This window comes from Dipteris shenzhenensis, chromosome 14, assembly GCF_047967505.1.
Source record: "Dipteris shenzhenensis isolate YYH24624 ecotype China chromosome 14, Dip_SZ_1.0, whole genome shotgun sequence".
Lineage (NCBI taxonomy): Eukaryota > Viridiplantae > Streptophyta > Polypodiopsida > Gleicheniales > Dipteridaceae > Dipteris > Dipteris shenzhenensis.
Window position 1 is genome coordinate 56,034,329 of NC_141609.1, and position 72,089 is coordinate 56,106,417.

The window sequence follows — 72,089 nt, forward strand, 5'->3', positions numbered from 1 at the left end:
GTGGTCTTTCCTCTTAGCAGTTTTTTTCATCCTTGCCATTGGTATGGATGCTTATTAAATAATGTTGCACATTGAAGAAGATAAGAAGAATAGCTAAAACTCTCTCTCTCTCTCTCTCTCTCTCTCTCTCTCTCTCTCTCTCATATAATCTGAGAGAGAGAGAGAGAGAGAGAGAGTAACTTGCCAACTCAAAGGTAGAAACGGATTGTCAACTACATTCCATAGTAATATGGGGGTTAAACAGGGTTGCCCTCTGTCACCAACATTATTTGGACTATGTATTGACAGATTGGAGGAGTTGGTCAAAGAAATGATGCAAGAGCAGCAACTAGAGAGCCCCCAAATCTGTGCATGCACTGTACTACTGTTGTTATATGCAGATGATGTTGTCTTTTTCTCATACACAGCAGAAAATATGCAGCGGATGATGCACATTCTACACAAGTTTTGTGCAGAGAGCGGCCTCATGGTAAATGTCACCAAAACTAAAATGATGATAGTAAAAACAAAGCAGCCTGCAAACACCCCAAGTATTATGTACACTGAGCAAGAAATCGAGAGAGTAAACACATTCAAATACCTAGGAATAGATGTGCTAGGAAATCATAGATGGAATGATTGTGTCCACAGAAGGATTGATGCCGGGTGGGGAAAATATTATGATTTTGAAAATGATTGCAGAAATAGTGACACTAAGAGATGGAGCATCAGACAGATTTTATTTGATGCTTATGTGGTGCAAACAGTCCTATATGCAGTAGAAGTATGGGGAGGTACCATCTCAGCATCAAAATGGAATGATATTGAAAAAATATAGAAATCATTTCTAAGACGGCATCTGGGAGTTAAAATTACTACACCATACTCAATCATGCTTATTGAGACTGGTACAAGGCCCATTGAATTGAGAGCACTACGAAGGGTTTTCAAATACATAAAGAAGGTCAAGTCCATGGGGTCGCAGAGATTACCAATGAAAGCATGGGAAGCAAGTAAAAGGCCTCAAAAGACAAACAAAAGCAAGACGCTATCATCTGGTTGGTGGCAAGACATTTAGAGATGGTTCCAAAGATGGAAAGTAACATCCTACCTGGAGATGTCATCCGGGGAAATGGATGAGAAGGCATTTCATAAAGCTTTGTTGGGAATATTGCAGCAAAAATGGCAATCAAATGAAAAAAGGGCTAAGTATGAGTACTATTGTACGCATGTCAATCCCATTTATTGGGACACCTACTCCAAGGAGGAAGGAAATGCACAAAAATACATAACTATGCCCATACCTGCAAATGCAAGGAGAAGCATTGCACTCATCCGCACCCAATCACACACTCTGGAGATAGAGAAAGGTGCTTGGGGAGATGTCTCAAGGGAACAAAGATTTTGCAAGCTGTGTGAACAAGAACAAGTAGAGACAGAAGCACATGTCCTCGTTACATGCACACGGTATGCCTGCATAAGGAGGGACTTTAACAATATTACAGAGGAACACGACACCCTAGCAAGCTTGCTCTCACATAGCCATATAGCCACTCTGGGTAACTATATTGCCAAGGTTCTTAAATATCGTGAATGTTGTATTACTCAATGTATTTCAAAATAATTGTTCTCCCCCCCTTCCATAAAAGGAAGGAGACACTTGTATTATGACTTTTATGGGTCCCATGGGTCGGTATTTCGGCCCCTAGAGGACGGTAATACATTCTTCTTCTTCTTCTTCTTCTCTCTCCCACCTACTTTTGTGCAAACCTATCTACCCTCTATTGTGTCCTCTCTCTCTCTCTCTCTCTCTCTCTCTCTCTCTCCCACGCTTTGATCCCTTCTCTAGTCAACCCTCATCTCCAAAATCTCTAAGTTAAGAACTATGAAATAGAAGGTGATTTGGAAGGTTGAGAAATTCCCAACCCTCCAAATCACATTCTAATGCACACATTTTAGATTTTGGAGGCCAGGGTTAGAAGCGAAGCTAGAATGAGGGTTGGGAAGAGAGAGAGAGAGAGAGAGAGAGAGAGAGAAAGAGAGAGAGAGAGAGAGAGAGACCATCCAGCAAAAAGATATCTACTGCGACCATCCAGCAAAAAGATATCTACTGCGACTTTGATCCAAACACATTTAATCCAATCAATGCTCTCTTTCTCTCTCTATACATATACATATATATGTATGTATGTATGTATGTGTATACATATATATATCATGCTTTGAACTCTTTTTTGGCTAACCCTGACCTCTAGAATTTGCAAATCAAGAAGTGTGCAATTTATGCGATTTGGAGGGTTGGGATATTCCTAACCCTCCAAATCACAACCTCATACACATATTCTTGACTTTCATATTTTGAGGGCCAAGGGTAGAAGCCAAGCTAGGATGAGGGTTGGGAAGAGAGAGAGAGAGAGAGAGAGAGAGAGAGAGAGAGAGAGAGAGATGTGGTTATTGCATGGCAACAACCACATCTCTCTCTCTCTCTCTCTCTCTCTCTCTTCCCAACCCTCATCCTAGCTTGGCTTCTACCCTTGGCCTTCAAAATATGAAAGTCAAGAATATGTGTATGAGGTTGTGATTTGGAGGGTTAGGAATATCCCAACCCTCCAAATCGCATAAGGCAACAACCACATCTCTCTCTCTCTCTCTCTCTCTCTCTCTCATGGTTTGATCCCTTCTCGACCCCGACCCAACCTCTAGTATCTACAATTCAAGAAGTTGGCAAGAGAATGCAATTTGGAGGTTGGGAATTTCCTAGCCCTCCAAATTGTGTTTTGTTGCACATTGTGATATGGAGACAAAAGCATAGCCTTGCTACATTTGTGGATACCCAATCCACTATGCCCAAGGGTTTTGCATGTGAATCATCTACAAGGTGGATGTTAAAATGAGCTTTTATTCATTGTTGGGAGACCCAATGCCTCATAGAGATCCTGTGATAAAACATCCACACCTGTGCCACCATCCACAATGGCTTGGACCTCATCATGTGCTTATGGATCAAAGGCATGGCGATATTGCTTATGTCATATCACTCACCTTATCGGACTAGAATGTCTTTTGTTTCTTCCATAGGGAGGGAGATTTGTTGGATTCAACCCATCCCTTAATACTTGCCCAAAGGTTGAAACAATACTTGTTGATTCAACCCATCCCTCAATACTTGCCCAAATGTTGAAACAATTCCATAAGAGGATTCCAATGGGGATGGAGATAGGGCAACTCAGGACGCTCGAGAGGATTACACTTTCATTGTGTTGTGGCCCTGGTTGATGGAACAAAGGCTTGATTATGGTGTCGAGACTTGGGGGAGCCAACTCAGGGACTATATTTTGTGCTTGCTTATTAGCTACAAGTTGGGCTTGCTCCTTCTCCACCCATTGTCATAGTGCTTGAAATCGAGCCATCTCCAATTCAGCATCAGGAAACAATGCATTTTTAAAAATTGGATTTGAATTGGAGGTTGAAGTATTCGGTGCTTCTTTCAAAGAAGTTGGCCCTTCTGCTTTCTTTTGGAGCAGTTTTTTTGCTTGGATAGGAGCTGATTGCTTGGCTGCCTCTTTTTGTTGCCACATGATGACAATTACTGGTGGCGGCAGAGTGCTTTCAGGTCCTACGCTTTGTTGATGAACCCCAATGATGCCTATTGGGACATCAAACTTAGCCTCATTTTGTTTTGGGGGTTTGGACTTGAGGGGACAATCTATGCAAGATGCCCGATGCCACAGTCATTGCAAAGTGGTTGGAAAGTCGAAGGGTTACCACAATGAGGGCACTCGACAATTCAATGATTCTCTCCCCAATCGTAGCACTTGATTGGTGCTCGATATGTATTTGGTCGAACTTGATTCACATAGACTGGTATAATTTTTTTTTCCTTCCACATAGTACATTGGGTATTCAGCCTCATATTCAAATTGTGGATCCAATTCCTCCGCTTGAAGATGGAGACAAATACTTTGGTGCACGGTCTGTACACAAGCCAACAAGTTATTGACATTCAAGATAAGCCAATCGTTGTGGCTCCATCAAAAGGCTTCCAACCATCAAACATATTCAAAGATAAGCATTGCAAGGAACTAGCATTCCCAACATTGTTCCATGGCCACCTGCATGCATACGACATTCTCGAGCAAACAACCTACCAAGAGATTGCAAAGTGGGATTTGACGAATAAGGATAGACAATTTGCTACTTGCATAGAGCTTGTTTTTTAAGACAATGAAGCTTTTTTTTCGACAAGCTCTTTTATTGACATGGGTACAAATGCACAAAGGCCAGAGCTCAGAGGCACGACATTGCAAGCCAAAGACACTTTGGTTGACATGAACATTGAGAGGCTCTTGTAATCTAAGATCGGGCATCATGACTTCACATGCCTACGTACATCTGCAATCTAAAAGCAGCATCTCAAAAAATAGTTGTTCACAATGGTACGCCAAGTAGGGCCGCCAACCTTCTTTGTGACTTTCTCAACCGCCGTAGAGAGGCTGTGGCAACCTTTGGTTGACTGCCTATCAAAACTGCGAGACACACAAAGCTGTGGCTCATATAGAGGGGTAGAAAATGATGTTCGTGACATGATTCGCTGGGACCCTATAGCAACAAATCGATATTATGTCCATAAATTTCGAGCCATGGAATGTTCGAGGCAAGATGCATCCATATTGAGCTCAATAATCAACTTCTTATTTGTTACAAAGTTTCAAAACAGAGGCAGTCAAGACGATCATGGCTTGTTGTGGAGCGCTAGAGCACCCGTATAAAGGAACCTCTGGTGGATCTTGAGTTTGTCTTTGCATGTGTGTCTTTTGCATGCGGTTTTGCTTCCTTGTGAAGTAGATGCCTCTGATCCGGTTTGGTGAAGGTGGGCCTTCGATTGCTTCCGACATTCGCTGGGAGTGGCTCCATGAACTATATAGAAGCCGGAATGACTTAGCCTTCTGTTTGAGGGCTATCATTGAGGAGGCAAGGTTTGGGGGGTGATGAGCCCCAAAAGTAGCGTTTTGCAAAGCCCATACTTTCCCTGTCTCTGTCAATTTGTTTCCCCAACTGTGCTCCAGTCGCTTCCAGAACTACTTCCAATCATGTACTCGCTCTAGCCCTCTTCAAGTAAGTGGATCAAGTCTTACGGAGTGGAACGAGAAAAGTAACAACAAAATGCGACGCCGAAAAAATAGTGTGCTAGTTGCGCCGTTTACCCGTACGGACAACTCATGGCTCATGGACTCATTGATGTAAATGCAAGTCAAATTATAATTGGAACACACTCTACTTTGTGAAGGACTAACTAATCGCCACCTATTTATTGCTCCAAAAGCATTAAAAAAGAGGCAAGATGGCAAGTATCACGCCCCATGTTTTTTGGTTACGTTAAGCATTAGCTACTTAACGGGTGAAAACAGAGTCTCATAATCATCAACTTCCACAATGCAACAGAGCACTCTGTCTGCTATAAAAGCCTGGAACGAATCAAAGAACGTAAAAAATTATTGGCATGGCAAACCCGTACAAACTCTCGCTCAAGATAACAAATTACAGCAGCTTGGTTAGAAGAAGCACAATGTTTCTTCGAGCCATTAGTTCCCATTGCTTTCTTCTGCTCTTCAGACTTCGTATCAAACAACCCCTTGAGGGAGAGCAGTTGTTGTATTGCCTGTGATTTGTTGGATATTGGTTCTTGAGGTATAAGCTCAGAACTGGATTAGTAACTGTTTTTGAGAGGCGATTAGTACCTTATACATGAAACAATGCACCATATATTTGAAGAATCAAGACACAGGTGCAAGTTGTAATGTCGCCTCAAGCACGTGTATGCGCTATAATCTCGCCTCAAATCTCTTATTGCTTCATTTAAACAGTTCTAACACAGTGGATAGTAATTCTTGTATCTTGAGGTATAAGCTCAGAACGAATTAAGAATCACGCATTGCTTCATCTAAAATCGTCAGGCATAAGCTCAAATCTCAAGTCAAATCCACCTCTCAAGGCCCTAAATCTATCAATAACTCGTTCTCTACACGCTTTGCTTGAAGCTTTTCATGGAGACCGAATGTGTACGCTCTTCCACCAATACATGATACTCGGAGAAAAAAGGATACATACCCTTGTTTAGAAGCTTACCTTTCTCTTTTCAATTAGGCCAGCCGTCTTCTCTCGTCAACTGCAGAATGTCCTCCTCTGTTAGCACCTCTAGCGGCTTATCTAAGGGCGTCCTCTCTACAGAAGCCGAAGGATTAGAAGAGCCTCGCTCCACTCTCGTCTCTTCACCGCCACTACCCAATGAGACCGTAGCATCCTTTTGGCTTCGGATGGACATTTAGCCTACTCGCTGTGTTGACGCATTCTGCTCGCACACTGTGAGATTGTGATCACTTGTTAAAGGCAATTCCCCTGGTGTTCCAATCTGCTTGCCTGCGCAAGCCAGACACCTGTGGCAGCTTAGAACGTAGGCATCATCGATGCAGTTGGCTCCAAAACTCTTGTGCGATGATCGTCTAAAGCCGTTTCAACTTGGCGCCCTTGAGGCCCCAGGACGTCCACGACAACAATGGGTGCTCTTGCCATTTACGAACCCTCCACGAAGATCGCTCTTCATAAGTACATTCAGCAAGGTCTCAAATAGATCATAGAACTGGTGACCCTCACTAAAAGTGGTGGTAGGATACACAAGGAAATAAAACTACCAAAAAACTCTGACGAAAAGGTCACCCAAAGAAGATCTTTCAACAATGCATTGTCTCTACAAAGCGTTACGGTTTCTCTGCGAACTCATTCGCGAGAGGGCTCCCAAGGCACCCGAGTGAGCTTTGCGTTTTCTCAGGGTGGAGGCATGAGTCGAGGTTGATGTCCTGAATCCTACAAAGTAAGAGGAGGAAGGAGAAGTCAAGGCAGGAGAAGACCACAGTAATATCTGCACGAGTTCCATGCAAACTTACGTGAGACAACCAATGGTAGCATGAACACACGTTAATGCCCATGTGGTTGTAGCCTACCAATGAAAGCAAGCCCCGTAGAAATTCAAGACAAAAAAAATGTTAAAATCACTTTCGCTTCTGCAATCTGGGCCGACATCAATTAGACTTCCACACGACACATGGCAGGCCAAAACAAATACTGCCCGACTAATGTATAGCTTTTGTTTTGCCTTTTGGTACACTATTAGACTAGACTAGTGCAAATATTGCGAACAAGGACCCATTTGTGCCAATAAACTTCTTCAAATTTTATGGTGCAATCAACTTCAAATTTTGAAGTTTGATGAAAATTATTCCATTAGAAATGTGCAATAGGAAAGAACATTACGAAAAAAATTGTTGACCAATCTATTGATGGTCTTTGCCTTGCCTTTTCTATACGATGTTCATTAGTGCAATTACAATAACAAGAACACATCAAGATCATATGTTTCTTACTAAAATTTTATGGTCAATCAAACGTGCTCTACAACCAAGATTAAATATTTCAATTCAATTAAAGCACTTTAATCAACCATTCCAGTGCAATCTTCTTTCTTGAGTTGCATTACATTAACAAGCTTGAAGCACCCTACACAGCTAGAGAATGCCATGCAATACAACAAAAAGATCTACCATCATGATTAGAACCAGTATTGAACAACTACTACCTTGTCGTCTTCATTTGACCAAGCACATTTTGGCCTATCTTAGAACTAAAATGGAAGAGTTTTCAAGCGAGCACATAATTGCATAACATAAAAAGGAAGATCTCACTCAAACGTCCCAAAAGGAGGATTGAAGTTGGATAGCTATTTTAAAAAATGGCCCCTTTCACAACGCATACATAGCATTCTACCTTTGGACCCTATAAACACAACAAATTGACCTTGATTGATGTGTGACGCCCAAGCTTGGTTAATGGCTTGGGAAGAAAAAAATATTTATACCCTCAAACTGCATCACATTATTATGCTATTCCTACCTTTACCTAAGTCCCTAAAACAAAAATACCACAATTCTACACTCGTCAAGTACTTACCTCCCCAAAACAAAAATTCCACAATCACCACACTTGTCAATACAAACGGGTTCTAGCTTGGTCGTTGAGGTGGGTGTGTGTGAGTTCGACCCCTGGCTAGGCCCCAATGACACAGCCAAAAAGGGAGAAAAAAGTACTTACCTCCCAATATTGTTCCATCAGAGCCATTTAATGAAAGAAAATCTATTCTTATGCTTTGGCTATCAAAATAATATGGATATATGAGAATTTCATCCACCTGCGGCCAATGATAACGAGTGAAAGAAGCTTTAACACTCCATGCAAATGACACTGCTTTTGGCTGTCTTTCAGCTTACCAAATCTTAGAAACCTAAGCCTTACACAGAAAACCAGAAGAAACTTGGACATGAGTATAGGTCGTCCTAAATTATAGCAGGCCAGCCGTAACTACCTTAAGTAAATATTACAGTCCATTGCAAGGGCATGCACTGGCAAACAGAGACACAAGAGAGAGAGAGAGAGAGAGAGAGAGACAGAACCTCCCACATCCATAAGAAAAAATTGGTGAAGCTGCAAATATCTTTTTAAAAAGAGGATAGGCTTCCTTCACAACTAGAAAGCATATATTATTACATTATTTTTCAAGAACCTCCTCTCAAAAAATAATTCAAAATCCAACCAAACCCAGCAAATATTGACAAATTTATGGCACAGAGCTAGCTCAAGGGTTTCCATGTGGATTACCCAAAAGCTCGACTCAAGTATAAATATGGACATGAGAACAAAGCTTTCAAGCCTGATAAGTGAAAGAATACATGTATCATCTGGGATCAAGCGTTTGCTGTTGAAACAGGGAAATGCGAGAGGGTGATGAAATACTGCCTGGTGGAGATGGCTCTGGACTTTCTGACACCTCAAATTGAGTTGGTAGCAAGTTTAAAAAGCTCCCTTGAACTGGCTGATTCCCACCTGGACTTGTATCTATGTATCCCAACAGGATTTCTTAGGATAATAAAACAGAACATAACTTCATATGAAGCTTCCAATCTATAGAGTCTAAGCAAGGAAACATAATTCTTAAAAGAGTACATTCATATGGATAAGATCCTTACCGAACAAAGTCTTGATAGAAGGCCTTTTAGGTTTTCCTTTTTTCCGTAGCTCAGCTACAAACAAAGAATCCCAGCTAAGGAACATGCCTGTATAGTCTAAGAACTTTCAATTAGAAACAACTACAAATCCTTACCGACACCAGGAACCTGTGCATCCTGAACTATCTCAAAGTTTTTGTAGGTGTATCCAACAAAATTTACATCTTTTGATGAAAGCATCTGCGCATGCAAATAAAAATCGTATCATGCACCAATTTTATATAAAAGAGCAAAAGAAACACATCAGTGCAAGCAACCACAAAAAGGTGCGCTATATGTTTAGGCTTTAGCCTCTCTTGTGGAAGTCAGTAGATGATATTGGGAATATTGCTGGGCAATGAATGCAATGTACTGATAAAGATTACAAACCTAATAGACCAGACCAGTGCCTAAATACACTAAACTCCTATTCTGCTACATCGAGCCTCCTCGCTGCTGCCTCGGACTGCCCCATGGCCAACGTTCTATATACCCATTGGCTCTTGATGATGCAATCCAGTAGACGCCTCTACTCACATGGAGCTTGTTTATTTGTTTCAGCTCCCACATTGTACGTAGCTCAGTCTAGTTTCAGTTTTTCTTTGTTTGGTTCTTTCCATGGTGAGACATACCATGGATATCATTGTAACAGTTTGGGCTCATAGGCCAATTTGGCCTCCTGTAACATTTAATCTCTAGCCCATAGGCCAATTTGGCCTCGTGTAACATTTAATCTCTCTCTCTCTCTCTCTCTCTCTCTCTCTCTCTCTCTCTCACACACACACACACACACAGATGTGTGTGCATGAGTATGTGTGTGTGCACATGCGCACGTGCAGACGTACATACATATTATTATGTATGTATGTATTTATAGCAATATGAGCAGGTAGAGCTTGCAGACACATCCGGCACCGTATGCGAGGATTGGGAGAGGGAATGTAATGCATGCTGCGCTGACAAATCTTTCAAATTCTCATTCAACATGTTACTACTGGGTCTCTTAGTGTGCAAGTAGGGGAAAACCTTACTCTACATATGTTGGTAATATAGGCTCCTGATGCAGCATAGTGCTTCCGAATCCCATGAAAGTTGTGCTGAAAGAACTAATCTGAATTCCGGAAGCTTGGGCTCTCTCAGTTGGGCCCTAATGAAGTGAAAATTGGGTAATAAACGGAGGCCAAAAATCCCACGTAGAGCCTACCAGGCATCTATATAACTTAAGCTTCACTACAATTTTGTAAGACCCAAATTGTGGCAATATACAGTCCAACTTGGTCCACATGACAATATTAACCTTCTGCTGGCATGCTCATACATTTTTGTTCCTGGATACATGCATTATCAGAAGGTGCATCTTCCCGTATTCCCTACATTAAAACAGGATATAAAGCCCAATACAACAGGAATGCCATCTTGCGACAAAAATACCTTTCTCCATGGACCAGATTTTGACGGCGGCTGCGCCTGGGATCCAGCCTGCAACCAGAAAAACTTCAGTAAACTTTCATATCACAAGTACATCACCCTGGACAAAATAATTACCCATCTGATGTACAGAAATCTTTCAAACAGGGGACTCCGCAGGTCTTTAGAAACCCAGTATAACTACTTATGCTTGGGCACTGATGACGACATAAGTGTTGCTTTGTTTGCTAAGTATGTCTTCCTTTTGTTTTTCATAAAAGTTTTTGTTTACCTCTTTTTTCTTCTCTTTCACTTTCTCTTTTATTTTCTGTGTAGATTTTTGGTCTTTAGAACAACAAAAAATCTAAATTTGTATGATTGGACTTATTCTAGTCTTACAAAGGTATATATATATTCTCTCTCTCTCTCTCTCTCTCTCTCTCTCTCTCTATATATATATATATATATATATCACACCACACCACATGAGAGAGAGAGAGAGAGAGGATCTCCTGGAAGGTGTCTGCACCTCTCATCCTCTAAAAATAAAATCCTCATGATAATCACCCACACAGTTGAAAACCATAAATTCCATCATGCATAGCAGGGACTAGCTGCTATCACATCCCCACAGACGTCATCAGTGCTAACGGATGGGTGTAGACCATATATCAACATATCTCTCACACATAGACACACATCCACTCACCCACACACACGAGCGTCCATCTAACAAAGATCCTTGTTTCTCTTTTATTTTCTGTGTAGATTTTTGGTCTTTAGAACAACAAAAAATATAAATTTGTATGATTGGACTTATTCTTGTCTTACAAAGGTATATATATATTCTCTCTCTCTCTCTCTCTCTCTCTCTCTCTATATATATATATATATATATATCACACCACACCACATGAGAGAGAGAGAGAGAGAGAGAGAGAGAGGATCTCCTGGAAGGTGTCTGCACCTCTCATCCTCTAAAAATAAAATCCTCATGACAATCACCCACACAGTTGAAAACCATAAATTCCATCGTGCATAGCAGGGACTAGCTGCTATCACATCCCCATAGACGTCATCAGTGCCAACGGATGGGTGTAGACCATATATCAACATATCTCTCACACATAGACACACATCCAGTCACCCACACACACATGAGCATCCATCTAACAAAGATCCTTGTACTGTGTTTCTGTCAGCACTCTGGAGCTGAAGGGCAGACTCAACTGTGACAAAAGCTAGCACTAAAGCAGAATGTTAAAAAAGTTTCATGTTTCCTCAGTTGGCAGAAGCAGGTGTATAAATGTAAATCAAAGACAGCAGAACCTGCATAACATCAATTCTCAATACAGTTCCTTTTTAGACAAAAGAAGGGCTCGCTCCTAAGCCAACCATTTCGTGAAATGTATTTGATTTTCTTTGATACGCATTGAAGATTCTATTCCTGATAGACTCGTATAATTATCTAAAGACACCACTGATTTTTGAGCCCCCATGGACTACTACATGCAAATTTTTACAAACATCCATGCATAGAGAACTTAGAAAATTGCAGTCATGGTGAATTCCTTCAAATGCTTCAAGTTTTTCCACTTATTGCAGACCAACAACTCATCCATGAATTGTTGGACCTTCTATTTGTAGACTAGGCTAGACAATTTTCCTATTCTTTTAGAAATTTCACACATTACAGTTCATATATGGTGCACCTTGTGGACAGAGATGCTTGTTTGTTTGCCACAATCAACAGAAAATGGTAAAGTACAGAATATTACCTCTTCAAATTTCTCAAAATTTTGAGTATCTAGCTCATTGGTCACCTCGGGTTTGAAGGCTGCCTCCATCTCATAAAGCTTTTCCCAGGACACACCTTTGAACCAGGAGTGTGCCTGCATTAGAAACGCAAATATTATGTTTTAATCATTCAGAAAGGAGAGGTATTGGTCAACTAATTTCATCAACCAAGCATCACTAACAAAACTTGGGAAAAGTCAAAATAGAATAGCTGACTCACACACACACACACACACACACAAGTCTACAATATATCCAATCGTACAAATTAAATTTTGTGTTGTTCTAAAGTCTGACATGATAGATTACCTTGATTTCATCTGCCCCCTTCGTACCCAACCTATGCTCAACATCACACAGAAGCCTGCTTATTAAATCCTTAGCTTCTACTGACAGCTTAACCTCCTCTGGAAACTTTAAGTGACTCTTCCAATTGACAATCTGCTTGCAAAAAATGGACCGATAAAAGTGCAGATACAAATGGTAACTTAGCTTGTCAATAATTTATCTGCACCCTATATTCACTACCAGGATTAGTCGTCATGGTTCATTATTTATACAACTACACACTTTGGGTAGACAAAGGAAAAAACGCAACACAATAAAGATATAGGCTTACCTTTCTGCATGTAGACATGGGTTCATCTGAATAAAAGGGTGGATAACCTATGAGCATTTCATACATGATAGCTCCAAGAGACCACCTGTGATTGCAGAAAAAAAAAATGTCAGAACTTCCAAACAGTTGCTCTATAACAGAGAGCTCATTTTGGTAATATCGACAAAATTCAGACTAAAGTTGACAAACTTTATGGCTGCTCTATATCTTGAATAGAGCCACTAGTTCAGCTTGCCGAGGACTCTGGAAACAAAATAACTGGGCAATGCCACTCAAAAGAGAACAATCTTTCCAACCACATAGACTTCTCTGAGTAAAGCCTGTTCAGGGCGTACCAGTCACACTCCATACCATAGCCTTTCTTTAGTAAAACCTCAGGGGCAATATAATCCGGCGTCCCAACAGTAGAATAGGCCTGAAATTTTACAATAACTATATCATAGGTGCAAAACTGGTGAATGCAGGAAAGAAAGCATTAGAAGAAATATAGTCCCACTGTGTAATCAAAAACAGGAAACACTCTCACCCTGCAAGATGAATCCAAACCAAGAATGATTTACATCATACTGCCAATGTGGCAGCCTGCCATGCAGCGCACATGGGACCCCATTAATGGCAACCGAGTGCTGCCCACGAGGCTTCCCAATCAGCCCAATGATTTACCCATAAGGCAAGTCCTTCATCTCTTGCCCACATGGCAAGCCATTCAACCCAAGACCTGATCCTCATGTGGGGACTCACAGGTGGGGAGTTGACCCATCTGTCCCACCATAAGTTGCCGTCTTGGGTATAGAAATATTCAGAATCTCTCCTTAATTTAATCTTAGAGGATGTATCTCGAAGTGACAGAAAGAAAACCCTTGGGAACGTAAAATTTTAAGCCTAGAAGAGATTGCCAATATCTATAAAGATCTGCTATACTTTCAGGCGTCTAAACACAACAGAAGCTTGCCAAATCACAATGCAGATGTCCTTTTTTAAAAGGAAACCTCACTTGTCTCTAGTTCTTCTGTGGTTATTTCCCCTTTCGGGTTGAGTCAGTTTGGGAATTTAAGTTTGCAATGAGCACTATTACGCATGCATAATCTTAAAGGGAGAGTTATACCAGCATACGCCTATTTCTCTGCCAATGTAATAATTGTTCCTGTTGTGTGCGCCTTGGTGCAGACGGATGCTTTGTTCCATCTGCACTAGTAGTTTCTCTAATCCTGTCTTCAATGACAGGATCATTTTCTTTCAACGTGGGCAGATTACTGCAATCAAGCGGTTTGCAAAGTCCAAAGTCTGACAGCTTCATGTGTCCATGCCTATCAAGCAGCAAATTATCAGGTTTGATATCCCTGCACACATATCACAACAGTTAATAGCAAGTAAGAGCAGCACCATTTAAATTAAAAACTCTCTTTCGGTTTACTTCAAAACATATGCATGTAGAGATAACACAAACATTTGCAAACAAGTTTTTTTAGCCAGTAGATATAATGGACTACAAGTCTGTCATATGGTAACCAAGCATTTCCCAACCAAATACACAATCATCTCTCAAAGAGTACCCCACATAAATGCAAGTAGTTACATAGAAGCATACATGTCGAACACAGAAGACATATCCCAGATGAAACCAACAACACGCATGTTTTAGGATATCTATAGGATACTCAATCTCTAGGTCTGTTCTATGCCAAGGGGGATGACTTTGAGTTGCATGATTTAATTGATTCAAATTGGCTGGAGATTATGATCCACCAATGGCAATCATTTCTTTATTGGCACGTAATGCATTTCTTGGTCGAGCAAGAAACAATCCACTAGGAGATTGATGGCAGATTTTAATCCTGTGTTTCACACTCGCGCATGACACATGGAGATACATTATCATATGTTAGACAGAGAGATAGCATGCTGGAGAGATCAGTTGGATCTACAGCCCTATGCATCAGAAGGTTGCAGATCTTGCTCTACCCAAAGAAATGTGTGAAGCTTTCCGGAAAGATTTGGGCTTACTTCCGCTTGGGACATGAGATCACACCTTGTACCTTAGAACACTGTCACTACGTTGGAAATTAGTATATTAAGGCATGTAATAATTAGTTAGAAGGATTAGGGGCACTTTTATACATATCTAAGGTTTTTCCCTAACCAGAATTAGTGGCTGAGTCTATATCTGTGAGGGTTTTAACCCTAGTTTGGTTGCCCTAGGGTTTTGTCATGTGACAACCCTTGTACTCTCTTATTATTCATTCTTGCGACATCAGGTCTCGTTTTGCTTCACACCGTTCTCTCCAATCTCAATCCTTCCCCCATTTCTCATACCAACTCATCCTCCAAAACAAATCAAACAATGCAGCTTTAAACTCATGGGAGTTACTAAGGGGTTGAAAGTCATCAAATATATCGCATAGCAAGGACTAGCTACTAGGACATCCCACAACAACAACAGATGTGAGTGTAGACAATAGTATTACATATGCTCTGGCAAAACCGATCGCTATAAGAACTGTCACAATATCAGCAGATTGCAACTCGGACCCAAAAAAAAACCTTCCCACAGGGATCTCTTGATTAGGCTGCCATTTTTGCAGCAGTGATACAGCAGTTTCCTATCTGGGCAACCATTTTTTGATAGAGTTTTCTCTGTTTTCGACCTGCTACAGCGATGTATTTTGACTGGTTGACTCATATTCAGGAGGTACTTTGACTGATTTGAAGGTGCTGCACCTGTTTCCCAGATTTGGCCACCCCTAAAACAGTAAAAACACTTGCTGTTTTTCACATTTTTGAGCCTGTTCAGATATTCGCCATATTTGAAGAAGGTTTTGGCCTTATTTCAGTTCCAAAACTGCTCAACCAGTTCTGTGGATAATTTTTTAGGCTCAAAAAGTGCTCGAACAGTTCTGTATTTCTCTGTTGCAGCTCCAAGAGAAGTTGAAAAATTATTGTTTTTGCTCGGCTTGCAAAGCTCTATCGCAGCAAGTTGCTTTAGCCTTAATTATGGCAACAATCAGCCCATCTTTGGGCTATTTTCGAGGTTTTTTTGGTGCTCTAAATCTGAGATCAATACCTGGTAAGATTTCGATCACCCCTTAGCTTGCATTTGGAGTTTTGTCTCCATCTACGTTGCTCGCATTCGGAGGCAGATTTGATTCTTTTGGAACCATTCAAAAAGTCCAATTTCATCCTACATTTGCCTAGCCAAGTACTGGCTTGTGAAACAGTGTTTTGTTGTTTCTGCAATATAATTCACAGCATGTGAATTTTTGGGACTATCTATGCATTCATCTTTGAAGATGGCTCGAAATCAAAATTAGAATCCAGAAGATGTTTTTGGAGTTTTGGCCGAGGAGGATAAATTGGATAGCACAAATTATACCCTATGGAGCTTTATTGCCAAGAATTTTCGGTTGCGAAGAATCAATGGGGCTATGTTACAAATGAGGATTCCTCACCAGAGGATGCAATCATTGCTCCTAGTACACGCTGCTGCCTGGTGGACAGCAGGCTCAGGCTCATTTAGGTAAAAATAAGCCTTCACTTATGTTGGCTAAAGGTAAAAATAAGCCTCATTTAGGTGGCTCTAAATCCAAGCTCAGTCATCAAAGAAAATTTCAAAAAATGCAAGTTGGCCAAAGAAAAAGAGTAAATGCCATTATTGCAAGAAGCCTCAACACCACATCAATGCAAGAACAGGTTTGACAAAGAAATGAAAAGAGAGAAGCTGGCATGACAGTTTTAGACTCAAACGCATCAAATGCAAACAACATAGTGCCTCAGCTAACCTTGTTATAAAAGATTAGTCTTTTTGGGTTTGCAGTTATGATGCCAAGTGTGATGCCAACCATGAGGTTGCCTCACTCAGTGTGAGTAATGCCTCAGATGCCGTATGGTACTTTGATAGCAGTCCTTCCAAGCACATTACTTCCAGGAAGTATTTATGTGCAGATTGGCAGCCTGCTCCTATTGGCAAAAGAGTGTATTGTGCCAACAATTCTTCATATCCCATAAAAGGAGCTGGGAGGATTTACCTTTCATCAGTCGATGGGACTCATGTATGCCTTCCAAATGTCCTCTATGTACAAGGGATAAAGAAGAATTAACTTTCTATGCCCTCTTTTGGAAAAAGAGGCTTGGCTGACACATTTGAAGATGATAAGTGAATCGTCAGGGATAGAGAAACTACCAAATAATTGCTACAGGCACTTCGAATCAAGGTTTGTACAGCTGGACAAACATGACAACAATACATCTAATGCATGTGTGGCAACAATGACTACAGAAATAAAAAATACAGATTTATGGCATGCTAGACTTGGCCATGTAAACTTTGGCATTTTGCAGTTGTTGGAGAGACATGGGAAGGTACATGATTTGCCTTCTTTGGAGACTCCTCCTAGACATGTCTGTGAAGGATGCATAATGCATATTGGCAGAAATGCATAGGAATGCCTTTCCTAGAGATGGATTTGTTACAGCTAAGAGAAAATTGCAGCTCATACACAGTGAAGTGTGTATCTAGCATCTATATATTTGTTACCGTCAAAGAATGATTTTTCCAGATTTTCATGGGTGTTTTGAAAGAAAAATAAGTGTTTCAAGCAATTTGTTGCTATGGCTGAGAATGAGTCTGGGTGCAAAGTGTGGTCCAAGAATTTCTTAAAGGAAACACTCCTCTCCTATTATCCTATCAAATGGCTGAATGGAGCCACATGCTTGGAGAAGCAGCAGCAGCATGCCTCCACTTAAAAGAGCATCAAGGGGAAGAGGGTGCAACATGGATTTGATGAAGATAACCTTGTCACCAAAGAACTACACACTGAACTGAAGGCATATTTTGAAACACAAAGGAAGGAATCAAAGGACTTGTTCACAGCCCAAGAAACATGTTTCAAGACTCAAACTCAAATGATAGCAATGTTGCAAGCAACAGTTACTTGGCAGCAAGAGCCGCAAGGAATATACCCATAGCAACATCTTTTACTGAAAAGACTGAAAGACTAAGAAAATTGAACTCTCAGAATCCAAAATCCGGTGTCGTGGTGGCTATCCTGTGGGCTGCAAAGATATCCTGCGTCTGACAGGTTGTCTCTCGTTGTGGAGGAGAACATGATCTCCTCGAACTCTGTATCCGATGGGCTACCTCAAGAGTGATGCCTCGTCTCTGGCGATCTCCTCTGAGGACAGCTGAGATGGGTCGGACATCAATCGTGTGTGCTCTGGTCACTATTTGTGTCATGTGTGGTCTCTGCGTCATTCGGCGTCATTCGCAAGGCAGTGTCGCATGGTCTCTCCCCATTGATCCACACTACCCTCGTGTCAGCTAGCTCTTCCTCCTCCACCCCACTATGCCTTGGAGCTGACTCAAATGCCTAGTAGTCTGTGACATGTCGCTATGCTCAGTCTACCTCAGCTTCCTACGGCGTCGTTTCCCCCTCTGCTCTCTGATCTGTCGTAATAGTCTTTCTCCATGTCGTCACATCTCAAGCAGATAGAGCCCAATGGAGACATGGTCTTGTGAGAGTGGCCAAAGCCATGCCGCTCCTGAAAAAGGCATTGGTATTGTCCACGGATCTCATAGTAGGCTACACAAACACATAAGAAATGCTCCTCGGTCTCGCCCTGCCGGGCTATGAGTTTCAGGGATTTGGGTCACATCCGTTGCTCTCTCGCAATGCCTACAGCTCTCCTCAGCTGATTGGGGGCGACCGGGCGGGGGTTGTTAAAGATTGACATCAAATTGTATGTGGCCTAGACTAGAAAGAAATGGACTTTTCAAGTTCGATATAGCCTAGACTAGAACTTTGAAAGTCCACTCTCCTTTCTGGAAAGGGGTTCGATGATGCCAAAGGCCAAAACCCCAAATTCCAAAGAAGCCAAACAGTGTTTTCAAATCTAGAATTTTCAATTACAAAAAAGAAGAAAAAAGAGAATCGTTGAATTAAAAGAAAAAGCCACTAGTTAAGAATCAATCGCTCCATATGTAGCTATACAAGAAATTTCATGTATCATAGAATTTGAATGAATACCTCAACCGTAAGTATAATGAATAACATTACGATCTAACCAGGTCATGAAAAGGCATGAGACAGCCACCAAATTAATTTGGAGTAAACTATGAAAACTCTTTCTAACACCCCCAAAGGCTGCCATGAAAGTAATCCATTCTATGAACCACCCAATTATGAAAACCGTATCCAAGGAATCTAAATACTCAATCTCCCTGTCAGGATAACCATTTTTATCTGCATAAATGTCGGACATCATATGAGGAAAAATGCAATGTCATAACTCGTTGCCTTTGCAATTTATCGCATCCTACACTAAGCGTGACTAATGCATCTTCATTGTCTACATCCAAGGTAATACTCTCACATCCCAATAGGTAGCTTCAAAAAAAAAAAAGATTCTGTAAGCTCCGCTCCATCTAAATTATTGAAGTCTTTACCTTCAGTTGTGAGAAATTTTGGACATGGAAAAGCAGTAATATATATGATTAGGTTGGCATCACACCTTCCAATAACAATAGATTTTACTCATCTCTCCAAAACAAGCACGTGACATACAAGATAGCAATAAGGCCACTTAGGAGACAAGTCGTCCAAGAACTAAAACCAAAAGTGGAGAAAGGATTTAGGAAATACCTCAGCTAAGAGATAAAATCCCAACAGGAAAAATTCGTAGTCCCTCAAGAAAAGGGTTCCTCACGCAGTTCCTCAATGAACAATGCCAAGAATGTATAGCCAAACACTTAAGCGAGGCAGTAGGTATTGTAGGCTGGCCAGCAAATGCCAATGGCACTGACCAATTGCCATATAGTGTGGCTACCTCACTTTTGGAATTCAACAAAAACGAAAGTTTCAGCTAACGAGCTTTATGAAAGGCTAAACAAACCTTCAGGGGATTCTAGTAGAAATCTCCCACTTCAAAAACTCCCTCTCCTTAAAAACAAAGCCACCAATTCTACCAACATCCCTGATCAATCTTCTAGACCTCTGACTCCAACAGCAGGCCAGACCAGATTGGGTACACTTGCTTGAGAGCCCTGTGTGTCGCCCATGCCTCTTAGGCATATTGCAGGCCTGGCCAGAAAATCCCAATGGCACAGGGCTGAGTCACTTTTGGAATTCGGCATGAATCAAAATTCGATTTGTCAAACAAACTTTTACAACAAAATGACTAAACAAAACTGCAGACTTTTCTAATACAAATCTCCAGCTACGAAACTCCCCAGACTTCTCTCTAAACAACACTGCTCACACTATTGAATTAACGTGAGCCCAAATCTGAAACAAAATATCTTCTTAACCATCCATCTTGTGACCTTTGCTATGATTGGATGAAAACTTTACGACCTGTCAATACTGGCACTCCAAGAGCCCATTTGAGTACATGTCAACTTGAATGAATTAAGACATCATCATCAGCTAGAATATAAATCCCAACCTGTGGATGTAATTGTGCTTGTGTATAGATTCTATTGCCAGAACTGCCTGCCCAACATAGAATCGAGCTTCGTCTTCTGTAAGAGTGTCTTTCCGCATCAGTAAGGTCATCATATCCCCTCCTGGCAGGTACTCCATGATAAGATAAAGGTATTCATCATCTTGAAATGAACAGTATAGCTTGACAATGCAGTTGCTGTCCACTTCAGCCAGCAGATTCCTTTCTGCCTTCACATGCTCCACCTATTCACAGTTTAAAACCCAATCTCAAGTTGATTGACTTCAACACTAACATCAGAACTACTATACATAAAATATCTCATTGAAATAACCATTATAATATCTACAAAAGGCCTTAAACCAGGTATGGGTGTGTCTGTCATGCTGAAATTACTACTAAGAAATACTAATCACTAGCTCATACAATTGGAAAAAATATCTTACCTGCCCTCTTCTCAGCATTTCTGACTTCTTAAGTTTCTTCATCGCATAAACATGCCCTGAAGTCTTCTCTCTACAAAGCCTCACCTGCATGACCAATCAGGGAGATTTCACCCTTAGGCCAGTCCATACAGCAATGTTTCCCCAAAAAAGCAGACAATTTGTGTGTTTCATAGTTGGCAAACGCTTTGGGAACGGGACATTTGCAAATGTGTTCACAAACTTTTTCCAAACCACATTGGTTGAAGGTTTCTTTTATCTGCCTTCTACACAAACATATATTCTACAGTTAAGAAGGATCGTATATGCTATACTGAAATGTTAAGTATCTGGATTCGCTTTTTTTTTTGAGCCCAGGAGCAAGCCGAAAAAACTGTAGAGTCTAGACATAGCCAACTGGAACTTTTCCAGGAGCGCATGTGTGTGCATGTGCATATGCATGTACATGACAGCCGTGCATGAGTGTATGATGTGAAATTTGAAAACAGTTCTACTGTGTTCTAGAATACTTGGGACATACTACAGAAATAATTTGGAATTAAACAAATAACCTTCCAATGATATTTTTAGTCAAGCTTCTAAATTTAAGAAAAATGATAAACCGTAGACTGCACATGCAAGTTAAAAGAATTCCCGAAATATAGTAAGGACGTGTGTCCTTACGTGCATGCGCATGTACATGAGAAACGTGCATGAGTGTATGATGCAAAATTTGAATGCAACAGTTCTACTGTGTTCTAGAATACTTGGGACATACTACAGAAATCATTTGGAATTAAACAAATAACCTTACAATGATATTTTGAGTCAAGCTTCTGAATTTAAGAAAAATGACAAACAGTAGACTGCACATGCAAGTTAAAAGAATTACCAAAATAGAGCAAGGGAGTGTGTCCTTACAAAACACAAAGGTCAACACACGTCAAAGAATGTCATCCAAGGACAAAACCCACATAGCACAAACGTAGACAATGTTAATTCTGACAGTGCTCTTGATGCTATGATTGACTTTGAATAGGACTTTCTTGCTGAGCCAAGCCAATGCCACGAAAAATCCTGAATGTAACAAATCCTCATTTTTACGGACACATCTTTCCATCTATTTTTATTCACTTCATTTATTCATTTTATACTTGTGCACATGTTACTGATCACACATATGAGTTCTTTGTTACAGGACTTCACACCGGACAGAATATTTTATATTTGTGTGAGTTTGTTGTTACTAGACTTCACACACCGGCCAGAATATCATCATCAAATCCCATGCACTGGTCATTACCATTACAGAGATCTCTTCCCTTCTCCTATACACAATGAGTTACACCCATCCTAATATGGTGGTCATGCCTTTCATAAGGGTGGCCACGGCTGACACTTTATGTGATATACAGCCTGTCAATCCAAGTGCCAGGATGTTGGGAGCTAGTGCATGGCCAATCTAGATGGAGTTAATCTACAACCCACAGGGCGATGTTCGTTACCAGATTCCCTCCACCTGTCACCATGCCCCACAGTACTGCAGTTGCTCCACACATCCACCAAATTTCCATAACCATTTATATAGAGTTTATACACCCTAAGTTCCTAACTAGGCCTTGGGGGGTGAGCCTTGGTGTGCCAGGCGATAATGCTGTGTTTTTACAAGGAAAAACAGAGGTTATACAGGATTAAGAGAGTTGGTTGTAATCTCCAAAACCAATGTGCATTCAATTTCAAAACCAACCACTCATGCACATATTAGATAGCATGGGACAAGCCACAACTGTTAAATTTCAACCTAAGTTGTCTAGCTTCAGTAATGGCCTTTGCAAGGTTAGGTTGGTTAAATGTTAATTATGCTAGGCCTAAATGTTTAATCAAAATACTATTTAATTACATTATTTACCATATTCCCAATTTATTAGGCTAGAATTATTAGTCTAGATGACATAAAATTCATTTAATTAAAATAAAATGTACTTTTAGCTTTCAGGTTCATTTGTAGTTTTTCTAGCTTTTTTGTGTTAGGTTGGGGGTGTATGCTTGTTTCTATTCATTCTCATATGCTATTTTGTGGAGTTGGAGCTTGCTCGAGGGACCAGCCATCTTCTTGCCATTTCACCTCCACCTATGCAACCCACAAGAGAATTCCTGCTTCCTAGCGAATTGCAATTCAGTTCCATGCATCTTGCGTATGATGACACTCCTAGAGAATTGCGATATATTTGCTACTCCTGCTGCCAATTCAGTCATCAGTTTTTCCTATATCCACAACCTTTGCAAGCTCCGGGCAACTGTTTCCACCTGGATAAATTGCGATTCTAAGCAGCCTTCTACCTTGTGTTTTGCCAGATTGACTGTGTGCCAACTTTCTTTGGCAGTTTCTTTCCTGTTTACAACTGCAAATGATGATTTCCCAGCTTGTGCTCCAGAGTCGGTCAGTGTTTGTTGATCGTTGCAGGATATTTCCACATTTTGGGAATTTCTGCATCAATTGGGATCAGGTTTCATGGATTTGCATACTCCAAGAAAATTGCAATTTGCCAGATCTTGAGGCTGAATTGATTTTCGTTTTTACATTCAGACACTTTCTTACATGTTCTACTTGATTATTTTACCACTTGGGTACCAATTGGAGTTTCACTACCTGAAATGGATGGTGAAATGATGATTCTACAGTGTTTTTCTACCAGTTCTTGATTGTGCTTTTAAAATATTAGTGAGACAGACATGGGAAGTGTATGTTTCAGTCTCAGAGGATTTTACACAGGAGGATGAGTTTTAATAAAATTTGAAGGGGCATTGGAGAGAAGAGGAAACCTTGTTCCAAAGAAGATAAAGTTTCACGGAAGGCGATACAGGCTTCTGCCTTCTGACGATTCTGATTTTTCCTTGGATCATGATGATAATTGCAGACGTCCTAAACAGGTAGACCACATAAAATTGGGAGAGAAACACGTCCAGATGATGAAGTGTAATGGTGATCATGAGCCCAAACCATTTTTGAATTGGCTACAGAACACTACTAAATTGAGAGATAGCGGCATTCAAACTTGTGCAAAGATGAGAGAACTTACAGAATTGGGAAGAAATCACTCCATATTTAGCCATATCAGAAATGTTTGAGTCAATGTGAGGCATTCATATGTCAACACAGCATACTTGGTTGGTTGCATTTATCATAGATATCAACTTTGAAATCTGAAGAAGATTGAGTAATGCTAAGATCCAAGAAAATACAATAGCCTCTACTGGCTGTGCAATTAAGTTCACAAAACCCTCGAGAATAAATTCCTAAATTCCTCCACCAGAAGAATCTAGATCTTTGAACATAAATCTTTAAAATTTGAAACATCTGGGACAAATAAGTCATCTATGTAACTCCTAACCTGACTAAGTTTATGAAGACCGATTGGACAAATCTCACAAGAGATCAATTGTTGCATAAACTCAAATTCATAAAGTAAAAATATAGAATTTTGCTAAGAAACTAACACAATCAATGCCCATCTGAATACCAATGCTTTGGTGGAATAAAGAGTCTCCTAGACTAATGAAGCACATTTTATTCCATGCAAGAAGACTTTGAAGGGTACTACCACTGTATCATTGTTTATTAAGCATATATTTGTTCACCATGGAGTTGTTTCAGGTCATGACAATAAGTTCACTAGCAAATCTTAGCAAGCATTAATTGATAATTTGGCAACGAAGTTGGAATTCTCCTCTTCTTTCCATCCCAAATCAGATGGACAAAGTGAGGCAGCACAAAGTACTACTGGAAGTCTTTAAGAATTTGTGTACACGTTCATCCGCGGCTTTGGGAGAAACTACTTGCCCATGGTAGAATTTGCTTACGACAATACAGTCTATTCTTCTACATGTAAAGCACCATCTGAAATTTAAGGTAAGCATTTACTGTTGCATGTAATGCGCACAAAAGATGCAATTTTTGCAGCTCTTCCGTTTATTGAAAATTATGTGAGAAAGCACATCATTCAGCCACAAGAACACCAGAGTGAATAAACAAGCTGACTAGGTATTGTTCAGATTCCATAAAGCAAGGCTTAAAACAAAGGTAAATAACCATGTTATTTATGTTAAGCTTGCTTTATGCTATTTTGGTCCTTTCTAGACATCTTGGGATCGATGATATTTCTTTTCGCTCGTGTTTACTACCTCATTGAAGGATCCATAATGCTTTTCACGTCAGTCTATTAAAGTATTATCAGGAAACTACAACATCTATCCTAGATGAGCATCGGTCAAAGAAGATGAAATTCTAATACCAAAACAGATACTTTTTCATCAACATAAGTGTATACATGGTGGATGTTATGAACACGAGTATCTTTTGGAATTTCATAATTACCCCATTGATGCTAAGTGGGTAGATCGACATTATCTTTCTGAGTACCCTCATTTGATTCAGGTTTATAAGGAGGCACTTCAAGTGACTACTTCTGCTTAGTAGTTTCCAATTGAGGACAATTAGTTTAGCATTTATTTTATATTTGTGCAATGTTATCGATCACAAGTGTGAGATCTTTCTTACAGCACTTCTCATACTGGCCAGAATTTCATCATCAAATCCAGTGCACTCGTCATTATCATTACAAAGATCTCTTTCTTTCTCCATGGTTAATACACCATCAGTTACACCATCCTGCTACGGTGGCGGCACCTTTCAAAACGGTAGCCATAGCTGGCACTTTGTATAGTGTAGAGACAATCTACCGGATTCGATGTTTCTTCACCATATCACCCTCCACTTGTCAGCATACCTCACTATACTATGATTGCTCCACCGTGGGTGCGCACACCTTAGCATAAGGTGCCATTCGAAGCATTCACAGCATTTTGGAACACTTCAAATTTTTGAGGATTCAATTTCCTCTCAGCAATCTCAACCAATTTAGTAAGGTCTTTCAGGGTGGTTGGGTTGAACATTTCAACCTCATACCTCACTTTCGGGGTTAGGGCTGCTAAATACTTCTTCCTTCTATCATCCTCGCTCTTCTAAGGTAACTCTAAAGAGAGTTTCCAAAACCTAGCTGTAAATTCAGCGTTACTCTCGTTATCAAATTGCCTGAACCTTTCCCGACAGAAGGTCAATTCTTCTTCATGCCTCGGATGCATGAAAGTGGCCTTAAGCTGCTCTACAAATTTGGACCATTGAAGAATAGGCTCTTTTCCCGTTTGTGATCAGGACCACCACATCAAAGCATCCTTTTGTAGATGCAGTGTGGCAAGAGCAAGCTTCTCGTGACCGGTCTTATCTTGATGGGTAAAATATAGCTCAAAATGGCGAATCCAATTGAGAATTTTATCCGCCTCTCTTGCTCCATCATACTTTGGGAATTCTATTCTCTCTCAAGGTTGAAATTTGGCTCTCTTCGAGGGGGTACTTAAAACGTCATCCCTAAAATTCAGCACTCTCTTAGTCCCAAATTTGGTCATAATGGACTGTTCAATCATATGGCTAAGCTGAGAAACCAGCTTATCAACGGGAGACTCCTCTCTTCCTCTTGCACTTGGATTATAATCATGTGTACGGGATTTTGAGTTAAAGGCGTAAACTCAATGCCTTGCTCTTGGATGGACTCGTTTCTCCCTTCATTTCTAAAGGAAAACTCCCTATCAAGAGATTCTTGAAGGAGAGATGGAAGTAATTCTATACGTGGGTTATCATACTCAATATGTGTGTAACTCTCATCTACATTATCCTCTTCAAGAGGAGCTCATGGTGTTCTCTCCCTATCTCCTTCTAGTAGTGGAGGAAGGACAAGTTCATTATTAAATATCCCTTCCCCTTCCATTCTTTCCTTTTAGTAATACAAGAGAGAAAATGACTTGCTGTAATTACAGAAAAGGGGTTTATTTTACAACAAAAGTTGTGTTGTAGAGTTGGTGGTACTCATTTGACTCCCGCTTCGCTTGTGTCGAAAAACCATTTCATATGACCTCCTCTTCCTTCTCTTTTAGCCTTTCTTCCTTGTTTTTATGCTGTAAACTGGAACACTCCGTTTGGGCTACTTGTTTTGAGTGGATTGGAGCTCTAGATACCATTATAGGGGGTACTTGATGGGTGGATCACCCCTTTAAAATCTTGTTCCAATCCGACTTTTCGTTGGGGAGAACGGGGGGTCTCTTTTCCTCACGGTTTAATGGTTTTAAGGGTCTATTCGCATGGGGGGGAGTCACCCCGTCAGGACACCCCGTTCCCCGTCCAAAGACCATAAAATTCAGAGAAAGCCCTTACCTCATGGGCTCCAAAATCCACGATTTGCACGAATCAGAAATATCTTCCTCCAAAACTCGCACCTTGGTTACCAGCCTCTAGTCGGGGGCCTCCAAAACTTGGCCTTTGTGAGCGAACTTCTGCCGGTTTGTTGTAGCGGATCTCTGTTTGCGCACAGGAACCAACCAAGACACTGTTGCACACATGAATCTCATACCTCTGCCTGTATATCCCGTGCCCTTCCTTCCTCCCGACCCTCCGCACACACGGCTTTATGCTGAGCTCTTTTCTGGTGTCTTCCGCGCAGCCTTTCTACGTGTAAACTCCTTGTGCGGCTCTCTTCCACAGTCTTCTCGTGCGCTCCCACCTGCTGTTCGTATCTCCATCCTGCACACTCTTCTTCTATCTCGGTCGTGGATCGTCACAGCTCTGATACCAAATGTGAAGAACCAAACCAGATTTCTCGCAAATGCAAATGTGTGCAATGCATTGCGCACATTTGCCTTCGCGAGAAGTTTGGTTCTTCACAAAGATGGCATGGCATCCTGCAAGAAGGTGCTCTGTGGAATAGAAAATGCATCATCTAAGTCCAGATAATCCCCATGCTGGGGTACATGCAACGGTCCAGAAGACTCATGCTCATAGGCACAGCGGGCATCTTCCATAAAACCCCTGCATGGAGCTGACAAAACATGTTAACTGTCTGAGTAGTCCCCTTGCTAGGGTGGGGGCTGCTTACCCTTATCCTGCATAGCAATGGCAAATGTGATCTGCTAACCAATCTGCTGTCCCATCAGGGCAAGATGCAGTATCCTGCATAGCCATGGCTATGGTAAATTGCTGGCTGAACTCCTATCCTATCTGGCGTGACGTACCCTAGAGCATAGAGGAAAGGGCATCCAAAAACTGTCTGCGCCTGCGCTTCCCCGAATGTAGGAGAGGAAGGCTGAGTGGAAGAAACCTATGTACCACCAATGGATGCAACCACTGTGGTAGGCACTTGCTCATACTGAGTAGCCTCATCACTGCCATGAAATATATCACAAGGGAACGCTCTGGTGGCATGGTGACTGGCACTAGAGAGGAGAGCTCGAATGTAGGCAAGGAGAAATGGATAGCGAATCCCTACTGTAATGACCACCTGAGATAGTGTGTGGAAACACGAAAAAGGTCAATGTAGAGACTCGGAAGAAAGGTCGTCGAAGCAGCTTTGAAATGGGCCTGAATAAACCAAAATAGGGCTATCAAAAGCCCCTAAAAGAGGCTGGAAAATTTTGAGCTTTAGCCTCTCTTTTCTTTTTCTTTTTTGAGAGGATGGGTCCCTAAGTCACCAAGGACACTTAGGACTCCTAACCTAAAGACCGGTAAGACAGTTAGGACGCTAACTTAGTCCCCAACCTAACCATCTAATTAAACCCTGATTAGGTTAACCTAACTGATCAACTAACCTAACCTAGCTAACTAGACCTAATTGACCTAACTCGACCAACCTAACCAAACTAACTCAACCCAATCCAAGTAACTAACCAACCTGGCTAATTGAACCTTAGAAAATACATTAAGGTTTTGGGTTGCAAACATGACAAGCGGCAGCGGCGTGGCGAGAGGCGACGAAGCGAATGACGACGGAAATCGACGGACGGCAACCATGGGGATGACGGGATCACGGAATGGTGGCGACAGAATCACGGAACAGGCTCACGTCGACTCAAGATGGGCTCACGAAACAGGCACGACGGCTCATGGAATAGGCAGGTCGGGCTCACGGAACAGGGCTTGAGGGTGAGATTCTGTAACTGAAGGCATCCGGTTGGGTCCAAATCCCATTGGGTCAAATCCCATTCAGCTGTGCCAAATCCCGTTTGAAGCGTCCGGTTGGATTTGAAGGGGAGGAAGCAAGCCGATGTTGCTAGTCCTGCTTTTTGCTCGTTTGCGTTTCTTGCTCCAGAACGACAATATTCGTGTTGAAAAGTGGGTGAGAATGCGGATCCTATCGACCCTTCTTACTCATGTTCATCGTTCGTTAGCAGGTCAATGCTTCTGCTGGTAGGATTTGGTGGCATTAACAGCTTGACGTTGAAGCTAGTTCCGAACAAGGCCTTAGGAAGGTGCTCTGATACCAATGCAATGAAGTAGACAAGGGGGATTAGACGTCACATCAAAAGTACATATTAGGGGGTGGATGGGGACTTATATAGTCCCTCGACATTTTCCACCTAAAGGGCCTCTAACTTGGCCCCCCTTTTTCCCCTTCATTACAAGGCACCTATCTGCCTAATCTGGAAATTGCAATGTGATCCAGAAGCTGAATTCATTTTTGTTTTTTGTTTCACATTCTGACACTTCCTGGCACTTCCTACTGGACGATTTCACTGTTTGGGCACCGGTTGGAGTTTCTCTGCTTGAGCTGGATGGTGATTTGATGCTTCTAAAATGTTTTTCTTGTCTATCTGCAAGATTGGTGGTCGAATCTTAAGTTCTACATTCTCTGCCCATTCTTTTGGCTGTGTTTTGGCAACTTTCAGTGGTTTCAGGAGTTCTACACATCTATTGGCTATTCCAGACAGTTTTGCATTAATTGTACTTGGTGATTTTACAGAGAACTACCTCCTAATTGTTAAAGGGGAGATAGAACAGTTAGTTTGTCTTCTAGGGCCCATTTTGGTTGCATCAAGGATTCTGGAATACTGTTTTCAAAGACCAGCATTACTCGAGGCCCAGTGCTTGAACCTCCAACACAGTCGATCTTTCCAAACACACAGAGATGCACAAAGAATTCTGAACCCACAAACTGTAAAGGACACAGAGAGAGATCAACACAGCTTCAAGGAGCTGCAAACATCCAGCAAACTGCTGCACGAAAGGACAGCGAGGGAAGACTGCGCAAATCTGAGGCATACAGACAAGAAAGGTGGCCAGGTTTTGCTCCTGCATGCCTCTTGTGAAGGGCTTCGATGGGATAGAAATCCGGCCACCTATGGCTTCTCTTCTAGGCAGCCAATCCCCTTACCAGGCCAACCTGGTCAGTAAACTGAACCGAACAGATCTAGGCTGACCCTGGTCTGTAAAAATCACCTCCTCTGCAGGTCTGCTGACCTGCTTGTACCCAACCTGTTCCATCCCAGGCCTGTCACTGCTGCAAAACCGGCTGCAGGTCTTACACTAACCTTGCACTGTTCCAGACCAGCGCACAGTTCCACGGAGTGCTCCAGCCTGTATTGCAACCCCCAAAGCAGCCTGTACAGTAGGCGCATGCCCCACGCTCTATCCTGCCGCTGCATTGCTCTCGAAAAGGTCTTCAGTGGCTTAGGGAGAAGCCCCAAAATGCCTCTGCTGCTGCATTGCTCTCAACGAGGTTTCAGGGGCTTAGGGAGGAGCCCCAAAATGCCTTACTTCAGCACTCTATCTGCTGCAGGTGTTAAGCACCTTGGATGGGCTCTACACCAACCAACTCTGGCTGATCAGAGCTGCCATCAGAGCCGATAGGCTCTCTCCTTCTGCTGCGTGCCTCTCAACGAGTCTTAGGTGGCTTAGGGAGGAGCTCCAAAATACCTTACTTCAACACTCTCAGCCCCCTTTTCTCACCAACCAGGCCTTGACGAGTCTGTGGAATTGGCCAACCTGATGGCCAACCCCACCTTGCTGTCTGCCAGCATCCTTATGGATGAACATACTAAGCCCTACTGGCCCTGGCCGACCAGAGCTACCATCGGAGCCTAAAAAGAGCCCCATCTCTGGTTTATTTCTGCCGATATCATGGGCCTGCTGCAGGACCACTGCCTCTCAAAGGGCCTTGTATATACTGCCATCCAACGCTATACCATGGCCATCTGTAGAATGGCCAACACCATGGCTGTCACAAGGACAGATCTGTCCTAAGGGAAAATGTGCTATCCATGTGGCAGCCCACATGCTGCCCACATCCCACTGTAGCTGGGTCAGCTAGTGTGACTAACTCCCCATGTCATCACACTTACCATCACCATGTACCCGTCGCTACCTTCCATATCTTCCTAGCCACCATGTGGTTCCTGATCTTCACCTTCCAGATTGGATAATTTGACCCATCCAGCTTGTAAGACGCGCACACACTGTGAACAATAATATGAATAAAGCTTGCAATGAGTGTCAAGGTCGCCTTGCTTATCTTTTTTTTTCCCAAAAAGCAAGGTCCCTTCTTTCAAGCATTGTAATGCCACCTGTCTATGGGTGCTCCAGGGCTGCCAGTGCTGCCCCCTGTCCCCCTAGAATGTGGCCTGCTGCTTGCCCTTCCACTGTCCATGCTCTCCACATATGGACTCAGCCCCGTGTAAGATGCTACGGCTGTTCTGCTGCACTTGCAACCTGATCATGGCTGTAGGCTTCTATATGGATGCTGCAGGGATGCCATGCTGCACCCAAATCCAACCTCTGGTTGGCCCACTTGAGGGACCCTTTGGACCTATGCATCCTGCTCAACATCCTATGCCACCGTGCCAACAAATGTCTGCCACAAACGGGAGGATGCCTAAATAAATGAACCCTACCTAGTCTGAGCTAGCTTGCCACATCATCCTGGAGAAGATGCATGCGGCATTCTAGCCTCAAATTTGAACCGAGCTCAAGTTTTTAAAAACTCCTTAAGAAGCCCGCCTCCCCCTTTGCTTTGCACAGTATGTGGTGGATTTACTTATAGTCTTATTGATTGCTCTGAAATAGTGTGGACACAGACCTCGTGTATGTCATGAATCTCTTCAACATCTTGAATATCATGTCATAGGATTGGTTAAGAGACTGGAATGGCTCCACTGGAAAAATCAGTTGACACCTCCTGTTGTACGTTGAGTGCCATATACATTGCCAGATTCCCCCTAATATTTGGCATTATATGCATCCTGAGAAAATAATGGCATATGCTATATGGCTCTACTGAAATAAGTGGCCACAACAAGTTCCATTGAAAACAAGCTTAGCACCATCCTAATCACATCAAACTATTTCTGATGGTGATGATCTGATCTCTCCTACCTCGCCTAAGGACACCAAGAATGATGTTACCATTCCAAAGACGGGTTATGAGAAACATCCTATTATTTGACATAACACGTGGTTGCATAACTCCACATCATGCACCTCTGCAATGGTATGGAGTAGCTAAACTCCACATCATGGGCCTCTATGATGGTAGGGAGTAGTTATGTTACCAACCGCATTGTGTCACTGACACACTTTTTGTCTCTGGGTCTCTAGGGAATCCTGGAGGTCAAGTCCTCCATGCTATCTGTGTTAAACAAAATAATGACCTTGTGGCTTCCACCTTGCATGACAAATAAATTGCTTTGGCTTGACCAGTGCTGAACCTGTCTAGCCAGATTGAACAGATTAGAACAAACTGAAGTGACTTGTCTTGTTTGGGATTAAGCATTCACTATATGGTGGAAACAACAGTGTAGTTGCTGCAGTTAGTGACGCCACCTGCATGCTGCTGCTACTACTTGGTGCTTGAGGGATACAAGTGAGTACACATCCTTTTTGGTGTGGATATTGAGACCTTCCTTATTGTGACTCTTATCATTGCGCTAGACCCCAAATAGCATATTCAAGGAGAAATCAGCCTTTGCGAAGGCTTGGACACCTCTTGAATTCCAAGCCATGGTTCTTGTCACAAAACCATTTCAGAATATTTATACATGTGTCGCGCGTGTGTCAGAGTTTGTTTTCAATAAACATAGCTTTTTGTTCCACAGAGCAGCAACCTCTGTTTAACTTCCCAAACCAGTACCATATGCTGCCATAAACATAGGGCTGCAAACAGCCTAACCCTTCCCGCAACCTTTGTCAAATTGGGTGAGGTTCCTGAGATCCAATCATGACCATAGAGTGGACTTTCAGCTAGTCCGATGAGCTCACAATAGGTGAATAAAAAGGCAAACAACCAGGCAAATCAAGAAATAGAAAGTGGAATGATCCCTCAAACACCTTCCACAATGGACAGCCAAACCTCAAACTGTGTGTTGATTTGGAAAGCCCAATGCTTCCCAGGAACTGTCCCCAATCTCGAAACATAACCTATCCAAGTGAATATAGACAAAAAAAGCTACAGCTGCAGCGTGGATTTTGGCCACTGGTGGCAAGGGGCTGGCAGCAAAAAAATTGCTGTGCGCGCCAAATTCTCCTCTCTATGTCCAAAAGAAAACCAAATCATGTAGCACAGACAAAACCTTCATACAAGTTGCCCATAGTTACAGCAATATTTATACTAATTCAGTTGATCGCTTTCACCGAGTTACTCAGATTTCTGTAGCATTAGCCTCACCCTGCACCTTACAATTATTGTCGAGTATAGCACTATTACCAGAGTTCCCACCTTCTGCATCATAATCCGGAACTGCAATCCAAATGAAAACCTACCACACTTTTCTTCCATGAACCCATGCAGAGAATAGAAATTGCACCTCCCCAAACGCTCCTCTCCCAATTATCGTCAATAGGTCGAAGTCATCAACGCCCATTTTATGTCTCTGCAAGCGCATGTACTCTGTCTCTTTCCGCTCCAGATCCTTCAAGAGGTTACTTTGTTCCTCCTCCGTAACATCAGCATCTGCCAGCTTTCGCTCGAGTGAATGTCGCCTGAGAAGTCCACAATCACGCTAAAGTCAGCTCCTTCGCGCTTTGCAAGATATTCATGCAAGTAGGGCCGCCAACCCAAATCCTTCGTTAAAAAAGCCTGTTCTAGGCAAAATCAAGGCGAACAGGCACGACTGGGTTCGTAATGGGATCCTGTTCCTGGACCAAAAACATGCACTCCCGCGGATTATCCAAGAGCTCTTTGGAAAACCTAGCGCCCTGCGTATTTTGAATATTGTAATTACAGTGATTCTCGATGCATCAACGTCTCAAAATTTTCCTGCTCGAGCAAGTCAAGAGCCATTGAAAACTCTTTCGGCTTCGCATGACGAACGAGTGACTTGAAAATTTGTAACCTTCCCGAGCAACATATCATTCTTTGAGGTGAACAGACAGAAGGCCTGACTAAGAAAACCATCCTCAGGACTGGTTTGTAAAGATAATGGAAGCCACAAAGTGATTTAACTACAGCATTCCGGGTCCTTTAGGCAAGATTGCACGTGCATCTGAGCGTCGTGAACTACAAAGCTCCAATTCTTGGAATGGCAACAGTGGGGGGCATCTTTGATCGGATTCAAGGAGTCCAGGGATCTTCGAGGAAATCGGATGGCACCCTCTCTTCAAAGCCAAGGTTGATCGATATAGTGCATTTCCTACGGCTTTCAAAGACCCTAAAACCCTCGGGCTAATAATTTTTGGCGACTAAGAAGATTGACGAGAAGCAGCGGGCAGATCACGGAAGCATATTCGAACTGCGTACAACTTTTCAAAACCTACATTTGGAAAGCGTAAAACAGAAACGCAGTGAGTAGAGGCGTTACCTTTCTCGTCGCTCTTGCAAATTCTTCATTTGCGCCTTGTAGTGATTCTCGATGTACTGTTTAGCTGCAGCGACCTTTTGCCGGGTGATGTTGGATGGAAGATCTTCGACCACAGGCTTGGAGCCGTCCTTAGCACTCTCGGAGCCCTGCGAGCTCTTCTTCTTCCCGAGGGAAGCCTTGAACTTGTCCGTTCGCTGCTGAAACCGTTGGAACCAGCTTTTGCTCCCGTCCATCGTGGAGAGAGCAGAAGTGGAAGCTGGAAGAGGTAGATTGGAGGAAAAATCAAGGAAGGGGCGGTGAATCACCGACCATGGGCAACAGAAGTCAAAATGCGAGCGGGAAAGAGGGCGGAAAGGGGGGAAAGGGGACGAAAGAGGGAGCGATCGGGGGGGAGGGGAGCCATATCCGGCAATGCGGACATGGCAAATTGATGTCGATCGAGACACAAGATGGAAGGGGAGGAGGAGGAAGAAGAAGAAGGTTAGGTCAAGACGAAGACAAGGAGACAAACGCAAACGCAAAATCAAAGCTTTGGAAACCAGCAGCAGCAGCAGCAGCAGCAGCAGCTGCAGCTGCACCACCTCCTCTTGTGCAAAACTAAAAGACACAAACTTGGTCCGCTGGACCTCAGGTTTACCTGGCCCGGTTACCTTGTCCCGGCAGCCGGCGGAGAATGATTTTTTCCAGATTAATCCATTTCTTATGCTCTCTCCCCAATGATCCCAAACCCTTGTGGGGCCCGCCTGCCATCATGATTCCACCCTCTCCTCCTAGGCCTTAACTAACCCTACTCCTTCATGCTCACATCCAAGAGGATGGGCATTGGGATGGGATGGGATGATCACAGTCATCGCCGCCTCACCAATCTACAACCTTCCTCCACAGCTTTAGCCCTACCATAGGAAGATGTAGGGCCTCACTAAACAAATATAGAATTTAGTGAAAGGATCATACACCAAACTTTTATAGTCAAGCTTTGACCAACCCAAACTCACACCAAATGCAATATCTTGGATGGTCTCTTCTCAATGGAAGCACACACAATTGCCATTACTCACACTTTAAGTAACCTTCAATTAACAATTAAAAGGCCTAATAATTATTGTGCATTACTCACCTTGCTTTATTCTCAACAAGCTTATGACATGTTCACTTTCTAAGTATCTTAATCTTTCCATCATCACCTTTCACACATCCCACATTTCTTGCCTTTGAATCATCCTAAGACTTGCACCAACTCTCACTTTCTTTGCCCCTTTTAATCCCTTGGGTTAAACCCTGTGTGTGTAGGGACACATCCAAACATGCATGTATGTAGTGTGTGAGCATGCACGCATGTGTGCATTATGTATGCTTGCATGTGTGTGCATGTCTTTGTGGTGGGGGAACATAAACATCCAATTCAACGAGATCAGAGAGTCTATAAATTAGCATAATCTTTGCCTTGCTTTATTCGAACCAAAGGCTTCACATATTCCAAAAGGTATATATAAAATTTAATCATAAACACCTCATACCCCATCTTGTAAATTGCAATGATTACAAATCTTTCTATGACATCATACCTTGGATTTGTATGCCCTTTAACATAGAATGTATCTTATAGAGGTGGTTTTTTAAAGCATCAAATGCACATAAGATCCTCAAGAGGCTTTTTTAAACTTTTAGTATTATAATTTTTCAGTGATACTTGCCCACAAATATCACATATGCCCCAAATATTCCCCTTCCTCCTATGTTTCTTCACTTATCCACTTCCCTCGTCTTGTTTAATGTTATGAGTAACCTGACTCGTCTACGACAGGCTAGAGACACGCTTCGCTGGGTCTTAACATGGGATCTCAAAAGCAACCTTGCTAATTTGAGAATGATATCCAAAGTTGTGTTGCCACAGGCTTTCAAGATGGCAACAAAGGTAAAGCTACTTGGCGACAGACCTTGCTCTTGCATTCGCACATAAAATCCAAAGGCTTCCTCGCTTTCTTCTTGTGATGGTATTGAGCATATTTGGGCAATAGCTATCCGACACGTATAGGGGTGTGTGTGTGTGTGTGCACGCGCGTGCGCGTGTGCAAGTAAATGTTTGGGCATTCAGTTGGATGCCTTACCACAACATCCAAGCATACAAATCCAAAGCCAACACATCATCCCCCTTTTTGTTACAACCAACATGGAAAAGGATTAGGACATAGTGGGAGAGCAAAAGGGAACACCACTTGGGCATTATATCAATTCCATCACTATGTCATAGATCCATGCTTCTCATACATCTAGTGGTCACATGTTCATGCATGAATTGAAGCTAAGTGGTGAAGGTATTATGCATTACTTGGACTAATCGTTTGCTCTCAGTCATGGAGCCACAAATTCCATGCAAAGAGCATAGTAGTAGGGAAGAGCCAGCTGAGAAGATGGTTTCCTCACATCCCACAACTTCCTTTTCCTTTTCTGTGGCCTTTCCTTCAATCATCCCTTCACACTCTCTTGTGTTTCTTCCCCTTCTTCCCCTACCCTTGCCCCCTTCGTCTAACCCCTATGACATCATCATCATCACTCTCATTGTCTACTCCTCCTATACCATAGCCACCACCTCGCAAGCTCTCCCTCCCCCTCCTTACCCTAATGTATCTATCATCGTCCCCATCAATGTCTCTATCTCTCTATGTATACCTGTGTTAGTGTGTGTGTCTCTCTCAGGCATCGCCTCTAGCCAAAGTTGCCCTCCCCTAGAGGTGCAGGAATTGACTCGCGGGTGCGCCCTCAATAGCCTAGCTTTGCACAATCAAGACACATTCCATATCTTTCATGGTGATGAATCCAATGGACATACTTTTTCAATTCATCATGCCTGGCATGCCAATGGCTACAACCTACAGGTTAATATTTACACATGAAAGTGCGGGTTGATAGATGGTGAGCTATGGCTATTGATGAAAATATTGACAGTGCCCTCAAAGGAACTCGTTGTAGCTCTCAACGCTATCCTCCACCTCTGCATAGGACCATCATCAAAACTTTTCCTAGCCAAGAATGTCAGGAAAAGGTCGATAATTAATGAAAATTCTGGTTTTGTAGAGGGCCCAAGCTATACACTCAACAGGATGGCATAGCTACATAAGCTTACTTGAATGCACCCATTTTTCATGCTACCTTTTCAAAGGTTGCATGCACCCGTTTGATGGAGTTTGCACAAAAACATTAGGTAGCCCTGCCAATTCTAGGGCAAAAAGCTATAGCTTCTCTCTTGTATCTTCCTCACCCTGCATGCACAATCAAAAATGCATAATTGCCGATGTAGTCACACAACATATTGCAAATCCACTACACAATTCAAAAAATGTCAAGGGAAAGATTTATAATCTACCACAACCCATCATGTATTGGGTATGGAAATCCCTTGAATTTTTCAGCTACGTAAATCTTAATTAAGCTGATGTGTCAAATGAAGTGAATCACTTCTTCATTCACATGGAATTGAGTTTTATTTGTAATTTGTGTTTACAAATCATGCTGCAAGGCATTTGGGAAAAAATTAAAATAAACAATTTGACTTTGTCAACAACTGTAATCTCTTTTCATAGGGTGTGCATGTGGTTTAGTTGAAGATTTTACTTTTTCTTAAAGAAGGCAATGATCCTCATTTCCCTACTCGCAGATGCTCTTCCATGTAGTACAAACCTATTATCTCCAATCCTTTCAGTTGACATCCGTCTGATTGGATACTTCTTTGGCAATTCATGGTGTTGAACATCACCCTCAAGGTTGGCACCAATTGGTTATATATAAAATACATAATATTCTCTCTCGATATACGTACGTGTGTGTGTGTGTGTGTGTGTACACACATTAGATTTATATATTCAAATATATATATATAATATTAAATACATAATATATATTATATAATTTTATATACAATATATTAAATAATATTTAATATACATTATACTCTCCCTCTCTTTGTATATATATATGTACAATTATATCTATATTTTATATAGCATACTATAATGCTATATATTTTGTATTTTATATTCTCTCTCTCTTAAATATAAATATATTATATATTTATATTCTCTCTCCCTCTCTCTCTACTTCACTATTTCTCTTTCTCGTTCGCTACTTCTCTCTTTGTCTCTCTAACCCCCCCACCCCTCTCCTCTCTCTCTCTCTCTCTCTCTACTATAATATCTATATTTTATATAATATACTATTATACAATATATTATATATTTTATTCTCTCTCTCTCTCTACACACACACATGCACACACACATTAGATTTATATATTTATATTATATAAAATACATAATATATATTATATAATATATAATGTATATAGTATATTTTAGATTTTATATAATATGTTATATTATAAATTATAAATTATATAATATATAACATCATATCATATACAATATATTAAATAATATTTAATATATATTATATATATATATATACAATTATATCTATATTTTATATAATATACTATTATACAATATATTATATATTATATATACTCTCTCTCTCTCTCGTTTACTACTTCCCTATATATTATATAATAATATATAATATTTTATTCATATATAATGTATATAGTATATTTTATATAATATGTTATATTAGAAATTATATATTATATAATATTTAATATATATTATTATCTCTCTCCATATATACAATTATATCTATATTTTATATAATATACTATTATACAATATATTTGATATTTTATATAATCTCTCTCTCTTAAATAAATTAAAAAACATATATATATATAAAATATATAAGTATATAAATAAATATATAAATATACTTATTTATAAATATAAATATATAAATATAAAAACCTCCCCCTCTCTTTCTCTCTCTCCGTCTTCATTCTCTCTCTACTCTCTCTCTATCTTCTCAGTTGCTGTTACGATGCCACATGGCGGCTTCTATCTCCTGTGCCACCTTCTGCCATGCATGCAACCCACTCCACTATTTTGCCAGCCGCACGTCAATTTCTACCCACACCGCATCGCGTGGACATGTGGCAAATGTCTCACAAATCTCTCTGTCGTGCCACGTGGTAGATGTACTTTGTCTTAGGTCCACTACAGCAGACTCGTCACCACGTGGCATATGCATGATGCCCCACTTTGCCCACGTGCATTTACTTTGCTGCTCGGCCCTCTGCAATAGTCTGCATCCATATTTACTTTTTTGTTGGGAATGCCTATTAAGGAGTGCCATGTGTCCATGCCACCTACTTGGCTTGGTATTTCACACGTCGCGACACATGTGGCACTGGCCCACGTCTGTCGCAATCCTGTCACGTGGCACCCCTCTACTCTGCTGCCTCTTCTGCCTCACCGTTGCGCTGCCCACCTCCTCACCATGCAAAGGTCCACCGAAGCCTTGGACACCCATGTGGCGCTCTGAGCCTCCTCCTAACCTCCCTCGTCTCTTCCCGAGCCTCCACAATTTCTCTGAACCTCCAAAATTCCTCCCCGAACCTCTAGAATTCTCCCCAAGCCACTTTCCCTAGCCTCCAAATCCTCTCCACATGGCAAGTATGGTATTTCTCTCCTTAAGAAATAGTATAGAACCTCCCTATAAAGTTTTAAGGTTCATTTAGTCTTTTCTCTCCACCAAATACTAGTCCTTGGAAGCTTCATACCATCTTATATGTACTACATATTTTGAAACAAAGTATTCCCTCAATCAAATGAAATTAATTACAAATTCATATGATTGCAATGTGCTGAAATAGCAATCTAGCACAAATACACCTTTTTAAATATACCTACCCATGCATAAATGTAAAGGAAGTTGCAATGGAAACCTAATGTTGCATTGTAGTTATCCCCCCATGTCAATTCGTTCATTTATTATCATTGCCTCATAGGCACTGTTATGCAACAATGAGCAAACTTCCAGTCTCTCACTTCTAATGAACCTAAAATCGTAATAAGGTTGGCATAACATCAAATATTCACAACATGTCCCTCCTTGGGATTGTACATTGCAATATGATGACCAAGAGTTCCTTTTGTTCCCAAAAGGAAGGTGCCACTTTCATAAGTTTTATTACAAAAAAGTGGAGGCCATTAGACCCCAAAAAATGTCCAATACGAAAATGGGATTTCATCCTATGGAATGGCAATGCAATTTAGTCAATCCTAAAAAACCTTACAACACATCCCAATTAGTTTATAAAAAGTCTAGAGCTAAACCTTGATTATCTTGAGTGGGTCTAGCTACATAACTAATAAAACTCTTAACAAGAGCTAGAATCCCATTACAAGGACATCCTAGGTTAATAGAGTTTTGAAAACCAAGCCATCAATCAAACCAAATTGAATCAAATCTAAAAGAATCCCTTAATATTGCATTTTTCCAAGAGAAATTACTACCATCAAGGCCCACAACTGAGGGAAGGAGCTCCCTTGAGACACAAGTACAATCCAAAAAGTACATGGAGTCGTCTTTATAATTTATAGCATAATTGTGGATTTTAGTAGCTCATCTCCTCCATCGATACTTTCCTTTTACTTGCCTAAGTGGAAGTGCTAAAGTCTAGAATCTGCCAAATTGCAACAACCACAAGGAATTCTAAAGCCCAATCGGTACTCCAACATGAAATAATATATAGCCACTCTCAAACTTTGGTGCATTTTGAATTTTTCGAGAGCAAGAGTTAATGTTTAATGAATAATATGAGAAGAAACCGACATGCAAGATGCTCACATCTAGTATCTAAAATTCGGCATTGAGGAGGAACCCAATCCAATAGAGCCAACAATTGATCTAGCCAAACATGAAGTTGTTGCCTATGAAATATATTGCCAAGAGTAAAAGAATATGTTTGTTAGGTTGTATGTGAATTCAAAACGGGTCTTACTATTGGTTATAGCATATTTATCATTAGATGTTGATCTGGCCTACTAGTGTATTTATTGGATAGTTTTTTTTTTTGGTCCTCCAACATACAAGATCACAAAATAGCTCAAAAAGTGGGACCATGTCTCTCATAGATGCCTTTAAAGTTGTTCGTCTTGGTCAATGTATTAAAGAAGAATAAAAGCATTAAACCTATGTTAAATTTTGACCCCTTGGAAGAAGAGATAGTGATGCAAGAGAACTATTGACGATGAAATTACTCCTATTACATGCAAGTCCCACATGAATGTTCTACATGCAACTCCTACATGCATGTTCATACGATTCCTAAATGCATGCTTTACATGCAATTCCTACATGCACATCCCAGATGCAAGTTCTACATTCAGAGAGAGAAAGCCCTATAATTCCTATATGTAGAGAGAGAAGCTCTCCAACTTGTATAAATATCCCATGATGTAATGAAGCCAACACTCTTTAGGGCATTGTGTTGAGTTCTATTTTAGTGTTCTATGCAATTGTCTCCAAGTGTCCATGCTCCCTTGCACTCCACGTCCAAAAGCATGTCCTCTCTTCTAACCTTGTAGCTCCTCCTCTCCCTCTCCTCCTCCCTTCTCCTCTCTCCCCCCAGACCCCCATGCTCTTACACCTTCTTTCTCGCCCACTCCTATTCTTCCCGTAAACCCTTACCTTCTTAGATTATTTCCTCAAACCTTGACCTCCATGATCTATGAGGGAGACGAGTTCTCCACTATGGACTCTACTTTGAACCCTAGATCCCCTTTCTAACTTTGAGCCCCCTTCTAATCTTGAACTCCCTTCTGAACCCTGAACCTCCTTCTGAGCCTTGAAACTCCTTCTCAACCTTAAACGCCCATTGGAGACGAAAGCCTTCATTCCCCCAACCATGTTGAAGAATGTTCCTTCACACAAGCATGCGCGATGTTTGCTTGCTTTCCACACTTGAGCCTACATCTCTCACCATAATACAACCCGGGATCCTAAGCTACACTTATACTACAACGGACGACACCGATATATATGTAAGTGATAAAGAGGCTCAAAACCTTGAACACCTTGCTCATCCTACGAAATCTGTGGGATAGAGAAAACATTTGGTGCCATTGCCGGGGAGACTAGCATCTTAAGTTAAAAGTAGACATGCGCAAGTATGTGTGAAAAATGAATCACCACGAACTATCCTGAACATACCACTCAAGGGCTAGGAGAGTTAAAAAATTTCCCAGCTCTAGCAAAAAATAAGAACCCCAAGCAAACACCTTTGGTTACTAGCTTAAGAAATGTAATATTTCTTTAAAAATACACTTAAAGAGAAAATCAAGCCATCTACTAGACACCAAAGTGTAGAGCTCAAAATTCTAAACATTTTTCCTTTTGACAAAAAAGCGATCCGAGATAACCATTAAAAGTTATGGGCACCGAAAGGTTCTAGGGATTAACCCTAACCCTAAACCCCTCCCACCTTCATTCTTATAACCCTAAACCCTAAACCCCTCCACCTCCATTCTTATAACAAGGTGAATATTATTCAAAGGGCCTTCCTGGGATTGTTGATGCAAGGTGGCCCTATCTTGAATTTCACATGCATGATGCACCGACCCTTGTTTATTCCCATTTAAGTACACTTGTTGAGTGGAGATTGAGAGCAATGTAGTCTTGTCTTATGCGGATTGTTGGAAGTGTTACACCCAGTGAGCATGCAAGAGGAGCCCATGAGGCAAGCGTGATTACATGAATCATAGTGATGGAGATTGGTTTGCGCTTGTGTACAAATCTTACGTGCATTGTAGTGCTATCATGCATGTGAGTGCCGCATGTAATGACCATGGTCGAGGACGATGTGGTGTGGGGATTCGAAGTGCATTTCATGCACAACGTAGACGACGTTGCGTTGGATTATGCAATAGCTCTTCCTCTGTTTCATGCTTCTTGGAGGCATAGCACCGTTGTAGCAAGCATGCTCTCACAATGCAAGATGTCCTTTGCATAATCCAACTTGAATCGTGCAATCTCTTGTTACACCATCGGGTCTACCTGTACATGTTTGTGTTCTAGCTTAGAGAGGAGGAAGAGCTTGGAAGGGTCACACACACAGGAAAGAGTAGCATAAATGAGCCCATGCGCTTTGATGTTTGAGGGATCAAATGTAACGTAGTCCATTGTGAGATCCCACGAGTGATGTACAATATGGGCAACCGCTTGTTGAGCAGGGAAATGCTTTCGTGAAACATTGTTCATGTGGCTTTTCCCAACTTGGAACTCTCACTTTAAAATGGGTGTCCAATGCGTCGTATCTACCTTGTAGAGGAACTTGTTGGTTGAGCATGTTAGTGCACCCGTATTAGGATAGTTAAAGTTGATCCAAACCACGGAAGGCTCAAATTTAGTATCACTGTCTTTGAAGACTCCGTTTGCACCGTTCATTATCCCATTGGTAATGTTGAGGTTTTCAAAACATATTTCAATGAGCATCCTTGCTTTTAGGCACAATTTTGTGTGCAATCCAATCATTGTCCTTGGGTTTGTGGGGATGGTTATGGTTTTGCTGCATGATTTGTGTCTAATGTTCTTTGCTTTCAATATGTGGGATTGTGTCTCCAGCTTGTTGAAGATGTATTGGTTGTGTTTCTGTTTGGAAGCATTCGTGTAAAAAAGGTGTGGTACAGTGTGCTTCTATGGTAGCTCTGCCGGAGGTGGGCATTGTTCAATAGCTTGAGGTTGGAATCGGTTTGTTGACAATGATTTTATTAAGCAAGGCTAGGGAAGCATGGATCGTTTGTTGAATTGGCATGACCAACTGGTAGTACAGCACATGCGACCTCCAAAGCGACTCGAGGAATATCCAGAAGTACTTGGTGGGGCTAGCCAAGCATAGGTCACCCCATAGCAGCATGTCGATGCCACCAAAGGGTTCATTGTGGTTGTGCTTTATCTCACATAAGCGCATCGCATGTCTACTGCAATGAAAGTGTTTACACCAACTAATGAAATCTTGTCAATGACCAAGAGCTCGAGGTCTTTGTATAATACGAATAGATTCTGAAGTGTCTAAGCGGACATCATCGTGTAAGTCAATGTCTAAAGGGGGAGGTGCAATGCCAAGTGTATGGTCATTCCATGGATGACGTGTGTGTGTGTGTGGTATAGGCAAGTAGCAAGGCCTTGGTAAGGTCCACATCGGATGTTTCACTGTGTGAGTAGAAGCGTAGTAATGCCTACACAAATAGTAGTAGCGTGAATGTCTTGTCGGCTCTTGTGTCCCTTGAAAGGAATACATGGAATCTCTTTTGTGGCTGTAACCTTTTCTTCACCACAGTTGTCCAGCATGATCTTTTGCTGCTCGTTCAACCCATGAATGGAATCATAGAACTCGTTGCGACGAGCAAGATACCCAAGTTGCACAATTGTGGTTCACATGCCATGCCTATGTTTGCTTGGACATTGAGCTTTGTGGCAAGGTCGAACTCCCCCTTGCCCAACATAGGTATGCTATTGTCGGAGCTAGTCCCTACAATGGAGTTGTTGTCGGAAGGCAAAGGTGGGTATGAAGAAATTTTATTTAAAAACACACGATTTGATTCGATTATGTGTAAGTAGGAATTGTAGATGGCATGCAAACTCAGGTTTTCATGGGTGAGACTATGGTCTTCAGTACGAAAAGGCAAGTATATCATCGTATAGTACGGAAAGGCAAGTATATCATCATAAGTACGGAAATGAATGTGGTCCTCGGTAACAGAAAGGCAAGTATATCATCGCATAGTTCTTTGTAATGGTTTTTGGGGTCCTTTGTTTTGTTGCAATTGTTAAATCATATATAATTCTACCTCACTTTCTTGTGTGTTTTTGGTTTGCAAGAACCTTGCTCTCACTAGCGAAAGTTGTTAGGCAAACGTGCTCCAAGTCGATGGTGCGATGGAGATACTTGGTGACAATGTCATCAAAGAAGATATTCGTACTGTGAGGGTCCCTTTGTTCATGTTCGGAATGTCTTTTATGCAACAAAGTATGTTCACTTGCAGCGTAGGTGCTAATGTAGTAGAATTGCCTGCTCGTGCTCGTGAGTGGGAGTGATAGGTAAGGAGCCTGTTGCCTAATGTGTTGGCTATTGAGTATAACATTGCCAATTACCTTCCTTATACGCTTGTTCTCACAAGTGTGTTGCTTTGCATGCTCAATAAGAGAGCATTTTGGATAGCGTTGCTCATCTCCTTTTATTGTTATTTGGTCATGTACAATGTACAGTACGATGTTGTTCCATGCAGGTTCAGGATAAATTGAATGTTCGTGTTTGCTTGCCATAGCTTCGATATATCATACAATAGGATTGAATCTATTTGCATATATGCCCTTTGGGTCCCTTCGCAAGAAGATGGTTGGTTGGGTGATGCCTGGAGAAGATGCTTCAGGTATAGTGCATCTTCTTGTGACCAAATGCTATACACCCTCTTTCATCAATCACTACGCTCACGATCGATGATTTTTTCCAGGCACTACCAATGTCTGAACAAGAATACAAACTTGCTATTAGAAGTAGCCTTTCCCAACCAAAAGTCTTGAACCAAAGAGCCCTACAAGATATTAACACAAGCAATTTCAATCCCATTTTGACAAAACTATGGGGAGTGAACACTAATATCCAATTCATTTTGAAACCCCATGTAGCAGCTTCATATTGCACATCCTACATGACTAAGATCAACTAGGAGACAAGTGAGGTTGTGAAGACAGCAATGGGCCAAAGCTTCAGAGAAAATGTCCCACTGAATGAATGTGTACACAAGATTGAGAATGCAATTCTCAACACACAACACATAAGTGCCCAACAAGCTATCTCCTTATGTCTTTCACTACCACTAACTACTTCCACGAGAGAATTCATGCACATAAATACAAATCCGATTGAGGACAAGACACTTTTGGTAAAGTGTCACACACAACTGGAGATGCTTCATCTAGAAGGCACTGACATCTTCTTCGATGACATCATAAAAAAATACACCACCAGGGGGACAACATTACGCATTCTATGCTTGGCTTCATTAGCAAGTGGCTACATGGTGAAGGCCAAAAACACTAAGAAAAGAAAAAGAGATAGAATAATACGCTTTAGTAATTACAACAAAGTGAAACAACCTGAAAACCATTACAAGGAACTTTGCATGCTGTACTTGCCATTACTGAATAATAAAAATGTACTAGACAACACAATCCAAACTTGGAAAGACATGTACAACCAACACAGACAACTAATTGATTCCCATCAAGCAAAGTTCACTGAGTTTGCAGTAGTTCCAACAACATTAGAATCCACGAGCACCGCACCATCTAGGTCCACAAGCAAAAATCAGAGAAAACTTTGTAGTGACAAATATGACTTTGGTCTTGATATGGACTCTTGCAAGAAGGCAAAAGGAAACAACATCATTTGTCACTTGCGAGGTCCAGATTGGCAACAACACCTAAACACCTTAACTAGGAAACAATTTTCGATTTAGCCCCAGTAGCAACAGCTGGAAGAACAATTCATCATTCACAAGGCCTAACATTGTAAGCCCTTGCGCTCAATCCCATGGGAATAAGGACACATGGACTAGTGTATACAGTAATGACAACAGTGCGCGACCCGACAAATCTTTACTTCACATCAAAACTGGATAGCAAGAAGATAAAAGTAGATGCACAAGTCTTGCATAAACTCTCAAGATTATGGACAGAGAGCAGTTGGGATTTGAAACAATTGGATTTCAACAAAAATAACAACCGCATCAAAACATTGAAGAGCTTGAACACGCGATCATTTTAGCTTCATTGGGATGACATAATGATGTCCCAAAGCAGCCTTGAGGCAACCATCCTGTGCTTGCAAGAAACACACACGCAAATACATCCCACAATGAATATGACCTTTTTCTACACATGCTTAACATCAAAGGAGTAGGCCTAGCAACTTTTTATTGACACGACTTGGTACCTGACCAAACACAAAGAAAGCTTCAAAGTAGGCTATGCATGCTTCTAGTCTTCTTGACAAAAAAAAAAAAAAAATTGGTGGTTCTAAATACACACAGATCACTAAAAACAAAAACAAATACGTTGCTTCAAAGTATTCTTGGAATGCTAAGGGAAATATCGGAAGGGGCAATAACATATGTTGTGGGTGACTTCAACATCAACTACACTTCGGACAAAACACTAATAATAAGATTGAAAGGACTATTGCAAACCCACGGGATGCAACAATTGATTCGAAAGCACTACAATACATGCATCTACTATTGATCACAAAGGGATAGACTTGAAATAAGAGCACTCAAAAAAAAAAACTAACTACATTTACTGGTATGGCCATTCATTGCTCTATACAACAATACAAGCATTTTATTAAAAAAACACTTCTTTCCTCCACACACAAAAAAAACTCTAACTTGATATCTAAAAAAAACCAATATACAACGAATGAAAGGCTAATTCAACATCTCCTCCTCACAAATGACCAAACAATAACTACATATACCCAAAAACATTGGTAGGCCCTTTGAAGAACCTTCAACTCGTTTTAAGGGTTATCTTGATTCCTTATTGCACATTTTGAATGTAAGAGCATTGTATTTCAAGAGTCAAAATTTTAGACATGATATTTTTTTCTTCGTTGGAGTGTCATCATTTATTGGGTTCCATAAGATTCAATTTTACAAGACAAATCTTGATTTCGATGGAGCCATAATAAAACGATTCCATTGGCCTTGCAATACCACTACGTGAGGGTCAAATAAACCATGAATTAATGGGTGTCTAATATACAATGAGGTGCGTGGTTTTCTTAATTGATGCTAATAATTCTAACCTAGCTTGCTTTCTATTTTTAAGCAAGATATTATTTGTTACAAGTTGTTGCAAAAAAAGTGATAAGGTCCTAGACAATGAAAGGAAATTTTGTTGGAAGTTTGATTCACTATAGCTAAGATTTATGGTTAGCTCCACCCATCATCAAATCATACTTGTGGAACCTGCAACTTGTTATTATTGTTTGAATTAAAGTTGGGAGTAACTTGAGTTTCAAGAGCAATTTATATTATATGTTTATCCTCATGAAGTTTTTTATTTCAAAAGGCTATTTAAATCTTATTAATGGGATGTGATAGGATGAATAGCTCATTTTGGAATTTTGTTTGTATAATCTATGTTCTTAGAGACTAACTTGATTGTTTATGAGAGGGAGCAAAATTCATGCAATCAAATAATGAGAGAGCATACTAGCAAATTGAAAGGCTCGATTTTAGAGGCTACATAGGCAAGTTAAGGCTGTGATTTAGTTATAATTCTAAAATTATAAAAAACAAGTTGAATGACATTCAAATGGCCTGCCCAAAGAGTATCAGAGCTTTGCATAAACGTGGAAAGTGGGGGGGGCATCTGAGAATGATTACATTGTCAACATGAATTTGAGTATCACAAAGTCAAAGTTGATGAAAATATAGGTGGTATGAAGATCCATTTTCTCAAGAAAACGTAATGGTGAGGTTGTACTAGGGTCTTTCACAATGTTCAGTTGAGAAGGAAGCTCTTGTGTCTGTGAATGTGGTCATTTTGATCCAAAATGCAATGAACCAAGGCTTGATGTACACATTACACGGATGGAAATACTCCCCGATTGATGAGATTAAGATATCAGTGTCACAGCTCATTGCAAATGAAAACCACATTGACTTCTAACATATCGGAATATAAGGGACACAATTTATCTTAGGGTAGAAAAAGCTCATGTAGCATACTTGTAACAGAATTCAGAACAATAACTGTGCACCATTTGTGCCGCAGTCATGACATTTGCTGTGAAAATGTGATTTAGCAACAGAAGAGCTCCAAACGCTACCCCAATTACTGGAGGCAATTCAAAATCATCAAATCCTCAAATTCTTGCATTGCAAATAAGGACATGGAGCACATCATTTAAATGAAGCTGGTCTAGTGTTGCTACAAATTTAGGTAAGGGAAAAAAATTGTGTAAAAAACCAAAAAAGCAGTGGATTATTGGCAATAACATGATAGGAAAAGACCTAAAGTGAATTGGAAGACTGATACATCGAAGCTATAGGAGCAATATTGGTGTGGAGGTTGTTTACTCTTTCCCATGGCTTCCGTAGGAAGAGCATGGTATTCTCAGTATGCAGGGTTCCGAGGCTTTTTGTCACCTACAGATATTTCGGTATTGTGTTTGTAGTATAAGTATAGCTTAGGACCTCGGGTCGTATTCCGATGAGACATAGGCTTAAGTGTGGTAAGCAAACATAGTGCATGTATGTGTGAAAGGGATGTGCATCATCATGATTAGGGTAATGAAAGCTTTCACCTTCATTGGGGGTTGAAGGGTTTAGGGGGAGTTTGAGGGTTAGAGGGAGGTTCAAGTTTTAGAACGAGGTTCCAAGGTTTAGGAGTTTCAGAGTTTAGAAGAGTTTTCAGGGTTCAAAAGGAGGATCCAAGGTTGAGGTTAGACTACATGGTGGAGAACTTGTCTCCCTCATAGATCATGGAGGTCAAGGGTTGAGGGACTAAGGGTTTAGGGGGAGCATAGGATTGGGAGAGGAAGAAGGTGTAAGAGCATGGGGGGAAAGAAGAGAAAGGAGAAGAGAGGAGGTAGGAGGAGGAGGGAGAGAAGGAGGAGGGAGAGGAGGAGGAGGGAGGAGGAAAATGGCGGTCGATTTGGTTGGGGACCTCCAGAATGTATTCCAATGTTTTGTAGAAGATAGCACTTTGGCGAAGGATGCGATCAATGTTGTAAGCATTATTTTCTCATGCTGTTGAAGTGCTCGGATCAATGTGCATTGGATATTCCATTCCACACTAGAGTATGGCTTGATCGTTGGCCAATTAATGGTGTAATCTTCACCCAAAGTGTGTATGTTGGCTTCCCATCTGTGATGTCGTGGAACTGCATAGAGCTTGGGATGGATTCTGAGACATGGAGGTGCACGCAAGTACTCTTTCAAGAAGATTACATCAAAGAGCTTGGGGCGACACCAATCAAGTTGGGAATCCAACTTGCTTACCCAATCTTTACTAGATGCTAACAAAGGTTGGTAGGAAAGTTCTCCAGGGTCCATCCACCTTGAGCTTTCATATCAAGATATTTGCTCCTTCTCAATGGGGTCACTGGGAAGTGGTATCACATCAAAGTCATACCCATCATTGGAATTTGGCATGGGAGTGCAGATTGGATTATCTGGATCCTGATATTCAAAATCTAATACTGGGTCATTTTCTAATGATGGCAGCACAAGTAGTGTTGGAGGTGATGTGGGGCAGGGAGAGAATCTGAGGACATGGGGGAGAAATAAGGAAGAGTGTTAGCTGTGGGAGGGGAATCAGAGGGGAGGGAGGGAAGAACTGGGCAAATGGTTTGAGCAGCTTGGTAATCCTTGAAGGTAGGATTAGCAAGGGAATGGAAGAACTTAGGTGTGAGGGGCTCATAAGTTTGTGACTATTGGGTTAGTTGAAAGTGGTGAGAGGCATGAGCACAAAGACGATGAAGGGAGTAGATGTTAGGATGGATCTTAGGGAAGGTTAAGAGGGTGGTAGTAGCAAGGGTATGTGAGGTTATGAGGTTGGCATAGAGAGTGGTTAGATATAAAAAGTTGGATGTGAGATAGGCCCTATCATCCTCCAACACTTCTTTTTGCTAGTGCAAGGGATCATCAGCTGTGCTGCAAGGGTGGGATGTCGGTTATGTCATGCCTTGATAATAGTGATGGCCTTTGTAGCATGGAACCAAACCAACAATAACCCTAAGGGGAGGACTACCCATGAGGCATACATATGCAATGAAAGCATTCATCCTGAGTGCTATTAATTCGGCATGTGTAGACAAGAAGAAGATATTTTTTTCATCCTCGGACAAGTCTTGGAAAATTGTGCATAGAGTTTTGGTCCCTATGGAACATTCCTATTTGATTATTGGATGAGCAGATATGATCCTGAGTTGGAGGTGCTTCCATTGGATAAGCACTTGTGCTTTGAGGTGATCTTCCGCTTGTAGAGCAGCCACAAGCTCTTGGTACACCACCATTGTGCATTGTAGAGGGACTTCATTGGTGTTGTCTTTCATTGCCTCATTGTTGCGCACTAGCAATTGGAGTTCAAGCTTGGAGATGACTATCTTTTGGGATTGCATCTCATCCATTTTTTCTTTAGATTTATGGTAGATGGATGTATATGCCTCCTTAAGCTTTTTCATTTGCAAGGTGACCTGCGCTTGTTGAGGAATGACTTCAGTGGTATTGGACCATTGGTCCAAGACTTGTGCTTGAGAAGTGTTGGCCTATTTAGTGGTAGCAAGTTGATCCTTTAAGATTCGACAATCCTTTGTAAGCTCTTCAATGCTAAATGTGTGTATTGCCAAAGACTATTGCATGTCTTCAAGCTTTTCTTGTCAATCCTAGAGCTCTTCTTCTTTGTGGATTAAAGTGAGTCGAGCTTGTGCCAGTTTCTCCTTCTTCTGAGCATGTGCAGACGTCAAGTAGTCATAGGAGGTTTGTAGGATTGCCATACCTTGTATTGCTATTAGCTGTATTTGGCTTTGGCGGAGGTTGGAGGTCACATCCCCCACTGCCTTCTCTTGAGCTTAGAGAGCTTGGTTCATGCATACTTCTTCAACCTCTTTCTCATCTATTTGTGCCCGAAGTGCCCTGACCTCTATGGCGATTCCGTGAAATTGGTCTTCGATTGTTGCTATAGTCTGTCTTTCCAATTCTCGTACATGTTCCTCCTCAGCCAAGCTAGTGAATAGTTTTGACATTTGAAGCATTTGGCTAGCTTGATGATGGAGAATGATAGACGGTGATGAGGATTGGTGATACTACTGATACAAGAGGTGCCCATGTAGCCATCTTGATGATTCCATAGTACTTGTTGGGGATTGTTCCAATGGTAAGTCAGTCACTTGGGTACAATAGTCATATTGTTGATCTGGCACTAGCTCCCCTTGTGGCTCATGGACTAGCATGGTGTTGATGGGGGTAGTGTTGGTGCCGATGTTGCCTCAGGCTCTAGCTATTGCTGTTGTTGGAGATATATTGGTTGCAATTGTGCACCGCGAGCTATAGCATCGCGTGGGCAATTCCTCAATTCTGACCTCCAAAATAGGCATTTCTTCTGAGGTATCCGCATTTGCCAATGTGATAGTAGGAGAAGATGGTGATGGCTCCCATGCTAGTGGTGAGAAGGGAATGCCCAACTCCTTAATAGGTTTTGGTAACTAGGGCAGAGTCATTTCTGGTTTCTATAGCTCTTTATTGATGATTATAGCCAATAAAGTGTGGAATTTTACATTTTTGGCCTGATGAACCATCGAACTTTTTTGTGGAAGAAGATGAGTAAGTGTTGGATCTAGTCTTGCTTTAGCTTCCTACTCAGCAAAATAAATGCGCAGAGTGGAAAGGATCAATTCTTGCCACACTTAACCCCCATGATTGTGATAGTAATTGTGCTGCTTCCTTGGGGCGAGGGTTAATGATGGTACGAAGTAATATCCCATCCCCACGAAACTTTGTACCCTTGGTGAGGAGAGGATGTATTTTGAGAAATTGAGCATCAGCATGCCTTCTAGGGTATTTTGCACCTTGAGTTAGGAGTGAAGGCCCTTTGAATTACTGTACTATCGAGAATAATGTTGAGTGGACTCTGATGTATAGTGATGGTGCCGTACTTGCCAACCTGTGCATCGCTCAAGTGGTAAGAATGGAGAAAGTCCCTGATGTACGTGGTCATTGTAGGACTATCCTCCAAGGATTTTAAGCTCTCATACAAACTACCTAGACCCCTTTGCTCTAAGAAAGATGTTGTTGCATTAGAAAGAGCATAAGTCGATGTAGGTGGCCACACAAGTTCCAAGGACTGGGCCTCGTCAATGGTTGTGTAGGCTGGTGGTGACTAGGGTGGCATTTGTTCTTCTTGGGTTTCCATGTGTCATGCACAGAATCCTTCTTAGATCTATCACCCTGAACCTTAAATGCCTGTGATCACCGTGGTTGAGAAGAGGTAGATGGTTGCAAACTTTGGGGGGGGTCTCGTGGCAGTGGGCTCTTTCTTCGCATCCTCTTTAGTGGCAGCATTGTTTCTAAACCTGCATCCATGTTCATATGGAGTACCATTGATGATTAGATTAGTTGGCATGCAGGTATGAAATTTGTGTGTGTATTGTGAGAGATCTTATTTTTACACATGCTTTAAGAGTGTGGAATGAAATTGTTTGGCACAATTATTCACGCAATCAGCTATGTGTCTAAGCAAAAGCGTGTGGGTGCACGTGACCTAGTTACTAGGTAGGGACTAACTATATGTTTTTTTTTTTTGTTACTAGGATTTCATAGGGCAGCTAGGACTTAGGCATCACTTCTGAGCCCTAGGTTGAAATCGGTTGATGCTACCTATATGTGCAAAGACATACATATGCAAGTGAGTGCTCGTGATACAATCTAATACTAACTAAGGAAGTCTTGGGTTTCCCAAATATTCATTTTTGTCGGGGATGGCTTGTGTGTTGAAGTAGTAGCACTTCAGTTGACTCCCGTTTATGGTTGTGTTGAATTGGGCTCCATCCAATTTTTTTAACAGCATAGCTCCGATGGGATTCATTTTTCTTACTCGACAGGGTCCTTGACCTAGATACTTGAGTTTTCCCTTGTGTACTTTGGCATTGTATAACAAGACCACGTCACCTTGCTTAATGTCTTTGGCATTGTATAACAAGACCATGTCAACTTTCCTTGTGTACTTTTGCATTGTATAACAAGACCACGTCACCTTCCTTGATGTCTTTGGCTTTACAATTTCTATCAAACCATGCCTTTCTTCTGGTCACCTTCCTTGATGTCTTTGGCTTTACAATTTCTATCAAACCATGCCTTTCTTCTGTGTTTTTCTATTGTCATGGCATGGTAGGCGACTAATCGGGTCTTTGTATGCTTCTCTAATAGATAGAGTCTTTCTTTTAAGGATGCATAATCTCCAATGCATTCTTGTACTGTTATGCATAGGCATGGTATTACAAATTCTAGTGGGACCATAGCTTCAAGGATGTACACCAATTGAAAAGGTATATTCCATGTACTGACCTTGAGTGTGGTTTCGTACGCCCATAAGGCTGCATTTAGTTTCTTTGCCCAATCAAAATGCTGTGGTTCTACTATCTTGATGAGGATAATGCATAATATTTTGCTAGTGGATTCGGCCTGTCCATTCCCTTGGGGGTAGTAGGGTGTGCTTTTTCTATGGGTTACCATAAAGCTAGACAAGAGTTCTTGGATTACTTAATTGACAAAGTGCATGCCTTTATCTGACACAATTTCAATGGGGCATCCAAATCGGGTGATCACATTCTCATATAAGAATCTTGCTATGCTTTTGGCATCTGACTTTCTCACTACTTTAGCTTCAGCCCATTTGGTAAAGTAATTAGTGTGGCCATAATGATGTAGCGTGCTTGTGTTCCCTTTGCTATGGGATGGATGGGACCCATATAGTCAATCCCCCATTTTTCAAATGGTTTTTGTGCAACAACTATTGTTAAGGGATTAAGTCCTCATGTTGGGGTTTAGTATTCCATTGGCATACATCACAACCTTTGACATAACTTTTCTTGTTGTTGCTTCCCCTTGGAAGTATCCTCTTGCAATGCCTTCATGGACTTCACTTAGGATTGGCATGATCTCATGAGGCATTACACATCTTCTTAAAACCTGGTCCTTGCCCATCTTGTACAGTTGTCTAGCAATGAGTTGATAGGGTGGTGGCTTCTAAAATTAATTTTATGGCATCCATTGCTTTCATTTTAGGGGGTGTTCTTCCTACCAGTAAGTACCCAATGATATCTACACACCAATTTGGAACAACATCTATCTGAAATAGTGTGGCATCTAGCACGTCATCTTCTACTCTAGTGGCTTCTTCTCCTGACTGGACACAAGACATGTGATCGGCAATGTAGTATCGAGCACCTTTGCGGACCACTACTTTGAAGTTGAATTCTTGAAGCAAGAGGAGCCATCTGGTTATTCTTCCTGTTGTACACGGATGGTTCACAAGATAAAGCAATGCTTGATGGTTAGTGTAGAAGAAAAAATCATTCACCAATAGATAGTGGCAAAGTTTCTTAACACTATACACCATTGCTAGGGCTTCTCTTTCTGTGGTGGTATAGTTGATCTCCGCATCATTGAGTTGTCGATTGGCAAAGTAGAATGGGTAGTCTTTCTTATGTTCACCAGGTTGACAAAGCACACTCCTAATTGCATACTTGGATCCATCAGTATGAACATGAAAATCAATATCCCAATTGGCAGATATAAGGATGGGTGCTGTGATTAGGTGCCACTTTAAAAGCTCAAAGGCTTGGTCGCACTCTTCTGTCCATAAGAATTCCACTAATAATTTGTAAAGTGGTTTGGCTATCATGGCATACCATAAGATAAATATTGTATAATAGCTGACATGTCCCATAAAGACCTGTACTCCTTTGGAATTTGTAGGAGGAGGCAATTCCATGATGATTTTGATTTTGTCCATGTTAGTTGGCAATCCCATGTTGAGAAATGATGTGTCCCAAGACAACTCTATGGGTGACCATGAATTGGAATTCTATTGGATTTAGGGAGACACCATTCTCCCTGCATTTGATTAGGAGAATGGCTTCAAGACATTTGAAGTGGTCTTTCATATTTGAGTGGATGCACAAATCATCCAAGAATACCTGTAGGAACTTATTCAGAAATGACTTGAAAAATGTGAACATGACTCTTTGGAATGTGGCTGGGGCATTACAAAGGCCGAATGGCATGACTCTATAGGCAAATACACCACATTCTATAGTAAATGCTATTTTTGATTGGTCTGTAGGAGCAATTTGCACTTGGTTATAGCCACTAAATCAATCCAAGAAGCTATATATCTTGGAACATGCCACCTTTTCTAACACTATTTTAGTTAAGGGTAGGGGATACTAATCCCAAATTGTGGCAGCATTCACATTCTTTAGTTAACGCACATTCTTAGCTTTTGGTTGCATTTATTCACAATGATGATGGGTGAAACCTAATCAATGTGCTCAATCTCATAGATGAATCTGGCATCTAAGAGTTTTTCCAGTTCGTCACATAAACCATGGTGCCATATTTTGGATTTGTTTGATAAGGTCCAAATACCTTAGGGTGGGCACCTTCCCTTATAGGTATCGTATGTACTGCCACTTCTAGTGAAATTCCTTTCATTTCCTTGTACGACCATGCTAGGCAGTCTTGGTATTCCATTCGGAGTGCTTTGAGCTTGGTTTCATCTTCCTGTGGAAGCAATTTCCCAATGAAAACCAAACTTTCTTCCTCCCCTTCAAGGCCGAGGTTTATTGTTTGAGCTTTTACCAGTCCCTCATAGATTGAAGTCTCTCCAATTGTATCGGTTTCTTGAACTTCAGATTCTCTTAGTGGTCTTGGCATTGCTATGGGGACACTACCACTTGTGTAGTTCTTGAAGTACTTTGGTACTTCTTGAAGATCAGCCTCTCATGGTGTTGAACTAGCGTGACATGTACTATGGGTACTAGGTGGCATAGTATTATTAACCAATTTTTGAGGTTCTTGGGGACTTTCTTTTTCTAAAGTCTCTTAATCAAGATTCATTCACACATGTGATTTATACTTTCAAAACTTCTTACGTTGGGAAATATGGGGTAACTTTTCCATTGGCAAAGTATTTCCAAGTAAGGCTTCATTTGCTGTGCATAGTTCTTCAAGTCCATAAGGGGACCATTCAAGAGGAGGTGGCTCAGATTTTGAGGGATCTGGCTTGGTAAGATACAATTTGATTATCCTAGTTTAGACTCATTCGAACTCATTGAAGTGTTCGTCCTTGGCTTTGCGGCGATATCCTCCATCTTTCTTGTGGGATCTTTTGCTTTTCTTCAACTTTGGAGTTTCAACTTTGGGAAGCTCGACCACCATTAGGGCATGTAGAGTGGCTAAGTCATTTTCAAAGACTTGATCTTAAAATTGAGCATTCTCAGCCTCAGTTTCAAGGTCCCAAGGAAAATATGATTCCTTATTGGTATGGGTATATTCTTCAGGTTCATTATTCCACTCGAGGTCAACCATAAAGAATGGCACCTCTAGATCAATTGGTTCTTCATGTGTGAGTGGAGGATCTACCTGCATGACCTTAGCATCAATCTATGAGAAGACAGGGTCTAGTGAATGGAAGGTGTCAATGGTTGTCAATGATTGTATCCAATTATTGACATTTATTTGTGTATCACCTGCTATGGCATGCTGCTGTTGTTGCAGGGGAGCTAGTTTGCTTGAGATCGTCATTGAACAGGTTTCATCCAATGCTCTAGGCACAATTGGTTTTATTGCTCATGTCCCCACATCGACACTTACTGCGGTGTCACGATTTTGGATTGTCAGTCTATCAATTCCCCAATCATGAAGGACTCATGCTTTATGCAACCAAGGATGTCCCAGCAAGATTTGATAGGATTTCTTGGGGAGATCCAAGATTGTGAATTGAAGGGAAAAGTGAACTCCTGCGACTTTTGTTGACACACCATTCACTATTCCCATGGGTTTTGCCTGTGAATCATCGGCAAGACGTATGTTGAAATTAGCCTTTTGCATTGGTGGGAGACCCCATTCATTGTAGAGCTCCTTGGATAGGACATTTACACTTGTTGGAGCATCCACTCTAGCTTAGACTTCATCATATGCCTCGTGGATCAAAGGCATAGTGATGTTGCGTATGTCATCTCTCTCACCCATCCACATAGGGATATCTTCTATGTCTTCCATAGGTGGAGGGGGATATTCGAGTTCAATCCAGCCTTTGAAACTCTCCCAGAGATTGGGACAATTTTGTAATAGGATTCCAATGGGAATTGACAAAGGGCAACTTAGAATACTAGAGAGTGTGGCCCCTTCAAGTTGACATGGCGGTACATTATGTTGTGGACTCTATTGTTGGAACAGAGGCTCGAGTACAATATCAAAACTCAGTGGGTCCAAGTTAGGAATTGGATCTTATGCTTGCTTCTCAACCTCAAATTGACCTTGTTCCTTTTGTACACATTGTTGAGGTGTCTAAAATCAAGCCTTCTCCACTTCTGCATTTGGGTATGGAGCTTCTTTTATTTGAGCCTCGGGAGTTGATGTGGATAAGCTTGGCTGCACATTGCTTGGCATAGGTAGAGGCACTTGTGCTTTCTTTTGAAGAGATTATCTTGATTGAATTGGAATATTAGGGTCCTTGGTGGCCTCGTTTTGCTGCTGGCATGTAATTACATTCACAGGTTGTGATATTATGCTTACCGGGACCCTAGACTTTGATGGTTAGCCCCATTTTGTTGTGGGACCTTATTTTTCATGGGACAATCCATACAGGCATGGCACAATCTCTGTAAAGTGGTTGGAAAGTAGCGGGGCTATCACAATGAGGGCACTCTGCGATCTGATAATTCTCTCCACAACCGTAACACTTGATTGGTGCCTGCTGCGTATTGGGTCGAACTTGATTCACAAAGACTGGTATTAAACCTTCTAATCCTTCCACATAGTATGCTAGGTACTCAACTTCATACTCGAACGGTGAATCCACCTCCTTGGCTTGAAGTTGTATTGGAACTGCCGGAGGAGTTGGATTTGGCGCTCTTGAATATGGTCGTGGATTTGGATTCCTGAGTAATTGTGGGACTTGGGTCCAAATGGGAACATGATTTAGCCTCGAAGCTAGGGGTACTTGTGCAAGTGCCAGTTGCCTATACACTGGGATGGGTGGTGGTTGGTATTGTTGAGGTTGAGGCAGGTTATTACACATGTTGAAGATGCAACTATTTTCATCATGGCCACCAACTACGCAGATATGGCACCACAACCTTGGCAGTGGATTTGCTTGTGCAGTGATCTTGGCTCTAAGGACCAGGCATTCATTTGCTTTATGATTGGCCATGTAGTGTGGACACCATACATTTTCTCATCGTGGATAAGTTTGAGGGGGCGGTTGAGACATGTGAAGCTTTTGTTCCATGCCTACATCATTTCTTCTTTTAGCTTCATGGTCATGGCCTCTAGGTGATCTTCATTAGAAGTTTTGGCAATGGACTTGGATTTTCCCATTTTAGAGTGCTTATCTCATGCATTAGCTCTTCCATCATCACTACTAATGTTAGAGTTGGTCATGCCATCCTCAATGTCAATGGTGGCTGCCACATGAGCAGCACTGAATGTTTCGTAACTGCTATTTTCTTTCATGTCTTTGTGGATTTTCTTCCTTAGGCCTGCAATGAACCAGGCCATGGGGTACTTAGCATCAGGGCATGGGTTACATTTGGTAATTAAGCATTTCATCTTGCCTAGGTATGTGCGTACATCTTCTCGACGATCTTGTTCGAGCTTGCTTAGTTGGAGAGCAAGATCATCTTGTAGTCTCTCCATTTAAAAGCGCCTCTTGAATTCTATTTACAATAGGTCCCATGTGGCTCTTTCTTCCACTAGGAGGTCTAGGTACCATTCTAAGGCTTCATCGGTTAAGGCCGTGGGGAACCAGGCGACCTTGGTTTCATTAGATTAATCTCCACCCACTCGGCATGTGGCATCAAAATGCTGGAGGAATCGAGTTAGATCACACCTACCATTGTATTTGGGAAGTTCAATTTTGCCCAAGGGTCACTTGCCTTGATTGTTATTATTGTTTCGACCAAAATTGTTAAGAGGGTTAAAGAAATTGTTCCCATATGCTTCGAGTTCAAGGTCACCATCATTGCGATGGATCTCTACCATGTCGTGTCGTGGAGTAGTCAAAGGGATTTTCTAAATTTCAAGGGGGGAATTTAGGGTAGAGGGTTGTCAGAGGCATTGGTCAGAGCGTAGTTGCATGCAGATTTGGTGAGAGGTGGAATGGGTGCTTCGGCCGCTGCAAGTGTGGGTGTTGATGTAGGTGTGTTAGGGGGGTTAGAGATGCATTAGTGTTGTAGGAACCATTGTGTTAATAATGTGCCTAGGATTTTTCCTCGTGAGTAGGGAAATGTGCCGGTGTAGACAGATCGTCAATCGGAGGTCACGGCGAGAATTTATGAGTGAATTAGTGCAAGAAGGGGCCCACACGGGGGCATGAATTAGCGAGTGCTAGGGATGTCAAAATGGTGTGCAATGGGCTATTAAAATGCCCTGTAGCATGGTGTTTCCGTGTGGGAAACTGTGGTTCAAACGGGGTCTAGTTTGATCCCAAATGGATGAGTTATGATGTGTTGAAGTAGGGGTAAAATGTGGCCCTTTTTTTTGGGGGGGGGGATTGTCCTTAAGCCCAGTGTGAATGGACTTTAGTGGGAGGTAACTGAACTAGGGAAGTTAGTCTAAGTGCTAGTTAGTCTAACTATCTAATTACTATAACTAACCTAACTAGCTACAGCTAGGTAAACTAACTATAGGTAGTCCACTTATTGGAGTACATTTAGTTTATAGTTTAACCTAACTAGAACCTAACTAACCCAACCTAAGTTAGCCTAACCTAACTAACCTAACCTCTGTTAGCCTAACCTAACTAGCCTACCCTAGGTTAGGGTTAGGGTTAGTTGTCTCTTTTTTCTTTTGGACAGAGGGGGGGTGGCAACCGCTAGTGGTTAGGTGGAAGAGAGGGGGAGGGGTTTGTTGCCGTCGGGTGGGAGAGGGGAAGGCATGTGAGGATGAGAGGGGGAGGGGTGTGAGGATGAGAGGAGGAGGGGTGTGAGGATGAGTGGAGGGTGAGCGGAGGAGGGAGTCTAGTGGAGTTGGAGTGGTGGCGGTGGAGAGCACGGCGTCAGCATAGAAAGCCGATGAAAGTTGGCAGAGATGTCGAGAAGCGATGCCGCAGGTGGGCTTGCTAGCATGGTGGGCACAGCCACATGGTGGGCAGGGGCGTGGACACACGATTAGTAGAGCACCAGTAGAGTTGGGCATCACCACTGCGGAGGGCTGGGCAGAGCGGAGGCTGGCATGGGGAGGCATATGTGCTGCAGTGCTGTGCCGCCGCTATGGTGGGCGCCACACAGACCAGGGGCCCTAAGCCCCTTAGATAGGAGTTAGGAAGGGTGGGTTTTAGGGGCAGGGCGGCAAGGTTGAGAGGGGGGGTGGGTGGTGGAGGGGGTGGGGGTGGAGAAGGGGGGGGGTGAAGGGAAAGGGGGGGGTTGGGTGGAGAAGGGGGTGGGGGAGGGGGGGTGTTAGTGGCGGGGGGTGTGGAGAGGGAGGGGGTGGTGGTGGTGGTGGAGAGAGGGGGAGTGGAGAGGGAGGGGGGGGCACTAGTGGAGAGAGGGGGCAGTGGAGCCAGGGGGGGTGGGTGGAGAGAGGGGGGAGTGGGGGGGGGTGGACAGAGGGGGGAGTGGAGGGAGGGGGGTTGGGGGGTGGGGGGAGGGGGAGGGGGGGGGGTGGGGGAGTGGAGGGAGGGGGGTGGGGGGTGGTGTTGGGGGGGAGGGGGGGGGTGGAGAAGAGGGGGGTGTGGAGGGAAAGGGGTTGGGGGGGGTGGAGGGAGGGGGGGGAGGTGGAGTTGGAGAGGGAGGGGGGGTGGTGGTGGAGAGAGGGGGGAGTGGAGAGGGAGGGGGGGGGGTGGTGGAGGGAGGGGGAGTGGAGGGAAGGGGGGGTGGAGAGAGGGGGGAGTGGAGGGAGGGGTTGGAGGGGGTGGTGGAGAGAGGGGAAGAGGTGGAGAGGGGGTTTGATGGTGGTGGAAACTTGATGGATGGAAAACTTTGATGAAAATTCAAAGAGAGTAGGAGATGGTCACCTGCAATGCTCTCCAAGCCTTTCTCGATGTAACAGGATTATTGAGGGCGAATGGATGGTGGGTGGATGGCTAGGTTATCGCTGAGAGAAGGGCTCGAAATAACTCATCATGTGAGGATGGGAGCAGGGTGGTGGTTGATGGAGTGGGAGGAGGGTCTTGCATAGCACTCAAAATGGGGAAGAGGATGGAGGATAGATGTGGAAGAAGAAGAATGAGGGGGTGGAGTGGGTTCTTACAGGAATGGGTGTAGGGTTAGGGACCAAGGTTAAACCCTAAACTCTTCCTGGGCCATAACTTTTCATGGTTAGCTCGGATCTCTCTTCTGTAAAAAGGTGAAATGTTTGAAATTGCGAGCTCTACATATTGGTGTCCATTACCTAGCTTGATTTTTTCTTCAAGTGGCTTATTTTTAAGAAATAAAGAAAATTTATTAAGGTACTAACCCAAGGTTGATGCTTGGGGTTGATATGTTTGGCTAGAGTTGGAAAATTTTTTTACTCTCCTTGCCCTTGAGTATTATGTTTGTGATAGTTCGTAGTAGTGTGTTTTTTACACATACTTACGTATGTTTACTTGTTACTTAAGATGCTAGTCTCCCCGGTAGTGGTGCCAAATGTTTGCTCTTTCCCACAACTTTTGCAGGAAGAGTAGGGTATTCTCAATATGCAAGGTTCCAAGGCTTTTTGTCACCCATAGATATTTTAGTGTTGTCGTTTGTAGTATAAGTGTAGCTTAGGACCTCGGGTTATATTTCGATGAGAGACGTAGGCTTAAGTGTGGTAAGCAAACATAGTGCATGCATGTGTAAAAGGGACGTGCATCATCATGATTGGGGTAATGAAGGCTTTTGCCTTCATTGGGGGTTGAAGTGTTTAGGGGGAGTTTGAGGGTTAGAGGGAGATTCAGGGTTTAGAAGGAGGTTCCAAGGTTTAGAAAGAGTCCAGAGTTTAGAAGAGTTTCATGGTTCAGAAGGAGGATCCAAGGTTCAAGGTAGAGTACATGGCGGAGAATGTGTCTCCATCGTAGATTATGGAGGTCAAGGGTTAAGGGACTAAGGGTTTAGGATGAGCATAGGAGTGGGAGAGGAAGAAGGTGTAAGAGCATGGGGGGGAAGGAGGGAGAGAAGAAGGGAGGAGGAGGAGGGAGAGGAGGAGGAGGGAGGATGAGAGGGAGAGGAGGGAGGAGGAGAAGGGAGGAGAAAGGAGGGGGAGGAGGGAGAGGAGGAGGAGGGAGGAGGAGGGGGTAGGAGGAGGAGGAGGAGGAGGAGGAGGAGGAGGAGGAGAGGGAGAGGGAGAGGATGGGTTGCAAGGTTGAAGGAGAGGGGAGGAGGAGTTTCAAGGTTAGGACATGATTTTGGATGAGTGCAAGGAAGCATGGACACTTGGAGACAATTTCTTGGAATACCAAAGTAGAACTCAACAAATGCCTCAAAGAGTGTGGGCTTCATTCCATTATGGGGTATTTATACAAGTTGGAGAGCTTCTCTCTTTGCATGTAGGAATTGTAAGACATTCTCTCTCTACATGTAAAACTTGCATATAGAAGTTGCATGTAGGAGTTGCAAGTAGAACTCGCATGTTGCATGTAGGAGTTGCATGTTGCATGTAGAAGTTACATGTAGAACTCGCATGTAGAACATGCATGTAGGAATTGCATGTAGAACTCGCATGTAGAACTTGCATATAGAACATGCATGTAGGAATCGCATGTAGGACTTGCATGTAGAACATGTGTGTACGAATTGCAAGTAGAAAGGAGTCTGGGCCGTGTCTCACAGTCCCAGTATTGCAAGTAGAACTTGCATGTTGAGGATTCCTAAGAGAGATTATTCCTAGCCTTATGCAAGTACAAGCGGAGCTTTGCCCCTACTCTACACACACATTGTGTGCTACCTAAGTCCATGTTGACACAGAGACAACAGAGGTCGTCGATGCGAGAGGCATGCAAGGGAAGGAAGAGAGCATGGTTACACATATTAAGAAGAATCACTGCCCATGCTGAATCATGGCCGCCACTAAAGATATCCACGCTTTTGGAGAGATTCGCGCTAACAATAACCTCCATGCTATCTGTTTTTTGTGAAAATATAATACCATAATTTTCCTTTCCACCCCAAATGATTACTAAGCCCTACCCCTTTGGGGATAGGCCAAAAAGGCATATTTCAATGTACCAATGAACTAAGAAATACAATCTTAAAATAAGCAAGCTCCTCAAAAGTGTGCTATGGGTCACTTGATTTGCTATTAAAGTCTTTCTCTACCTTATATGAATGGCAACCTTGTCATGTGTGTCATCTTATCATCCCCAAGTTTACATAATTGAAGTCTTGACCTTCTTTAGAAGGAGAGAATGCTATGTTGATCCTTACTATTTTGTAGGCACCACAATTTATTCATTGCATTGTGCATTGGTTGCACATAATTGTAGTGATAACCTCAATTGTTGTGGTCTCAATAATTGGCCAAAATTAAGGGAGGTCAACTTTTTAACCAAGTAATACATAATAAGCAATCACAATCTCATGCAATGATTAAATATTTTCAACCATCTCTTATCAAGAAGCAAATAAAATGGTCATTCCTTTCACTATCATTTCCTTCTAGGTACTACAATTACTAAACATGTAGATCATGGTTGTTTACTTTAATAATGGTCTTAGGTTGCAAGTGTGCGTGTTCTTGGTGGTGGGTGGGGAGGGTAGGGAGGGAGGGAGAGGGTGGGGCCGGGGGGGGGCTTTTCATAATGGTGTGAAATTTTGGAATGTGAAACTAGAGTGTCTTTGTGTGTGCTTTTCGAGCTTTTATAAGAGGCTAAAAGAAGAGTGTGAGGTGGCTTATCCTTTGTTATAAAGATCTCTCAAAAAAGAAATTTAACTATCCAAAGCATTAGGATGTAATAATCCCATTGATTAAGTAGGTCTACATTTGGAGATGAATGTCTCAATAACAAAAACACATTTTTTGGCTAAAAGAAGGTTTGCAACTCCATAATTCAATGTATGCCACACGAAACTCTAGATACATGTCAAAATACGCCTTTATTGAGAAAATTCTAAACTTTTTATTGGGTGTATATTAGCTCCACCCTATAAACTTTAAACTTCTAGTTTCATAATCATAAAGTCATCACCTACATGTCCTAGGTGTGTGATGACTTGTATGCGAGACATCTTGTAGCAGCTTTGAGTTGGTGAATGTAAATATGTGCCAATATTAATAACATCAGTCATTGAGACTTGCCTCCAATATGATATCACTCCAATGAGTAGGAAGGCATGCCATGAGCTTTTTTTGTGGCTTCATCTCAACCCTATTCCTACATCAATAAAGGCAAGCAAGAACATAAAATAGAGGGGTGTGGAGCGACCTTAATTTAAATGCAATAGAATGGAGTCTCCTCTTTATCCCCCCTTTTTATTGAGGCATTAACCCTTATGAAATGCTGCCCTTACAATCTGTCATTAAGGAAATTAAGGAAATTATATGTCTTGGTAACTCTTCCTTAATGTTGTCATCATCAAGATTTTTAGTTGGTTAGAATGAATTAGATACCTAGACTATTAGAGTATCTTCCTTCATCATACGCTTCATACATTTACATAGCACTTTTCCAAACCCCCATATAGATTTATAGTTGAGATCACCACAAGGGCAAATGTTTTAAAAGCATAAAGATTAACTTGCTTACCTCCATCCAATATTCAAACATTTACTTACCTGCACCCACATGGAAAACATTTAGAGATTGCATAAACTAAGTGAATGCTTTATAGGTGTAATAGTGTAAAATAAGGTATGTCATGAAACTAACTAGCTTTATACATTGGTTGGCGTCATACAACTACTCCTTTTAAATTTTATATCTTAGCATGAGATTGCATGGGGTTGGAAATTCTTTTAAAGCTAATAACATCAAACTCTAGAAAATATAATTGAAGTGATTTTGTTGTTTGGGAAAGCATCCCTTATTTTTTTTGGCCAAACAATTCCTAGGATGCTAAAACACAAATTTCTTTATTCAAGGTAAAAGGTGAACTTTAACTTAATCTAAGTGTTATGCAGTTATGGTTGCCTACCAAATAGAGATCACGAACACAAACTAAAACATGATGATGCTATTTTTTATCTTGACTAACATGTGATGTTGATATTGGACTTGTTGAATTGCGTAACCCAAAATGTTGGATTAGTTTTTTTGCATTGTGGTTTAGAATCTTGTGTCATGCCATACGTGCACTTTCTTAAAATCATTTCTCAGTTAGTCTATCCTTGCAAACCTTCATCAAGTCTAGGTGGTCCATCACTACATCACCATCTCTCTATCCTTGCAAATTTTCATCAGGTCTAGGTGGTCCATCACTACATCACCATCTCTCTTTCTTAGGTTTGCTAATGTCACTATCCATAAAATTTTTCAAAAGTGCTACTTGGTGAAAGCACCTTGAAGAACAAGATGTGCTGTCTCATTTCATTTAGAAGAATGTGAAATTCCAAGATATGGACAAAAAGCTATACCCTTTTGAAAAATGATCCCTTTTTGTACCAAGAGTGCAATATGCTATTCCAAACATTGTCAAAAATAAATTCTCATAAAGGGTGCTCACCTTTGAAGATCTTTTTTAGAGGCAGCTTTTGGTTGAGAAATAGATGACCATAACAACCAATACCATTGGGGCTATGTGTACCTAAGTGGAGTGGGTGTCTAAGGTTCTAATTGCATGCTAGGCCTTAGGTGCTATGTGGTAATTATAATCACCTCCTTGCATGTGAGACACTTGGAAGTGAAGTGTTGTGTAAGACAAGTGGACTCTTCCCCTTGTCTATTAAAGGTCTTTTACATGAGTGTGTGAAATACCATTTTGAGTTGTATCCTCTTAATGATCAAACTTTGTGTTGCTTATTCCACATTTTGCTCTAGCTACTCTCTAAATGGCAATAGGTTATTAGAGTAGTCTCCCATTTAGATAAGAGCTTGAGAGAGAGATTTCATTATCCTATCTAACTTTTCCATGAGTGATTCTTGAGATATTTTCATCCATTTGAGGGAGAGAGTTTCATTTCTTGAGAGATCTCATAGTGTCCTACTTAGAGTAAGAGATAAGGACTTTAGAGACAATGGTTTTAGAGATCTTATTGTCCATATAAGAGAGATTTTTGAGTGAAATCAAGAGAGAGAGAGAGAGAGAGAGAGAGAGAGAGAGAGAGAGAGAGAGAGAGAAAGAGAACCAATCTCTTTTAGTGGTCTTAAGTTATATAGCCTAGTGCAGAAAGTCCTTTGGAGTATAATCTTTTCCATCATGCCTAGAGGTGATGTCACTAAAAAATACTGAAACATTGATATCCATGAAAGTCTTGACATCCTCCATAATTCCTATATACAAACACAATAAGAATAAGTCATTTTATATATAAATAATAAAATTCTTTTTTTAAAAGTACAATGTATGAACTAATAATAGAGAGAGAGATAGGGAGGAAGGGAGGGAGGGGGAAAGGGAGGGAGGCAGGGAGGGAGGGAGGGAGGGAGGGAGAGAGAGAGAGAGAGAGAGAGAGAGAGAGAGAGAGAGAGAGAGAGAGAGAGAGAGAGAGAGAGAGAGAGAGAGAGAATTCTCTCTTTTTGTGGCCCTTCCGATGTGCGTTGCAAAATAGAATTTCTCCTTCAACCTATATTGAAGCCAAATCAAAGAACATCTTGTTGTAGAATTAAGTATTTCTATCTTCTTGGGCACAAATCAAATTGTAGAGTTCGTGGGTATAGAAGAAAGATTGCAAAGGTGCATTGCTTCTCTTAGAAAGGATCAATGGCCCATTGGTTTGTCCTTATTTTTTGTAATGCATTGAGAATATGTGACAAATTTATTTAGCCTTTGTGGCTTATTCCAGGTTGCTGAGACAGCTGCAACTAGGTGGCCCCCCTTTTAGAATCATTCAGGTTGTTCTAGGTGCCTATAAGTTGCATGGCTTCAAAATTGAACTAAGATTGAACCAATCTAAAAAGTGATGTTATAAAAGGCTTCAAGAAAATATCTGTCAAGCAATAGCTTGATACAGAGTAATGATTCAACCCTTGCAATAGGGGAAAAAAGGGAGCTACAACATTTAATTCTATTCTACATCAAATGTTCTTGTTCAAAATCAGATATGCGTCTGAGGAGTACTTACAATCTAAGTGTAGCGAATAGTAGATACTAATCTAAAGCTTTGCAAAGCTTTCTCCAATAGTGACGAATAACAAATGGCAAAATGAAACTAAGAGGAAGGATAGCCCATGTGCTCGATTCATACTCATAGTCCATAGTTTTGAATCCCTTGTGCTTCATTGGATCTAGAAGTTCCAAAACCTTTGGTTCACATCACCAATTCCTATTTTCTTGAGAATTCTATATGCGGAGAATTTATTAGGACCACATGCCCCACTAGGGGCAGGCTATAGTAATGAGAAACTTGTAGGTTTAGGTACTCATCTAAAGCGGTCTTCCTAAAGAGAATTTAACATTAGAAAAGTAGAGTTTCCTCCACTGAGTCTCGCTTCCTCCCTTGTCTCCCTCTCCTCTCTCCCTCTACTTAGTCCCGCGTCCCCCCTTTCTCCCTCTCCTTTCTTTTCTTGCTCGGTCTCCCTCTTCTGAGAGATGTGAGCAAGGAAACCTATTATTTAGAATTTTGCTGTAGGGAAGTGTGCTTGGCACCCTTATGCCTTTAATCCTCCCTCTTTTTCCAAGGTTCTTTGTGAGAATTTCTTGTTGAAAGGCTTTTAAGCTCCTGGTATTGTCCTAAAATCATAACAAATATCACTCCCTTAAGTGAATACCTTGAGGGTTTTTTTTAAATGTCTTAAAGGCAAGGCTCTTCACTTGAAGCTTGGGAACAACTTCAACATGTATTTGGTCAAGTAAATGCATCCTCTCAGTCAGTTCTTCAAAAGAATCTCTATCGCTTGGCTTTACATTTTATGTGAAGTGATCATATTCAACTCTGATGACCAACACTGGAGGGGCAACAGTCCCCATAACCATTGGTCTAAGCAACATTGACCCAATGATATGACCTCTAGATAACCTATAGTTAACTCAATAGTACGACTTCTAAAGGATTTATAGTCACCAATATGACCAACCCACATGGTGCATTATATAGCAGTCACACCTCTTGTCTTGAGTTATCTAAGATCTTCAATGCTCATAGTCCTTTGTCCAACATATGCCCAAATCACCATCTAATCTCTCTCTTAATAGTGCACGGGTGGACAACATCCATCACTTATACCAGCATTTTTGGTTTATTATAAATTTTTTATTCTCTCTAGTTTTCTATTGTCTACTTGTATTTGTTTTGCTATCTTCCACTACATACCATTTTCTTTCACCAATAATATGCAAAAACCTAACACCTATCAAATGAGATATGCCATATGGACAATCAAAGAGCAGGTAAAAATAAAAGAAGAAGAAAGGAGCCAGAAAAGGCAAGATAATGCACAGTCAAGATAACACCAACACCAAGCTAAGGTCTTAAACACAAGGGGAAATTAGGTTGTGTTGTTAAGGAACATCTTTGTCTACCAAATTCTTTGAGTTCACCACAACTCCATAAGGATGATGTATTTATACTCAAATATGATTGCCAAATATGGATGAGCCAATTGAATTGTGTCCATGCTAGAGGATCCCCCAATGATAAATACAATGATAGAACAATCAGAGACACTATCATATATAAACCCTCAAAGACCATCTCCTAACACATCAATATCCATCTCCTAAGTATCCCCAATATTAGCAACATCAATATCCTCACCATGTACATTTGGAGACTCGCATTTGCTCTTGTTGGAATGGAATCTAGCATTCTATCTTGACCTTCATGAAAAGAATGCTTATTGGAATCACTCAAGGTAGGATCCTAAAAGGACTTGTACATGATCACTTCTGTGTACCACATGAATATTACTATCTTGTGTTAGTCATATGATCGATTTTCCAATTGAGCCATAAGACTATACAAATATCAATCCACCTTAGTTACTTGGCCCTAAGTACATGATCATAAGTAGTAAAAAAGGAATCTTGTAGGATGAACTAGGTTCCCTATCTTTTGAAAGAGAATGTCTATTTCTATAAAGCCTTGGAGGAATGTCCTGACTTGGTATAGATATGGGATCCCCCATAGTACGAGATAATAAAACACTTGAGAATGAGCCTCAGTTGGATCTTATATAGATGAAGGTACCTATACAAACATCTGATCTCCCTTAAAATCTGCATTGGACCCCAAGCAAACCGATGAATGTTGACAAATAGTGTGTCCTTTTATTGAAGTAGGTTGGAATGCTTGTATACCCAATCTATGTGATATAGGTAATGGATTACAAGATGTCCTCACATAACCTCCAAGGGAACTCTTAGTATAATTGACTCTTACTTTTGAATCCTGTGGAGTGTTCTCCAACTGAATTATAAATTATGAGGGCTCAGAAAGGAGTAGGGAAAGTGGGGGAGTCGTCAAAAAATGTGGCGAGCAATTAGAGCCCATTTGCCATTTTCGAGCAAAAAATGCCTCCTCCCCCACCTTTCTTGGCCATTAAAGGATTGTGGAGGGGGATTACATGCTAACACGTGTAAATTAGAGGTAGGTAGCATTCAAGGAAGGTGATTTGGGCAGGTGCATTCGAGGGAGGGCATTATGATTTTGAAAGGCTTTTGATTCGATGACGATTGAGATTGATCTTTTGCCCACCCAAGCCTTTGATGGGGGTGATCAACACTGATGTAACAAGTTATAGGGGAGACTGACCTACCACGGTGACAAAATGACCCAGATGACTAACTCACTTTTTATGTGAAGTCATCCTTCCTTCCCCTTAATAATCTGAGAGAAAGATTGATAGAAATACAAAATTTTGACATAATATAGCAAAAATGATTACTCACATGGATAGCCATTCAAAATTTTTTTTCCAATTCTTGTTTAAACATCTCAAATTCTTATGCCATTCGCAAGCCTTGTCATCATAAATGGGGATTTTGCATTTTACTTGTGCAATCATTAGTAAACAAGAATGTCTTTGATTCTTGTAAGCCTTGTTGAAATATGGTGCCATGAGCACATAAATAGAGGCTAAGATATGGTATAGGAATGTATTAAAGTAGCCACCCTAGGATGTGAACTACATGATGTGAGGATGTGGATCGAGGACATCCACAAGGAGATATGTTGATCAAAGGATCCCACGAGTGTTAACTATTCTAAGGGCTCTCTTTATATAAGAAGCCTATCATGTATTGTTGATATAGCACATTTGTAATAGATTGAGTATTGCCTACCATATGTCTCTCTCATGGATTTTCTTCTATGGTTTGATCCCCCTTGATCTTTTGCTAATTCCACGTTGCACTAGGAGAGCACGATCCACACTTTCTTATGGTATCAGAGCTTAGGTCTACCTCTCCTTGATTAGTTATAGGCATGCTTCCTCATGCTTTATCTTGAGTGATATTCTTGAAATTTTCATCCACTCTTTGCCATTCACTTTCTCTTAAGAGAGTAGAGGGATTTTCGTTGTTATATACTTGTGTATGAGAGTTCTTCTTATAAGGGAAAGAGGGAGATTTAAGTGACTACTTCAAGAGAGAGGAGATCTGTTTGTACATGAGGAGTAAGGAAAGATGACCAACAGTACAATTAATCGACTTCTACATAGATGATATAAGATAGGCAGCAATGATGAGCAGCCTACACTGCAGAATAGGCAAAATGGAAAAGAAAATATTAGAGGATTAAGTTCAAAGTTATTGCATTATATTCTGCAAAGTTATGATTACTAACATACCAAGCTTTGATATAAATATGAATTTGTATAGCTAGCCATAGAAAACTTATGGGCATCTAAGTAACAAAGATACTAAGTCCTTTGTTAAAATCTAAAGAACTAGAGGAGTGAAAAAAATATTTATTTCATATTGAGTAAAAAAAT

At 41.5% G+C, this 72,089-nt stretch overlaps 1 protein-coding gene and 1 pseudogene across 1 annotated transcript; both read right to left on the reverse strand.

Moving 5' to 3' along the window:
- Nucleotides 1-8,510: 8,510 nt before the first annotated feature.
- Nucleotides 8,511-35,004, reverse strand: LOC147894859 (uncharacterized). The gene is made up of 13 exons (XM_087384866.1): nt 34,422-35,004; nt 33,429-33,603; nt 20,775-20,858; nt 20,332-20,573; nt 14,000-14,234; nt 13,230-13,309; nt 12,895-12,979; nt 12,585-12,716; nt 12,257-12,370; nt 10,503-10,550; nt 9,188-9,272; nt 9,054-9,107; nt 8,511-8,922 (listed from the first exon to the last, which is right to left on the reverse strand). Exons 1-13 carry the CDS (start codon nt 34,652-34,654, stop codon nt 8,762-8,764), a joined length of 1,728 nt encoding a protein of 575 aa, XP_087240992.1. The 5' UTR covers nt 34,655-35,004; the 3' UTR covers nt 8,511-8,761.
- LOC147894860 (uncharacterized) lies at nt 23,766-24,263 on the reverse strand (annotated as a pseudogene).
- Nucleotides 35,005-72,089: the final 37,085 nt, after the last annotated feature.

What these genes read in the sequence shown, in the direction of transcription:
- LOC147894859 (XM_087384866.1), bottom strand. Translation starts at nt 34,654, where the DNA reads ATGGACGGGAGCAAAAGCTGGTTCCAACGGTTTCAGCAGCGAACGGAC. An exon ending in GGAGAGGAGCGTTTGGGGAG is followed by an intron (nt 20,859 to 33,428) that starts GTGCAATTTCTA and finishes TTGGTCATGCAG; the next exon opens with GTGAGGCTTTGTAGAGAGAA. An exon ending in CCATGTCTACATGCAGAAAG is followed by an intron (nt 12,717 to 12,894) that starts GTAAGCCTATAT and finishes TTTTGCAAGCAG; the next exon opens with ATTGTCAATTGGAAGAGTCA.